Source organism: Bubalus kerabau, chromosome 1 (assembly GCF_029407905.1).
Source record: "Bubalus kerabau isolate K-KA32 ecotype Philippines breed swamp buffalo chromosome 1, PCC_UOA_SB_1v2, whole genome shotgun sequence".
Classification (NCBI taxonomy): domain Eukaryota; kingdom Metazoa; phylum Chordata; class Mammalia; order Artiodactyla; family Bovidae; genus Bubalus; species Bubalus kerabau.
Genome location: NC_073624.1, coordinates 63804792 through 63876880, shown reverse-complemented (window position 1 = coordinate 63876880; position 72089 = coordinate 63804792). Strand labels below are relative to the sequence as shown.

At 37.8% G+C, this 72089-nt stretch overlaps 2 protein-coding genes and 3 pseudogenes across 2 annotated transcripts; 3 read left to right on the top strand and 2 right to left on the bottom strand.

The window, feature by feature from the left end:
• LOC129646718 (olfactory receptor 6C2-like) overlaps positions 1–706 on the top strand; it is a 2164-nt pseudogene extending 1458 nt beyond the window's left edge.
• An 18740-nt stretch (positions 707–19446) lies between these two features.
• LOC129646682 (olfactory receptor 6C2-like) lies at positions 19447–31350 on the top strand (annotated as a pseudogene).
• Positions 31351–39069: 7719 nt separating this feature from the next.
• On the bottom strand, positions 39070–40008 carry LOC129641572 (olfactory receptor 6C2-like). The gene has a single exon (XM_055566251.1). It carries the CDS (start codon positions 40006–40008, stop codon positions 39070–39072), a length of 939 nt encoding a protein of 312 aa, XP_055422226.1.
• Positions 40009–53442: 13434 nt separating this feature from the next.
• LOC129641571 (olfactory receptor 6C2-like) lies at positions 53443–54384 on the bottom strand. Its single transcript, XM_055566250.1, is given in 1 exon segment — positions 53443–54384. A coding segment is annotated over 1 exon segment (939 nt). The 5' UTR covers positions 54382–54384.
• A 12465-nt stretch (positions 54385–66849) lies between these two features.
• LOC129641570 (olfactory receptor 6C70-like) lies at positions 66850–69070 on the top strand (annotated as a pseudogene).
• Positions 69071–72089: the final 3019 nt, after the last annotated feature.

Here is a 72089-nt window from a genome sequence, read left to right as displayed (position 1 = left end):
TCAGATTCTTATACAGCTTATCAACTGGGGACAAGACTATTTCCTATAATGCTTGTGCTGCTCAATTACTTTTTGTCATTCTTTTCGGAGCAACAGTATTTTTTCTCCTGGCAATCATGTCCTATGATGGCTATGTGGCCATCTGCAGACCCTTACATTATGCAGCCATCATGGGCAGCAGAGTCTGTGGAAGATTTGTTTGTTGCTGTTGGATAGCAGGTTGTCTGGTTATATTCCCACCACTTTTCCTGGGCTTAAATCTGGAATTCTGTGACTATCATGTCATTGATCATTTTATCTGTGATGCTTCTCCTGTGCTAAAGATGTCTTGTTCAGACACATGGTTCATAGAACAGAAGGCTGTTGTCCTTGCTGTGTTGACTGACATCTTGACATTTCTGTGTGTAGTTATATCTTATATGCATGTCACCAGGACCATCATAAACCTCCCTTCTACCCAGCAAAAGATGAAGGCCTTTTCTACCCATTCTTCTCACATGATTGTGGTTTCTATCACCTATGGCAGTTGTATTTTCATCTATGTCAAACCTTCAGCAAAGGATGAAGTGACAATTAATGTGTGTCAGTGCTTACCACTTCAGTTGCCCCCATGTTAAACCCATTCATTTATACACTGAGGAACAAGCAAGTGAAACAAGCTTTTACAGATTTAATCAACAGAATTTCACTGATGTCAAAGAAGTAAAGGAATGTTGAAGAAAAGCATAAATATATAAACTTAAAAAAAGCAGTGGGCCTTAAGGTCACAATCTTCATTTCTTAACTATACTCTGGTCTATTGTCTAGAAATATTAACATGCTTTTATAGTTATTATTGAATCTTGGACCCCAAATAATCTTTTCAAAGCTTGTTGAAATAAGCATGTTAGGTCTTTTCAACCCTTGTTGAATATAACGTTTCTTCAAGATGATGGATCATATCAAGAGAACATAAAAATAGATTTTTAGGAATATGGGCTGTCCTAAACTCTATCTTGGTTCTGATCAACTAGAGAACTATTAAATCTTATGTGAAAAAAATACTGAATTCTTGAATTGATAGGAAAATAATAGAGTGATAGTATTCATTGTTTTTTTCTAGTACAGACATTCAAAAGACATAAATATGATTTCAATCACTCTTCTTAAGCAGGAATTTATTATTGAAAACAATAATGAGTTAATTTGAGCAAAAAGGAATGGGTTTTAACACAGAAGGGGAAAATATATGAGTTTAGAAACCTGGAGATTCACATATACCCTGTAAAAGAAACATGAAAGCCCAAAGATTTAAAGTTTAGATTCACTAAATTCTCTCTAAAGTGAAAAGCACGGCCTCTACATTAATTCATCATCAAGGTAGCAATGATCTGATAAACTCTGCTGAGGCAATAAAGTCATCTTTCTGTTGATAAAGAAAGTCTAATGCTGAATACATAATACAATGCAAGTCATAAATATGGCTAAATTAAACCAACAAGAGCCAATAAATCTCAGCAAAATAAAGTTCTAGACTTAAAGAAAATTAAACCAGCAAAATACAAGGAAGCCTTGGGCTATAAACAAGGAATCCAATATGAAGGCATATTGTCCTCTCAAAGATCATCTTTAACATTGAAAAAACAGAAGGTATAATCTTCACTATTTCTCAAAGAAAGATGTCCTACATTTGGCTATTTTTTACCTTACTAAATTTTGCATTTCTCACCAAAAACTTCAATGGTCCAGACTGGAATGTTTTTGACTTTCATTTCTAGACCTGTGTTCTAGGTGTCTCCTCTTACAAAGATTTCCTTCCCTGCACCCTTTCCTAGCTGTCTGTTTGGAGTCCCTCACATGTGCACCTGTCACATTCTGCAGTTATTTACTATGAAATAACAAATCATTTCCAAATCAGTGGTTTTAAACTTGAGTTTCTGTATCAATGGGTGTTTCTGCCAATTTTAGCAGACATCAGCTGATCCAGGCTGGGTTCATAGGATTGTCATTAAGGATGCCCGAGTCTTCTTATCTAGTTAGGCTTCATTCACAATTTTAGTAGTTTAATGACTCCTTACTAAGATAACTGAGATCTCTTCTAGATGGTGCTTTATTCTCTAGATAGTATTTTGGGAAGATCATGGGGCTCCAAGGAAGAGAATAGAATCATGCAAGAATCCAGAGTCTTAGACTCAATGTCTCTACCACATTCTATTCACCAGACTAGTCACAGGATCAAACAAGATTCAAGGGAGAGAAATGGAATGCACAAATTTAAAAGGGTTCCAGTTGAATACATCTAGGAATGAATACATAAAATCCAGTTGAATTGAGACTCATATGATAAATAAAGCAGTGTTTTATTATTCACAGAATAAGATAAAAATACTTGATGTAAAAGTGAAATGAATATATAAAGGAAAACTAGTTCATAGTCATGTATGAACTAAAAAGCATAGACATAATGATGGAGTTAGAAAATCTCAATAGGTGTGAAAGCTAACAGGTAAATGCTTGATGAGGAACAAGATAGTTATATATGTATATATTCTCATATACATTCACTATCAAATTACTACTGTAACATTAATCCTATCAATCAATCTCTTTTGGCCTCATAATAAAATTTAAGTGTATGAGAATCTTTCTGATATTTCCAGTAGCAAATCATACAATTTACCTAATTTCTTGCCCTATCCCACCAGTATGATGATTATGGACACTATCAAGATATAATACACCATAATGATAAACAGGTCAGTCTACAGCATCAGGCTACTAATTTATGTCTCCTTTTTTTCTTTTCATCAAACATATCTAGTTGTACGTTTTCACATAAGGCTATGCTTAAATTCCCTGTGGAAATTCCCATGTGCTAGTCCTTCCCTCCTTAATGATGTCTCTATTTGAACTCTCTCCACTCTCCTCTTTCTTTCTTCTGAGGATTTATTTGGAGACCATTTCTACCAGCAATCCATTTTAATACTTCAAGATGGAGTTAACCTTTCCTGTAACTCTTCCTACTGTAACCTATGATTATTTTCAGTTCAGTTCAGTCGCTCAGTCGTGTCCGACTCTTCGCGACCCCATGAATTGCAGCACGCCAGGTCTCCCTGTCCATCACCAACTAGCGGAGTTCACTCAGACTCACATCCATCGAGTGAGTGATGCCATCCAGCCATCTCATCCTCTGCCGTCCCCTTCTCCTCCTGCCCCCAATCCTTCCCAGCATCAGAGTCTTTTCCAATGAGTCAACTCTTCACATGAGGTGGCCAAAGTACTGGAGATTCAGCTCTAGCATCGTTCCTTCCAAAGAAATCCCAGGGTTGATCTCCTTCAGAATGGACTGGTTGGATCTCCTTGCAGTCCGAGGGACTCTCAAGAGTCTTCTCCAACACCACAGTTCAAAAGCATTCTTCTACACTCATCCTTCTTGACGGTCCAACTCTCACATCCATACATGACCACTGGAAAAATCATAGCCTTGACTAGATGGACCTTTGTTGGCAAAGTAACATCTCTGCTTTTCAATATGTTATCTAGGTTGGTCATAACTTTCCTTCCAAGGAGTAAGCATATTTTAATTTCATGGCTGCAGTCACCATCTGCAGTGATTTTGGAGCCCAGAAAAATAAAATCTGACACTGTTTCCCCATCTATTTCCCATGAAGTGATATGACCAGATGCCATGATCTTCATTTTCTGAATGTTGAGCTTTAAGACAAGTTTTTCACTCTCCACTTTTACTTTCATCAAGAGGCTTTTTATTTCCTCTTCACTTTCTTCCATAAGGGTGGTGTCATCTGCATATCTGAGGTTATTGATATTTCTCCTGGCAATCTAGATTCCAGCTTATGTTTCTTTACATTCTAGGAATCAGCGAACTAAAATGGACTGAAATGGGTGAATTTAACTCAGATAACCATTATATCTACTACTGCGAGCAGGAATCCCTCAGAAGAAATGGAGTAGCCATCACGGTCAACAAAAGAGTCCGTAATGCAGTACTTGGATGCAATCTCAAAAACAACAGAATGATCTCTGTTCGTTTCCAAGGCAAACCATTCAATATCACAGTAATCCAAGTCTATGCCCCAACCAGTAATGCTGAAGGAGCTGAAGTTGAATGGTTCTATGAAGACCTACAAGGCCCTTTAGAAGACTAACACCCAAAAAAGATGTCCTTTTCATTATAGGTGACTGGAATGCAAAAGTAGGAAGTCAAGAAACACCTGGAGTAACAGGCAAATTTGGCCTTGGAATATGGAATGAAGCAGGGCAAAGACTAATAGAGTTTTGCCAAGAAAATGCACTGGTCATAGCAAACACCCTCTTCCAACAACACAAGAGAAGACTCTACACATGGACATCCCCAGATGCTCAACACTGAAATCAGATTGATTATATTCTTTGCAGCCAAAGATGGAGAAGCTCTATACAGTCAACAAAAACAAGACCTGGAGCTGACTGTGGCTCAGATCATGAACTCCTTATTATCAAATTCAGACTCAAATTGAAGACAGTAGGGATATGATTACATAGTGGAAGTGAGAAATAGATTTAAGGGCCTAGATCTGATAGATAGAGTGCCTGATGAACTATGGATGGAGGTTTGTGGCATTGTACAGGAGACAGGGATCAAGACCATCCCCATGGAAAAGAAATGCAAAAAAGCAAAATGGCTGTCTGGGGAGGCCTTACAAATAGCTGTGCAAAGAAGAGAAGCAAAAAGCAAAGGAGAAAAGGAAAGATATAAGCATCTGAATGCAGAGTCACAAAGAATAGCAAGAAGAAATAAGAAAGCCTTCCTCAATGATCAATGCAAAGAAATAGAGGAAAACAACAGAATGGGAAAGACTAGAGATCTCTTCAGAAAATTAGAGATACCAAGGGAACATTTCATGCAAAGATGGGCTCGATAAAGGACAGAAATGGTATGGACCTAACAGAAGCAGAAGATATTAGGAAGAGGTGGCAAGAATACACAGAAGAACTGTACAAAAAAGATCTTCACAACCCAGATAATCACGATGGTGTGATCACTCACCTGGAGCCAGACATCCTGGAATGTGAAGTCAAGTGGGCCTTAGAAAGCATCACTACAAACAAAGCTAGTGGAGGTGATGGCATTCCAGTTGAGCTATTTCAAATCCTGAAAGTTGATGCTGTGAAAGTGCTGCACTCAATATGCCAGCAAATTTGGAAAACTCAGCAGTGGCCACAGGACTGGAAAAGGTCAGTTTTCATTCCAATCCCAAAGAAAGGCAATGCCAAAGAATGCTCAAACTACCACACAATTGCACTCATCTCACATGCTAGTGAAGTAATGCTCAAAATTCTCCAAGCCAAGCTTTAGCAATACGTGAACCGTGAACTGCTTGATGTTCAAGCTGGTTTTAGAAAAGACAGAGGAACCAGAGATCAAATTGCCAACATCCACTGGATCATGGAAAAAGCAAGAGAGTTCCAGAAAAACATCTATTTCTACTTTATTGACTATGCCAAAGCCTTTGACTATGTGGATCACAATAAACTGGAAAATTCTGAAAGAGATGGGAATACCAGACCACCCGACCTGCCTCTTGAGAAATCTATATGCAGGTCAGGAAGCAACAGTTAGAACTGGACACGGAACAACAGACTTGTTCCAAATAGGAAAAGGAGTATGTCAAGGCTGTATATTATCACCCTGCTTATTTAACTTATATATGATTATCTTATAGCAGCTTTTATGACTAGATTTCCAGCCTTGTTGGTAAATTTAATTTTAAGGATTATGTCCTCATCAGCATCTTATTGCCAAGGGCACAGTCACTGTTCATCCAAAGTTTATAGTAATAATCAAAGAGTGAATTTTATTTTTGCCTTTATAGACCAAGAACAAGTTATAATTTTAAAACTATTTTAAATAATGTAAGTCAATGTAACTTTAATAAGTAAATAACAAAACTGTTTTAAATAACATTTAGAAAAGATTTTTCTCTATTAAAGTTAATCAGAAAAAAAAAAACAAAAAACCGCACTGACATTTGAGATTAAATTTAATGTTATGGAAACATGACCCCAAATCCCTGTATTGCTTTCCTATTGACTAAAAGTAAAAGTTTACTTTTTAAAAGTAAACTTCCTGTGCTTTTTGCAGTTTCTAGAATTAGACCGCCTGAATTCTTATTCCACATTGCTCCTTTTCGTCTCAGTTTACTTAATAACCTCTAGTTCAAAAAATTGTTTTGAGCATTCATTCTATAATCCACGCAAAGACTTTGGCAGACAGAAAATTAAAGCCTCAACCTCTAACTCTTTCTCTTTTTAATGTTCCTCTCTGTTCTCATATTCTTTTATTTGACCCCCAAATTACTCAGAAGTTATCTTAATGCATCTGAGCGCTAAGCAATGGCCATTGTGACAAATGGATTTTCTTTTCTGCATTCTACGAGAAGCAGGAGAATTTTGGTGACTGGGTATGTGCAATGTTCTGTTAACAGGTAATTAATGTCAGAGTTACTGACTCTGCAGTTCTGCATAGAATGCACTAGGTGTTCAACATTTCTTTCTTTCTTTCTTTTTTTTTAATTTTATTTTATTTTTAAACTTTACATAATTGTATTAGTTTTGCCAAATATCAAAATGAATCCACCACAGGTATTCTCAGCCACAATTTATTTATTAATAGCATGGAAAGATATTTCCATTTGTAAATATCACAAGCTTTCTTACTTTCCTCCATGCTGAGGTAGAAAAGGATTTCCCATGGAGAACATCATTAGTTATATAAATGGCTTTCACTTATTTGCTATAAATTACACCCATAAAAAAACTGAATGTGGTTTTTTTTTTTTTTTTTGGTGTTTTGTTAATTTAGGTAAGTTTTTCCATTGAGACCAAAACAACTGACAGCATCTATCATCTACATTTAGGAAAGTACCTATAGGTGTATTGGTACCATCAAAAGAAAGAGGTACTGGTCCAAGCTCGGGAGAAATACTCATCTGATATTCTGACACCCTTTTAGATAAGATCCCCTATAAAGTGACACTTCTGAAACAAAGCTAGAAAATTCATAAGCCCTTGAGATTTCACTGTGGCAATGAAACTCAAAGCAGTATCCAATTTTTAAAACTTTCCCATTCTAATTAACTCTTATCACATCCACAATTCTCTTCTGTCATATCTAGATGTTAATGAATGTTGATGAAGTGTTTTAATTCAGGTGTATTTCCTATTTAATAGAAAATTGATATTTCCTATTTACTTACATGATTATCTACGTGTAATAGCTCAGTAATCACTGATGACAACGTTGCAGATACCTGGCATTCTAATGAAGAATAAAATAGTTATATCTTGGTATAAATATTGATTAGTGACAGTGACATTATCGAGCACATCACTTCTGATTGTCCCTTCAATTATTCTGTTCGAGTGAGTACACATTAATTATTCAAGACAGATGTATTGAAAACTTATTATGTGATTGGTACCAATCTACTCCTGAATTTAAAAATACTAAACAGGAATGAACCCATGTCTCAATTGATGGGTATTATAAATATCTCCAGTGAGTCTAATCCCTTCACATTTTAATTTTCTAGAAAAAAATAATATCAGACAGAATTATTTTCTTTTTTGAGATATCCAAATTAATTATTGCTTTATCTTTAAACATAAATCTGATATTTTATAGAGATGAAGTAAATAGAATGGGAAGAGAAAAACTGATATTACCAAAAAAGAAAATACACTTATGAAAGACAATCGTAGCTTTAGTTGAATATGAAATTCTTCTAGTCCCAAGATGAAACTGAATGTATAAGTGAAGTCAGTACATTCATAAGTAACTCTTTCATGAACCCATCCACATTCTCACAACATTTTGGGGAACAGAGATGATTATCTGAGTTTTCAATTGATTTAGCAGACATGGATTCTCATTAGGCTTCCCTGGTGGCTCAGACAGTAAAGCATCTGCCTGCAATGCAGGAGATCCAGGTTCAGTACCTGGATTGGGAAAAGCCTCTGGAAAAGGGAATATCTACCCACTCCAGTATTCTTGCCTAGAGAATTCTAGGACAGAGGAGCCTGATGGGCTTCAGTCCATGGGGCCACAAAGCATCAGACATGACTGAATCACTAACGCTGACTAACACTGGACACTCTTCAGAGATCCTATTCCACTTTAAGTCTAGGAAAAAAAAAAAAAAACTTACGTCACAATCCTGAAAGAAAAACACATTTATTTTAAATTTCTGAGAAATGTAAGATTATTTTTAGAAGATTTTGAAAGAGATAATTTCTGAATTCTCTGGACAAATAAAGATTTTTCACAATGAAGTAAAATGAATGTTTTATTGTCCCAATATTTTATAGATGAGCAGAGGTCCTCTGTGTAAATAAATAAAGGGCCCTTGTGACCAAAGTTTGAACATGACTAATGAATCTAATATGAACTGAATATTGGCAGAAGCTAACAGTGGCATCACTGGAAACCATGTCCTTGGGGATAATAAGATGCAACAACCTTATTGGACATATTCCAAGAGCATAACAATTGTCTGATGGAAAGACATAATTCTGGCTCCTCTTCAACTCTTATAAAAATGTGTAAATATACATGAAAGTAATATACATAGTTACAAGTCAAAAAAGTGACTATTTTCCATGTTAATGAGTACAGATTTGCATTGTTATTTTTCTTCATAGTATAGTATTCAGCACTATAGGGAAAAGATAAGGTTTAAAAAGGTTAGAAATACTGCACAAATTAAATATTGAGAAAAACATTTTATAATCTTGGAACTGAAGCAGGAGAATCAATGCATGTCCTCACAATGTTGGACTTAACAAGTTGAAGAAGTACTTAATTAAATTGGAAAGTATACTTCCATTTGACTTTGCTTTTCACTATTTGCTTAGTTTTGAAACCAGATTACATGCTATCTTGTAGATTTTTGCCCCAAGAAAAGATCATACAAAGATTACTCTGTTACAGCTCTATGTGACTTAACCAGTTCAGTATCCATTAGAAAAAAATTTCAGGGGTCACAATTCTTTATCTTATGAATGCTTCTTTGAAGCAGCTTTACCATTCTACTGGTTCCATAGTCCAGTTGATTACAAACTTTTGTTTGTGTTCATTTACTAACTGTATGAGTTCAAATTTCTTAATTTTTTGAAAATTATACATGAATAAGCTGTACCTCCTCATGGATAGAGTATCAGGAGTAGAGGATATCTATTTTTATAGTAATCACCAGATACCCTAGCTTAACCAAACAGGCTTAAGCATTCTAAGGTTAATGATGGGTGTGGCTCTCATGTTCAAGGGAGAATATTTTCTTCTATAAGAGAGAACTGTTTTCACCTTCCCAATTTTAGCTTCTGAGTAGCATACCTTTTGAATATCTTTCCGGTACTTATGTAGAGCATTTTAGAATTTCCTTCAAATGAGAATATTAGCCTGGGCTTATGCCATAGGGTTGCAAAGAGTTGGACATGACTGAACAACTAACACTTTGACTTTTCACTTTTTTTGTACCACGAAGAACAAGCAACTGAAACAAGCTTTTACAGCCTTATTTAAAGGAATTTTATTGATCTCAGAGAAGTAAAGGAATGTCAAAACTGAGAATTAAGCTTATCATGATACAGCAGGCCTTATGTGTTTAATCTTACATTATTAATTCTTTTATCTCTTCCTTGCACTCAGTGTGTTCCTACTATAATACTTATTGCATCATTATTAATGAATAAAGAATACAATTTTATCATTCATTTCTTTGTCATTGCAAATAAACTTTTTACAAAGTGACATTTCTCCAAATTGAGACTTGGCCTCAACTCAGACCAGTCTCACAAGACTGTAAAAACTATTATAGATTAAAAACAGAACAACAAAAAAAATTGAATTATTGGCTTTACGTGAAAACAAAGTGCTATACCTCAAGCCTTCTTGAAATTCAAATATCCAAATGACAACATGAAAAAAGCATAAATATTAGTCTTATTGTCAATCAGAAGCAAGATAATTTTTAAAAATTAAGAAAGCCAGAATCTGTTCAGTTCAGTTCAGTTCAGTTGCTCAGTCGTATCCGACTTTTTGCGACCCCATGAATCGCAGCACGCCAGACCTCCCTGCCCATCACCAACTCCCGGAGTTCATTCAAACTCATGTCCATCTAGTCGGTGATGCCATCCAGCCATCTCATCCTCTGTTGTCCCCTTCTCCTCCTGCCCCCAATCCCTTCCAGCATCAGAGTCTTTTCCAACGAGTCAACTCTTCACATGAGGTAGCCAAAGTACTGGAGTTTCAGCTTTAGCGTCATTCCCTCCAAAGAACACTCAGGACTGATCTCCTTTAGAATGGACTGGTTGGATCTCCTTGCAGTCCAAGGGACTCTCAAGACTCTTCTCCAACACCACAGTTCAAAAGCATCAATTCTTCAGCGCTCAGCTTTCTTCACAGTCCAACTCTCACATCCATACATGAACACTGGAAAAACCATAGCCTTGACTAGAAAGACCTTTGTTGGCAAAGTAATGTCTCTGCTTTTGAATATGCTATCTAGGTTGATCATAACTTTCCTTCCAAGGAGTAAGTATCTTTTAATTTCATGCTGCAGTCACAATCTGCAGTGATTTTGGAGCCCCCCAAAATAAAATCTGACACTGTTTCCACTGTTTCCCCATTTATTTCCCATGAAGTGATGGGACCAGATGCCATGATCTTCGTTTTCTGAATGTTGAGCTTTAAGCCAACTTTTTCACTCTCCACTTTCACTTTCATCAAGAGGCTTTTTAGTTCCTCTTCACTTTCTGCCATAAGGATAATCTAGTACAAAAAATAAGTGTATTTTAACAATGAAGAGGAAAACATACAAGCTTTGAAACCTGGAAAAAACTAGCTTGGAAAATAAAACTTTAAATTCCCCAAATTCAGAATTTAGATTCACTAGATTTCCTCCAAAATGAAAGAGCACAATCTTTCACAAACTGACAATCTAGATTGCATTGATCTGAGAAACTGTCAAGACAACAAAGTGATCTTTAGGATGACAAATCAGGACAAGTACTGAAATATACAATAAAATCCAATTCCTTAATGTAGCTAAATTAAGCCAACAAGGAGTGAGGAAATCTCAGCTAAATATAAACACATCAACAAAACAACCAGCAAAGTATTCAGAAGTTTCTGTTTATAGAAGAGGAGCCCATTAGAAATTTTCAATGAGATTATTAGGGGAAAAAAAATCTTCAAAATTAAGGAATGAAATGTGTGACCTTCACAGATATTTCTTGAAGTTTTTTTTTTTTTTTTTTTACATTTGGTTAATTTTGTTTTATAATCTTTCACATTTCTCCCTCTAGACCCCAGTCTTCAATGGTGCAGACTGGAATATTCTCAACTTTTATATCTTTCATTTTGACATCTATGCTCATGATGTCAGTTCTTAAAAGCATTCTCTTCCTTGTGTGCCTCTCTAGACTTCTTATGTACTTTAGAACTATGTTTGGAACCCCTCATATATGCCTCTGTTATCTAGTGTGAGATAATAAATCTCTCCAAAAAACTAGTGGTTCAACTGACCATTTTCTGTGTAAGCTGAGTGTCTCTGCTGCTCTGGGGAGAGATTAGTTGATCTTGGTTGGATTTATTCATAGGATTCTCGTTATGCATGACTGGGCTTTGCCAGACAGGTTAGGCTTCATTCACAACTGTAGTACTTTAATGAGTCATTACTAAGATAACTGAGCTCTCTTCCAGATGGTGCTTTATCCTCTAGACAATGTTTGATCACATGGTAAGGTCATGGGCCTCCAAGGAAGAGAAAGAGTCTTAGACTCAATATCCCTTCTACCACATTCTATTCATCAGACTAGTCACAGGACCAGCCAGGACCCAAGGGAAAGAAATTGAATCACTTACTGATGAAACGAGCTAAAGAGACATAGTGCAGTGACTAGACAGAGGGAGGATCAGCCGTTTTTGCTATCTCCTTTTCATAGACATGTTATCTTCCAGTCAACTGATGTTATATTTTACCATACCTTGTCTATTTTGCTGTAATATGCTATTTTGTCCCTAGTATGCAGGTGGATCCTAGGTAGAAATGGCACCTGGGGCTGATCTTCAAATTGGTTTTCAATAAGTTATGGTTGAATAAATTCCCTAGAAAACAATAAAGAACAGACTTTAGAAAAAGAAAAGACTACAGTGACTCTAACTTTGATCAATGATGGTACATAAGTGAATAATCTGGGTGTTATTTATTTGAATTTAAAACTGGAATTGATTCATAACTAAAGTGCAAACCTTTCTTAGAAAGAAATAAAATGCTTTAATTCTCAATGTTTGTAATGGTTTGAGATTCAGTTTAAAAATTACTTTTATTATTCTTTCATTTTTTATATTTTATTATAGCAATAAAGTCAATTTAATCTTTTGACAAATTTTTCAAACTAACAATATAGATTTATTACCACACATCTCCATTTTCAATATTTATTCCAATTTTAGATACTTTGATATTATTTTGTTTGAAATAACTTGTATAAAAGCCCAATATAAAAATATTTATTTATTTATTTGCTTATTGGGATACAAAACACATAACATAAAATTTGCCTTCCTGACCATTTATTTATAAGTGTATGGTTCTGTACTGTTAAGTATTATCACACTGTTATGAGACATCTCCAGAAATTTACATTCTTCAAATTTGAAACACTGTTCTCATTAAACTCCTGAGGATGCCTTGGACTGCAAGGAGATCAAACCAGTCAATCCTAAAGGACTTCAACCCTGAATATTCATTGGAAGGACTGATGCTAAAGCTGAAGGTCCAAAACTTTGGCCACCTTATTCATAAAGCCAATTCATTGGAAAAGATCCTGATGCTGAGAAAGACTGAGGGCAGGAGCAGAAGAGGTCAACAGAGGATGAGATGGTTGGATGGTATCACTGATTCAATAGACATGAGTTTGAGCAAACTCCTGGAGATAGTGAAGGACAGGGAAGCCTGGTGTACTGCAGTTCATGGGGTTGCAAAGAGTAGGGCATGACTTAGCAACTGAACAACAACTCTCATTAAACAACTGTCCTTTACACCCTTCCATCAGGCCCTGGTAAACATCATTCTGCTTTTCTGTTGCTATGAATTTGACTCCTTTAGATACGTCATATAAGTGGAATCATACAGTTGCTGTGGTTCTGCGGCTCACTTATTTCACTAAGCATAAGGTACTCAAGGTTTTTTCACACTGTAACATGACACAGGATTTCCTCACTTTTTAAATGTGAATAATAACCCACTGTATGTATTAATATATACCCCATTTTTTTTTTATCCATTCATTGATGAACATTTTGGTTATTCCCATGTTTGGGTTATTGAATACGTAAGTATGGTGTACAAATATCTCTTTGAGACACTGCTTCCAATTCTTTTGGATACCTGTCCAGAAGTAGGACTATTCATTTGGTAGTCCTGTTTTTTTTTTTTTTTTTGAGTTTAATTGCTACAAATTAGTTACACAAGCTCAATTTATAAAATATTTAAAAAATTAATTTTTTACCCAGTCCTTCAGGCCCAATGCCCAAGGAGATGGACAAACCTCCAGGGATGGAAAGCAGATCCAGAGGAGGAAGGGTAGAGGAAACTGAGGGGTCTCCATGGCATCATGACAGTCACCCACTCCACAGCACCTTGCCTCTCACCTGCCATGCGTAGTCAGAAGGGAGTCCTGTGGTGGCCAGTATGTCACCAGGTCCTTAAAGCCCTGGGCTTTATGAGCTAGCTGCCTTGCTCTGCTGCCTATTTCCTACTTTAGTTTGTTTGTTCTCAGTTTACTGGGGAGTGGGGCAGATGGAAACAGACAAACCCAGTATGGGCAACATCTAGGCCATGTCCAAGGTTGGCCAAAGTAAAAAGACTGGCCTCCCAGCAGGGCAGGAAGTTGAGCAGTGGTTCCAAGTCTATATCTTCCTTGCTTGTTGCTTTTTTTTTTTTTAATTTTATTTTATTTTTAAATCTCAAACACTGTACTAGTTTTGCCAAACATCAAAACAAATCCGCCACAGGTATACATGTGCTCCCCATCCTGAACCCTCCTCCCTCCTCCCTCCCTAAGCCATCCTTCTGGGTCGTCCCAGTGCACCAGCCCCAAGCATCCAGTATCGTGCATCGAACCTGGACTGGCAACTCGTTTCATACATGATATTACACATGTTTCAATCCTATTCTCCCAAATCTTCCCACCCTCTCCCTCTCCAACAGAGTCCATAAGACTGTTCTGCTTGTTGCTTTTTAAAATTCTGAAATTGTTTTAAGCAATACAGTTTTTTAGACCAACCTGTTATTAAACTTTAAATTTTTCTTTACTGATTTTTTAAAGTTAAACAAACAAAAAAAGAAAATTAAACAAAAAACCTACCACTCTTATTTTCCCCAACTTGATCCATGAGAGTCCCCCTGCACTCCCCTCTGCTTTTGCATTTGATCATTCCTCCCTTTTCCCTCAGCTTGAAGCATCTATGTCTAGTGTCTGTGAAGTGATGTCTTATCAATGTTTCAGGATAAGAAATGGCAATCATTCTACCAGGTGCTGGAAACTGGTTAGCCTCGAGACAAGGGTTTCTAGGGCCACAGGTCAGGATGTGTATTTAGTTACAGGGTCCCAGAAATCCATCTCCTGGCTACCACAAGCAATGGCTTCTTTTCTGGGCTAAGGAGCCAGACCTGGACTGTTTCCTCAGAGGCAGGGCCCCCACAGACTCTGCTGGGGCTTCCTCTTTGACCAGAGCTGGGCTACCTTGAGACTTGAAGACTTCAGGCTGTCCTGTAAGATGAGTCACCATGATCCTGCCTCTACAGACTCACATGATGCCCGGTCCCTCTGCCTAATCCAGTACTACATCTGGCCTTCCTTCTCTGGGCCTGCACCCCTCAATGGGCTACAGCCTGTTCAGGGATTAGTTGCAGGCTTAAAGGGAAGCTATGAATCAGGCCAGAGCTTGCTTCAAGTCCAATAAAAAAAGTTGTCTTACTGGTGGAGGTTAGTCTTCCAAATCCTGGAGCCAGCTCTGCCAGCCAAAGGATGATTTTTGTCCTTTGGTGACCATTGTTTTCTTTCTCTGAAATGTCTTAGATGATAATGTTGTTGACTCAGATTTACATGAAAAAAAAAAAAAAAAAACCCTCAACAAAAACTATCTCTTGAGTGACAGATATCCTGGTCTATTCCTTTCTGAGGAATCTTGTGGGAAAAAAAATATTGTAGCTCCTGCTCTGTTTACATGTCTCTGTGGAGAAAGAAATCCTGCCTGCCGTGGGGTGTTGGGTGTTTTTGTCTGTGTTGCCATCCCAGGCTTGTGATAGGGGGTTTTGGCTACATTGTAATGTCTGGGTGGTGTCTGAGGAGTCCTTCCTGCCTGCCCAGCCATGGACTAGCCACCTTCTTGAAGAGGCTGACATTTCCATCCTATGATGCAAGACACAGGGAGCATCACCTCCCATGACACCATCTTCAGGAGCTCTGGTGACATGCACATCCATGGGCCTCCCACTGGGCTGCCTACCTGAGGCCCACCTCTACCCACAGTCTTGTACAGAAGTCAGGTAAACAGGATGTCTCTTAGCCCATGTTCCCAAAGGGCCAGCCAAGGGCTGCCCGCCAACCTGACTGCATCAGTCCTGCATGACCAAGTGATAGTTGGAGGCTCTGCTACCCAGGACTTCTACTACATCCCACCCTGCCATCTGGCAAGGAATGGGCCCTTTTCTGTGAATTGACTACCTGTGGAAATGTGACCAATTAGTGTGAAATGCATGTTTAGGAAAAGTTAGATACAGTATTTGAACCAATAAATGTGAATCCTTCTGCAAATAAATAAATAAACTTAATTTCTATTTCTTTCTTGCTTTGTGGTGGTGATTTAGTCATTGAGTTGTGTCCAACTCTTGCAACCCTATACCTGTAGCCCACCAGACTCTTCATCTATGGGATTTCTCATGCAAGAATGCTGGAATGGGCTGCCATTTCCTTTTCCAGGGGATTTCCTGACCCAGGGAATGAACCTGCCTCTCCTGAACTGCAAGTGAAATGAAGTGAAAGTCGCTCAGCCATGTCCCACTCTTTATGACCACCTGGACAATACATTCCATGGAATTCTCCAGGCAAGAATACTGGAGTGGGTAGTCATTCCCTTCTCCAGGGGAGCTTCCCAACAGAGGGATTGATTCCAGGTCTCCTGCATTGCAGGCAGATTCTTTACCAGCTAAGCCACCAGGGAAGCCCTTCCTGTACTGCATGGAGATTCTTAACTGACTGAACCATCAGGGGATGTGTTACTGAAATTCATTATAGGGTGTTATCTCAGTATATCTGTGTTGCTGTTCTCTGTCCAAATTTGTATTAATTCTATGGCACTTGTAGATTTGATGTGATTGGAGTAGAGGGATGTCTGTATCCATTAGATACAGAGACATCCATCATATTTCTGGTTCTCAGTTACCTATTTGCATGCATCACTCTGTGATGCCTCTTGTTCTTCTTCTTCATTTTCCTCTTCAAGTTCAGTTGTTCTCTGTGTAAGTTTCAAGACACTTTCATATTCCTGGGACATACTGTGAAAAATTGTGAGATATCTGAGATTCTTTACCTCCATGTCACTGCTTCAGTTCAGTTCAGTTCAGTCACTCAGTCATGTCCAACTCTGCAGCTCCATGAAGTGCAGCATGCCAGGCCTCCCTGTCTATCACCAATTCCTGGAGTTTACTCAAACACATCTCCATTGTCAGTGGTGCCATCCAACCATCTCATCCTCTGTCGTCCCCTTCTCCTCCTGCCTTCATTCTTTCCCAGCATCAGGATCTTTTTAATTGAGTCACCTTTTTGAATCAGGTGGCCAAAATACTGGAATTTCAGCTTCAACATCAGTCCCTCCAATGAACACCCATGACTGATCTCCCTTAGAAGGGACTGTTGGATCTCCTTGTAGTCCAAGGGATTTTCAAGAGCCTTCTCCAAAACCACAATTCAAAAGCATAAATTCTTCTGCACTAGGCATGAAGAAAGTCATTTATGTCAAATGGGACCTAATTAAAATTAAAAGATTCTGCACAACAAAAGAAACTATAAGCAAGGTGAAAAGGCAGCCTTCAGAATGGGAGAAAATAATAGCAAATGAAGCAACTGAAAAACAACTAATCTCAAAAATATACAAGCAACTCCTACAGCTCAACTCCAGAAAAATAAATGACCCAATCAAAAAATGGGCCAAAGAAAGACCTAAATAGACATTTCTCTAAAGAAGACATACAGATGGCTAAAAAACACATGAAAAGATGCTCAACATCACTCATAATCAGAGAAATGCAAATCAAAACCACAGTGAGGTACCATTTCACGCCAGTCAGAATGGCTGTGATCCAAAAGTCTACAAGCAATAAATGCTGGAGAGGGTGTGGAGAATAGGGAACCCTCTTACACTGTTGGTGGGAATGCAAACTAGAACAGCCACTATGAAGAACAGTGTGGAGATTCCTTAAAAAATCTGGAAATAGAACTACCTTATGATCCAGCAATCCCACTGCTGGGTATATACACTGAGGAAACCAGAATTGAAAGAGACACGAGTACCCCAATGTTCATTGCAGCACTGTTTATAGTAGTCAGGACATGGAAGCAACCTAGATGTCCATCGGCAGATGAATGGATAAGAAAGCTGTGGTACATATACACAATGGAATATTACTCAGCCATTAAAAAGAATACATTTGAATCAGTTCTAATGAGGTGGATGAAACTGGAGCTGATTATGCAGAGTGAACTGAGCCAGAAAGAAAAACATCAATACAGTATACTAATGCATATATATGGAATTTAGAAAGATGGTAATGATAACCCTGTATGCGAGACAGCAAAAGAGACATAGATGTATAGACCAGTCTTTTGGACTCTGTGGGAGAGGAAGAGGGTGGGATGATTTGAGAAAATGGCATTGAAACATGTATAATATCATATAAGAAATGAATCCCCAGTCCTTGTTCAATGCAGGATACAGGATGCTTGGGGCTGGTACACTGGGATGACCCAGAGGGATGGTATGGGAAGGGAGGTGGGAAGGGTTTTCAGGATTGGGAACACGTGTACACCCGTGGCAGATTCATGTTGATGTATGGCAAAACCAATACAATATTGTAAAGTAATTAGCCTCCAATTAAAATAAATAAATTTTAAAAAATATATATCTATGTCAATCTTACAGTTTCCCAGGTGGCGCTAGTGGTAAAGAACCTGTCTCCTCATTCAGGAGATGTAAGAGATGCTGATTCAGTTCCTGGGTCTGGAAGATCCCCTGGAGAAAGAAATGACAAACCACTCCAGCATTCTTACCTGGAGAATTCCATGTACAGAGGAGCCTGGCAGGCTACAGTCAACAGAGTCACAAAGAGCTGGACATGACTGAAGCGACTTAGCACATGCACATGTCAATCTTAAGAGCAGGAAAGTGTGATTAGGCTTTCCAAGTTTTTTTTTTTTAATCTATGTTCAAGAAACAGCTAAGTATTGCCTATTGATATTCTACTTAGATATCCATATGGGAAAGAAATCCAGAAATCTGTCATGTTTCCTTCTTTGCTTGTGTTAATATCTGTGGAGGCTGGCACAGAACCTCCAACCTTATTTAGAATCACTAAAATCTCACAATTATTCTCCAGTTCTCTTATCCTCTGTTAAAGAAATTTAATAAAATCTCTGAGGATGAATAAGCATTCTGCCCACATAATAAAATGCATATTGATAAAATATATTTTATTAATCTTACAGCTTCATATCCTTGAAATACAAATCCCAAGAGTGTGCTCTATCATCACAGCTCTTGATTAAAGCTGAAATTTAGCTCTGTCTAAATAAGAGATGATGTAAGTGGTTCAAGGAAAGATCTAGCATGGAAAGAAGGTCATTTATAAGCACTTTAAAATCTTCGTCCTCCAAGAAAACATTGGGATGTGTTCATCATATCTTGGCTTTCTTGAAAATAATTTTGATTGTATTGGTTTTAAAAGACTGGATAGGGGTCCAAAAATATATATTTTGAGTATGTGTTTGAAATATTTCAACACTGATATAAGGCAACCTAAGTGAATTAATGTTGTGAGAGAAGAAAAGGAATAAATGAGGAAGGTATTAAGGGCACACATATAATAAGACCAGGTGAGAAACTAAAGGGGAGGAGAAAAAGAAAAAAAGAAACGTAAAATGCTACTCTAAGAAATTTAGGACTAACAGGGAAGGAGTGAAAACAGTGAGTATCACATTTAAAATCTTGAAATATACATTATGAGCACAACATAACATTCATTGGTTTTGCTGTCAGAAATCCATATCAAAAGAATATTTTTTCCTCTTCTGAGTTTCTTCTCTCTCAGATTTCCACACAGTTTGGGAGGAAGTGCGGAGCCAGGAATGAGAAACCATACAGCAGTCACCACGTTCATCCTCCGGGGACTGACAGATGACCCACAGCTGCAGATTCTGACTTTCATATTTCTACTCAACACTTACAAGTTGAGTGTAATTGGAAACCTGGCCATCCACATCCTCATATTGGTCAATTCCCACCTTAAAACTGCGATGTATTTTTTTCTCCAAAATTTTTCCTTCTTAAAAATTCAAAAAAATAGAAATCATCCCAAGCATCTTTTCTGACCACAATGCAGTAAGATTAGATCTCAATTACAAGAGAAAAACTATTAAAAATCCCAACATATGGAGGCTGAACAACACGCTGCTGAATAACCAACAAATCACAGAAGAAATCAAAAAAGAAATGAAAATATGCATAGAAACGAAAGAAAATGAAAACACAACAACCCAAAACCTGTGGGACACTGTAAAAGCAGTCCTAAGGGGAAAGTTCATAGCAATATAGGCATACCTCAAGAAACAAGAAAAAAGTCAAATAAATAACCTAACTCTACACCTAAAGCAACTAGAAAAGGAAGAAATGAAGAACCCCAGGGTTAGTAGAAGGAAAGAAATCTTAAAAATTAGAGCAGAAATAAATGCAAAAGAAACAAAAGAGACCATAGCAAAAATCAACAAAGCCAAAAGCTGGTTCTTTGAAAGGATAAATAAAATTGACAAACCATTAGCCAGACTCATCAAGAAACAAAGGGAGAAAAATCAAATCAATAAAATTAGAAATGAAAATGTAAAGTTTAAAAATAAAATAAAATTAAAAAAAAAAAAAAAGAAATGAAAATGGAGAGATCACAACAGACAACACAGAAATACAAAGGATCATAAGAGACTACTATCAACAATTATATGCCAACAAAATGGACAACATGGAAGAAATGGACAAATTCTTAGAAAAGTACAACTTTCCAAAACTCGATCAGGAAGAAATAGAAAATCTTAACAGACCCATCACAAGCACGGAAATTGAAACTGTAATCAAAAATCTTCCAGCAAACAAAAGCCCAGGTCCAGACGGCTTCACAGCTGAATTCTACCAAAAATTTAGAGAGGAGCTAACACCTATCCTGCTCAAACTCTTCCAGAAAATTGCAGAGGATGGTAAACTTCCAAGTGGGCTTTATCCCAGGGATGCAAGGATTCTTCAATATCTGCAAATCAATCAATGTAATACACCACATTAACAAATTGAAAAATAAAAACCATATGATTATCTCAATAGATGCAGAGAAAGCCTTTGACAAAATTCAACATCCATTTATGAACAAAACTCTCCAGAAAGCAGGAATAGAAGGAACATACCTCAACATAATCAAAGCTATATATGACAAACCCACAGCAAACATTATCCTCAATGGTGAAAAATTGAAAGCATTTCCTCTAAAGTCAGGAACAAGACAAGGGTGCCCACTTTCACCATTACTATTCAACATAGTTTTGGAAGTTTTGGCCACAGCAATCAGAGCAGAAAAAGAAATAAAAGGAATTCAAATTGGAAAAGAAGAAGTAAAACTCTCACTATTTGCAGATGACATGATCCTCTACATAGAAAACCCTAAAGACTCCACCAGAAAATTACTAGAACTAATCAACGATTATAGTAAAGTTGCAGGATATAAAATCAACACACAGAAATCCCTTGCATTCCTATACACTAATAATGAGAAAACAGAAAGAGAAATTAAGGAAACAATTCCATTCACCATTGCAATGGAAAGAATAAAATACTTAGGAATATATCTACCTAAAGAAACTAAAGACCTATATATAGAAAACTATAAAACACTGGTGAAATAAATCAAAGAGGACACTAATAGATGGAGAAATATACCATGTTCATGGATTGGAAGAATCAATATAGTGAAAATGAGTATACTACCCAAAGCAATTTATAGATTCAATGCAATCCCTATCAAGCTACCAACAGTATTTTTCACAGAGCTAGAACAAATAATTTCACAATTTGTATGGAAATACAAAAAACCTCGAATAGCCAAAGCGATCTTGAGAAAGAAGAATGGAACTGGAGGAATCAACCTACCTGACTTCAGGCTCTCCTACAAAGCCACAGTTATCAAGACAGTATGGTACTGGCACAAAGACAGAAATATTGATCAATGGAACAAAATAGAAAGCCCAGAGATAAATCCATGCACATATGGACACCTTATCTTTGACAAAGGAGGCAAGAATATACAATGGATTAAAGACAATCTCTTTAACAAGTGTGCTGGGAAATCTGGTCAACCACTTGTAAAAGAATGAAACTAGAGCACTTTCTAACACCATACACAAAAATAAACTCAAAAAGGATTAAAGATCTAAACGTAAGACCAGAAACTATAAAACTCCTAGAGGAGAACATAGGAAAAACACTCTCCGAAATATGTCACAGCAGGATCCTCTATGACCCACCTCCCAGAATATTGGAAAGAAAAGCAAAAATAAACAAATTGGACCTAATTAAACTTAAAAGCTTCTGCACATCAAAGGAAACTATTAGCAAGGTGAAAAGGCAGCCTTCAGAATGGGAGAAAATAATAGCAAATGAAGAAACTGAAAAACAACTAATCTCAAAAATATACAAGCAACTCCTACAGCTCAACTCCAGAAAAAATAAATGACCCAATCAAAAAATGGGCCAAAGAAAGACCTAAATAGACATTTCTCTAAAGAAGACATACAGATGGCTAACAAACACATGCAAAGATGCTCAACACCACTCATTATCAGAGAAATGCAAATCAAAACCACTATGAGGTACCATCTCACACCAGTCAGAATAGCTGCGATCCAAAAGTCTACAACCAATAAATGCTGGAGAGGGTGTGGAGAAAAAGGAACCCTCTTACACTGTTGGTGGGAATGCAAACTAGTACAGCCACTATGGAGAACAGTGTGGAGGTTCCTTAAAAAACTGAAAATAGAACTGCCTTATGATCCAGCAATCCCACTGCTGGGCATACACACTGAGGAAACCAGAAGGGAAAGAGACACACGTACCCCAATGTTCATTGCAGCTCTGTTTATAATAGCCAGGACATGGAAGCAACCTAGATGTCCATCAACAGATGAATGGATAAGAAAGCTATGGTACATATACACAATGGAGTACTACTCAGCCATTAAAAAGAACACATTTGAATCAGTTCTAATGAGATGGATGAAACTGGAGCCTATTATACCGAATGAAGTAAGCCAGAAAGAAAAACACCAATACAGTATACTAACGCATATATATGGAATTTAGAAAGATGGTAACAATAACCCTGTGTACGAGACAGCAAAAGAGACACTGATGTATAGAACAGTCTTATGGACTCTGTTGGAGAGGGAGAGGGTGGGAAGATTTGGGAGAATGGCATTGAAACATGTGTAATATCATGTATGAAACGAGTTGCCAGTCCAGGTTCGATGCATGATACTGGATGCTTGGGGCTGGTGCACTGGGATGACCCAGAGGGATGGTGTGGGGAGGGAGGAGGGAGGAGGGTTCAGGATGGGGAGCGTATGTATACCTGTGGCGGATTCGTTTTGATGTTTGGCAAAACTAATACAGTGTTTCAGGTTTAAAAATAAAATTAAATTAAATTAAATTTAAAAAAAAAGAAAAAAAATAAAGTGAAGAGGAAAATTATGGACTAAAAAAAAAAAAAATCTCATTCACTTCTACCTGCATTCCTAGATTCTTGTACAGTATATCGTCAGGTGATAGGACCATTATATATAATGTTTATATGCCAACTATTTTTTAAAGACCTGTTTGGAATAACAGAATTTTTTCTCTTGGCTGCCATGCCTTACGGTTGCTATGCAGCCATCTGCAGACCCCTGCATTACATGACCATCATGAACTACAGGGTCTGCAAAAGACTCATCTTCTGCTGCGGGATGATCACTGTGTTGATCATGATCCCACCATTTAGCTTGGAACTGAGGCTGGAATTCTATGACTCTAATGTTCTTGACCACTTTTTCTGTGATGCTAAACCTGTCCTGAAGATCACATGCTCAGATACATGGTTCATGGAGAAGATGGTTATCATCTGTTCTGCATTAATCCTTATAATGACTCTCATGTTTGTGGTTTGGTCCTATGTAAGTATTATCCAAACAATTCTAAGATTCCCCTCTGCCCAGCAATGGAAAAAGGCATTTTCCACCTGTTCTTCCCACATTATTGTGTTTCCATTACTTATGGAGGCTGTATATTTATCTATATCAAAAATTCAGGAAAGATGAAATGGAAATTAATAAGGGTGTGTCAATATTAACAACTTCCCTCTCCCTCATGCTAAATCCATTTATCTATACCCCAAGAAACAAACAAGTGAAACAAGACTTTAATGAATTAGTCAGAAAAAATACATTCTTCTCAAGGAGTTATGAGGAAGCAACAGTTAGAACTATACATGGAACAACAGACTGGTTCCAAATAGGAAAAGCAGTATGTCAAGGCTGTATATTGTCACCCTGCTTATTTAACTTGTATGCAGAGTACATCATGAGAAATGCTGGGCTGGAAGGAGCACAAGCTGGAATCAAGATTGCTGGGAGAAATATCAATAACCTCAGATATACAGATGACACCACCCTTATGGCAGAAAGTGAAGAAGAACTAAAGGGCCTCTTGATGAATGTGAAAGAGGAGAGCTTAAAGCTCAACATTCAGAAAACTAAGATCATGGCATCTTGTCCCATCACTTCGTGGCAATTAGGGAAACAGTGGAAACAGTGACTGACCTTATTTTTCTGGGCTCCAAAATCACTGCAGATGGTGACTGAAGCCATGAAATTAAAAGATGCTTACTCCTTGGAAGGAAAGTTATGACCAACCTAGACAGCATATTAAAAAGCAGAGACATGATTTTGTCAACAAAGGTCAGTCTAGTCAAGGCTATGGTTTTTCCAGTGGTCATGTATGGATGTGAGAGTTGGCCTATCAAGAAAGCTGAGCACTGAAGAATTGATGCTTTTGAGCTGTGATGTTGGAGAAGACTCTTGAGAGTCCCTTGGACTGCAAGGAGATCCAACCAGTCCATCATAAAGAGATCAGTCCTGTGTGTTCATTGGAAGGATTGATGTTGAAGCTGAAACTCCAGTACTTTGGCCACCTCATGTGAAGAGCTGACTCATTTGAAAAGACCCTGATGTTAGGAAAGATTGAGGGCAGGAGGAGAAGGGATGACAGAGGATAAGATGGCTGGATGGCATCACCGACCCAATGGACATGGGTTTGGGTGGACTCCGGGAGTTGGTGATGGACAGGGAGGCCTGGCGTGCTGCAGTTCATGGGCTCGCAAAGAGTCAGACATGACTGAGCGACTGAACTGAACTGAAGGGCCTGAAGCAGTTTTGAGCTACTGCTTTTCTTGTGTTAGACTTTGTATGTTGAAACAATCTTTTAATTCAGTTCGGTTCAGTCGCTCAGTCGTGTCTGACCCTTTGCGACCCCATGAACTGCAGCATGCCAGGCCTCTCTATCCATCACCAACTCCCGGAGTCCACCCAAACCCATGTCCATTGAGTCGGTGATTCTATCCAGCCATCTTATCCTCTGTCATCCCCTTCTCCTCCTGCCCCAAATCTCAATTTATTAATAAATTAATAATTTAGCAATAATACTAGAGAAGGCAATGGCAACCCACTCCAGTACTCTTGCCTGGCAAATCCCATGGATGGAGGAGCCTAGTAGGTTGCATTCCATGTGGTCGCTAGGAGTTGGACACGACTGAGCGACTTCACTTTCACTTTTCACTTTCATGCATTGGAGAAGGAAACGGCAACCCACTCCAGTGTTCTTGCCTGGAGAATGCCAGGGATGGGGGAGCCTGGTGGGCTGCCATCTCTGGGGTCCCACAGAGTTAGACATGACTGAAGCGTCTTAGCAGCAGCAGCAACAACAATAATAACATATTATTAAATTAATAGCCAATATTAATAAAACAAGGTGTAGCTTAATACTTATTAGGGAGTTATGCCCTGGGATTATAACATTTAGGAGACTTGCACTGGTACAAAAAAATAAGAAAGTAAGACAATTTGATATTAGTAATTTTAAGGTCTCTTTATCATATAAGTTGTAACAAATAAAAAGGGTGTCATAGTTTCCTGTGTCAGCTTTACAGAACTAATGGGCACCCATATAGCTGATAAAATATTTCAGAGTGTGTCTGTAAGGGTGTTCTGGAAAGGATTAGCATTTGAATCTATAGACTGGTTAAAGAAAATGGCCCTCAAAAAAGCAGGTGGGCATCCTCCAATTTGTTGAAGGCCTGACTAGAAGAAAAAGGCAGAGGAAAGGTGAATATGGTCTCCACTTGAAACTGCACAGCATCTTATCTTGCTTTGGCACTGTCAGTTCTGGTTCATGGGGCTTCAATCTTGGACCAGGATTTCTAAGATTGGCACCTGGGTTTTGTTTATTGGTATTTTTTGCCTTGCTGTGTGTCATAGAGAGATTGAACCTTCACCCCCTGCAGTGGCAGTGCAGAATCTTAACTATTGGAACACCAGAGATGTCCAGGCCCCCAGGTTTTAAAGCCTTCAAACTTGTTTTCCTTGTGGCTTAGCTGGTAAAGAATCCATCTGCAATGCAGGAAACCTGGGTTTGATCCCTGTGTTGGGAAGATCTGGAGAAGGGAAAGAGTACCCACTCTAGTATTCTTGCCTGGAGATTCCATGGACTATATAGTCCATGGGGTCACAAGAGTTGGACACAACTGAGTGATGTTCACGCTCACTTTTTCAAACTTGAAATAGAACTTAAACCATGAATTTTCCTGGTTTTCCAGTTTGCAGGTGGCAGCTTGTTGGATTTCTCAGACTCCATGATCATGTGTTTCAATTACTGTGATAAATCTCACCCTATATCTATCAATTCAGTTCAGTTACTCAGTCGTGTCTGACTCTTTGAGACTCAGTGGACTGCAGCATGCCGGGCTTCCCTGTCCATCACTGACTGTTGGAGCTTGCTCAAACTCAAGTCCATTGAGTCAGTGATGCCATCCAACCATCTCAACCTCTGCCATCCCCTTCTCCTCCCACCTTCAATCATTCCCAGTATCAGGGTCTTTTCCAGTGAGTCAACTCTTTATATCAGGTGGCCAAAGTATTGCAGTTTCAGCTTCAACATCAGTCCTTCCAGTGAATATTCAGGAATGATTTCCTTTAGGATGGACTGTTGGATCTCTTTGCAGTCCAAGGAACTCTCAAGAGTCTTCTCCAACATCACAGTTCAAAAGCATCAATTCTTTGGTGTTCAGCTTTCTTTATAGGTCAACTCTCACATCCATACATGACTACTGAAAAATCATAGCTTTGACTAGACGGACCTTTGTTGGCAGAGTAATGTCTCTGCTTTTTTTTTTTTTTTTTAAGTTTTAATAATAAAAAAAAAAGTTGTCTCTGATTTTTAATATGCTGTCTAGGTTAGTCATAACTTTCCTTCCAAGGAGTAAGCGTCTAATTTCATGGCTGCAATCACTATCTGCAGTGATTTTGGAGCCCTCCCAAATACAGTCTGTCATAGTTTCCATTGTTTCCCCATCTATTTGCCATGAAGTGATGGAACCAGAAGCCATGATTTTAGTTTTTTGAATGTTGAGTTTTAAGCCAACTTTTTCACTCTCCTCTTTCACTTTCATCAAGAGGCTCTTCAGTTCTTCTTTGCTTTCTGCCATAAGGCTGTTGTCATCTGCATATCTGAGGTTATTGATATTTCTCCTGGCAATCTTGATTCCAGCTTGTGCTTCCTGAAGCCCAGCGCTTCTCATGATGTACTCTGCATATAATTTAAATAAGCAGGGTGACAATATACAGCCTTGATGTATCCTTTCCTGATTTTGAACCAGTCTGTTGTTCCATATCCAGTTCTAACTGTTGCTTCTTGTCCTGCATACAGATTTCTCAGGAGACAGGTCAGGTGGTCTGGTATTCCCATCTCTTTCAGAATTTTCCACAGTTTGTTGCAATCCCCAGAGTCAAAGGCTTTTGCATAGTCAATAAAGCAGAAGTATATGTTTTTTTCTGGAACTCGCCTGCTTTTTTGATGATCCAGCGAATGTTGGCAATTTGATCTCTGGTTCCTCTGCTTTTTATAAATCCAGCTTGAATGTCTGGAAGTTCACGGTTCATGTACTGTTGAAGCTTGGCATGGAGAATTTTGAGCATTACTTTACTAGCATGTAAGATGAGTGCAATTGTGCGGTAGTTTGAGCATTCTTTGTCATTGCCTTTCTTTGGGATTGGAATGAAAACTGACCTTCTCCAGTCCTGTAGCCACTGCTGAGTTTTCCAAATTTGTTGGCATATTGAGTACAGCACTTTTACAGCACCATCTTTTAGGATTTGAAAGAGCTCAACTGGAATTCCATCACCTCCACTATCCTTTTTTGTAGTGATGTTTCCTGAGGCCCACTTACTTCACATTCCAGGATGTCTGTCTCTAGGTGAGTGATCACACTATCATGATTATCTGGGTCATGAAGATCTTTTTTGTATAGTTCTTCTGTGTATTCTTGCCACCTTTTCTTTACATCTTCTGATTCTGTTAGATCCATACCATTTCTGTTCTTTACTGTGCCCGTCTTTGCATGAAATGTTCCCTTGGTATCTCTAATTTTCTTGAAAAGATCTCTAGTCTTTCCCATTCTATGTTTTCCTCTATTTCTTTGCATTGATCACTGAGGAAGGCTTTCTTATCTCTCCTTGCTTTCTTTGGAACTCTGCATTCAGATGGGTATATCTTTCCTTCTCTCCTTTTCCTTTCACTTCTCTTCTTTTCACAGCTATTTGTAAGGCCTCCTCAGACTTCTATTTTTTCTTTTTGCATTTCTTCTTCTTGGGGACAGTCTTGATCACTGCTTCCTGTACAATGTCACAAACCTCCATCCATAGTTCTCAGGCCCTCTGTCTATCAGAACTAACCACTTGAATCTATTTGCCACTTCTAGTGTATAATCATTAGGGATTTGATTTAGGTCATACCTGAATGATCTAGTGGTTTCCCCCACTTTCTTCAATTCAAGCCTGAATTTGGCAATAAGGAGTTAATGACCTGAGCTACAGTCAGCTCCTAGTCTTGTCTTCGCTTACTGTGTAGAGCGTCTCCATCTTTGGCTGCAAAGATTATAATCATCTGGTGAGGTCCGTGTGTAGAGTCTTATTTTATGTTTTTGGAGATCGTGTTTGCTATGACCAGTGCATTCTCTTGGGAAAACTCTATTAGCCTTTGCCCTGCTTCATTCATTTGCTATGACCAGTGCATTCTCTTGGAAAAACTCTATTAGCGTTTGCCCTGCTTCATTTTGTACTTCAAGGCCCAATTTACTTGTTACTCCAGGTGTTTCTTGACTTCTTACTTTTGCATTCCAGTCCCTATAATGAAAAGAACATCTGTTTTGGGTGTTAGTTCTAAGAGATATTGTAGGCCATCATAGAACCATTCAACTTCAACTTCCTCAGCATTATTGGCTTGGGCATAGACTTGGATTACTGTGATATTGAATGGTTTGCCTTGGAAATGAACAGAGATCATGTATACCTATATCTATACCTATATCTGATTTATATCTCCTATTTTTTATGGTTATGTACAGTTTACTGTTTATTCAGATTACATATATCCTATTGGTTCATTTTCTCCAGAAAACTGATTAATACAAATATTGTTACCAAGAAAATTCCAGATGAACAGAATTTTAAGGATGAGTTTGGTGAATTTATTCTGGGGTTTCTGGAATGGCTCTCCAAGCTGATTATATTTAAAGATGCTAATAACTTTATTTCCCATAATAAAGAGAGCCCTGATAGTCTATGGCATGCACTATCATGTAATATATCTATATGGGCTACTCTATAATAAATCTCATCCTGTATCTATACCTATTTCTAATTTGTATCTATTTGTTATGACTATGTACAGTTTACTCTTCAGGAGATAATTGGAAACTTCAAGGGAGCATTCCACCCAAAGATGGGCACAGTAAATGATTCAAATGATAGAGACCAGTAAATGCTGAATGGATCAAGAAGAGATGGAAAGAATATATGGAAGAACTGTATAAAAAAGATATTAATGAACCGGATTATGATGATGGTGTGGTTAGTCACCCAGAGCCCCAGGCATTCTGGAGTGTGAATTCAAGTGGGCCTTAAGAAGCATAACTGTTAATAAAGCTAGTGGATGCAATGAAATTCCATCAGAACTGTTCAAATTTCTAAAGGAGGATGCTATCAAAGTTCTGCATTCAGTATGCCAGCAAATCTGGAAGACCCAGCAGTGGCACAGGACTGGAAAAGGTCAATCCTTATCCCAATTCCCAAGAAGGGTAGTAGCAAGGAATGTGCTAATCATAGGACAATTGCACACATCCCCCGTGCTAGTAAGGTCATGCTTAAAATCTTACATGCTGGGCTTCAGCATCATGTGAACCAAGAACTTCCAGATGTCCTAGCTGCGTTTAGAAAAGAAAGACGACCTAGAGATCAAATTGCCAACATTTGCTGGATAATAGAGAAAGAAAGGGAATTTCAGAATTTCTATCTCTGTTTCATTGACTATGCTAAAGCTTCTGACTGTGTGGTTCATGAAAAACTGTGGAAAACTCTTAGAGAGATGGGACTACCAGGCCATCTTACCTGTATCCTGAGAAACCTGTATGCAAGTCAAGAAAAAACAGTTAGAACCCTGTGTGGAACAACTGATTGGTTCAAGATGAAGAAAGGAATAGGGCAGGGCTGTCTGCTCTCACCTTGTTTGTTTATATGCTGAGCACATCATGAGAAATGCCCCACTGGATGAGTTATAAGCCAAATCAAGATAGGCAGGAGAAACATCAACAATCTCAGATATGGAGAAGATACCACTGTAATGGCAGAAAGTGAAGAGGAATTGAAGAACCTCTTGATGGTAGTGAAGGAGGAGAGTGAAAGAGCCAGCTTAAGGATAAATATTAAAAAACAAACAAACAAACAAACTAAGATCATGGCATTCAGCCCTAATACTGCATTGCAAATGGAAGGGGAAAAGGTGGAAGTAGTGACAGACTTACTCTTCTTGGGCTCCCAAATCACCGTGAATGGTGACTGCAGCCTTGAAATCAGAAGACGATTGCTTCTTGGCAGTATAAGTGATGACAAATGTAGACAGTGTGTTGAAAAGCAGAGACATTACTCTGCTGACAAAGATCTGTTTAGTCAAGGCTACGGTCTTCCCACTGATCATGTATGGTTGTGAGACCTGGACGGTAAAGATGGAAGAATGCCAAAGAATTGATGCTTTTGAACTGTAGTGCTGGAGAAGACTCCTGAAAGTCCCCTGGACAGCAAGGAGATCAAATCTGTCAATCCTAAGGGAGATTAACCCTGAATATTCACTGAAAGGACTGATGCTGAAGATGAAGCTCCAGTATTTTGGTCATCTGATGTGCACAGATGACTCATTGGAAAAATTTCTGCTGCTGGTAAAGATTGGGGCAGAAGGAGAAGAGAGCAACAGAGGATGAGATGGCTGGACAGCATCACTGATGATATGAAGTGAACTTGGGCAAACTCCAAGAGGAAGATGGTGAGGGACAGGGAGGCCTGGCATGCTGCAGTCCATGGGGTCACAAAGATTGAGACACGACTGGGTGACTGAACAACAACTCTTGATAAACCACTAAAAAGAAACAAGAAGCCAAGTGACTCTGTGTTTGATATTTTTGAACATGTTTTTAAAACTAAGGGATATAATGACTTTAAGTGGTTGTTCCTAAAGTCATTAATAAAAGTAGTGAGGGAAAGGATGAGTTACGGGATTCAAATTCCCAGCTTATGTACTGCATGTATGACCTAAGAGATTTCAGTTTGCTCTATAGCTTCAGGGCTGAAATTGCTGAAGGTTAATTGCAGAATCTGATCCAACAAAAGTTGCCTCTCTACCCCCAGTGGCAGTGGCATCTCCAGCCCCAGAGGTAGTGGCCTCTCTACTCACTTTCATCTGAGGTCATAAAACAAGTCTCAACAAACTTAATAAATTGACATCACATAAAGTATCTTCTCTGACTACAATGAGATGAAGCTAGATATCAATGAAAATGAAAAATTTACAAATATGGGAATATTTTAAACAACACAAAATAGAAACCAATAAGCCACAGAAGAATCAGTCACCCACTACTGATTTTTTTAACTTTTCCCTTTCTAAGTCTAGAATTTATAGGTTGTGCTTGGGGAAAATATAACCTTGAAATTAATGTATATATTTCTTCAATCAATTTTTAGCTCATTCCAATTTGACATAAAACTTAAGAGTGTCACTTAAGTTATGAGACCTTCCAAGAAAAACCCCACCCATGTGCTATGTCTACATTTTGTCTGTAGAAAAAAATTAGTCAAAGAACAAACTGAATCAGAGCAGTGAATAAATGAGAATGAAAGAAAAACAGTCAACAAGATGAAATAATGATACTTTACCCATTAAACAAAGTCAAGGACCTTTAGTTCTTCCTGAAGGACTATAAATAATAGTCTTGAACCATGTCCTTTGACCTGTTGTTCAGATACTGAAACCCCCACCATGTGGAAGAATTTAACCGTCTGCTGCTCACAAGCACATTGACTTCACTTGACTCCTTAAAACCAGAAGGTTGACAATGCTAACTCCCCATTACTCCACCACCATCCAATCAGAAGAAAGTCCACAAGCTGATCATTCATTGCTCTTTGAAATTTTACTATAAAACTCCTTACACCCTCTTCAGGTGGGGACACACACTTTTGAGAACAGTAAGCCGGCAACAGTTAAAACTGGACATGGAACAACATGGTCAACAACATGGTTCAAAATAGGAAAAGGAGTACGTCAAGGCTGAATTTTGTCACCCTGCTTATTTAACATATATGCAGAGTACATCATGTGAAACGCTGGGCTGGAAGAAGCACAAGCTGGAATCAAGATTGCCAGGAGAAATCTCAATAACCTCAGATATGCAGATGACACCACCCTTATGGTGGAAAGTGAGGAGGAACTAAAAAGCCTGTTGATGAAAGTGAAAGAGCAGAGTGAAAAAGTTGGCTTAATGCTCAGCATTCAGAAAACTAAGATCATGGCATCTGGTTCCATCACTTCATGGGAAATAGATGGGGAAACAGTGTCAGACTTTATTTTTGGGGTCTCCAAAATCACTGCAGATGGTGATTGCAGCCATGAAATTAAAAGACGCTTACTCCTTGGAAGAAAAGTTATGACCAACCTAGATAGCATATTGAAAAGCAGAGACATTACTTTGCCAACAAAGGTCCTTCTAACCAAGGCTATGGTTTTTCCAGTGGTCATGTATGGATGTGAGAGTTGGACTGTGAAGAAAGCTGAGAGCTGAAGAACTGATGCTTTTAAACTGTGGTGTTGGAGAAGACTCTTGAGAGTCCCTTGGACTGCAAGGAGATCCAACCAGTCCATTCTAAAGGAGATCAGTCCTGGGTGTTCTTTGGAAGGACTGATGCTAAGGCTGAAATTCCAATACTTTGGCCACCTCATGTGAAAAGTTGACTCATTGGAAAAACTCTGATGCTTGGAAGGATTGGGGGCAGGAGGAGAAGGGGACGACAGAGGATGAGATGGCTGGATGGCATCACCGACTCGATGGACCTTATTTTAGGTGAACTCCGGGAGTTGGTGATCGACAGGGAGGCCTGGTGTGTTGCAGTTCATGGGGTCACAAAGAGTTGGACATGACTGAGCAACTGAACTGAACTGAATCTCCTTTACCTGAAAAAGCAATGAACTATTTCTTTCTACTTCATCCAAAACTCTCTCTAAATATTTTTTTAAAGCCATCTTCACACTAATGCTTTTTTTTTGATTTATTTTTTTATTGAAGGATAATTGGTTTACAGAATTTTGTTATTTCTGTAAAACCTCAATGTGAGTCAGCCATAGGTATACATATATCCCCTCCCACCATTGTACAGAGGACAAGTTTTGGTGTTAAGAGAGTGGTGATATACGACTGTCTTAACTCTCTCCTCTCTCAATTTGTATTGCTTTATTTCTATTATGAAGCATTATTTTGCATTTTGAAATTTCATATCTTCAAAAGTGTGAAGTGTATATGTTCACACTGTAATTACATTGCGGAATAATACATTTGTATGTGACTATGTGCATGGATGTGCTTGTGTGTGTGTGCACTCAGTCATGTTCAATTCTTTGTGACCCTATGGACTGAAGCCTGCCAGGCTCCTCTGTCCATGGAATTTTTCAGGCAAGAATATTGGAGCAGGCTGCCATTTTCTACTCCAGGGGATTTACCAGATCCAGGGATTGAACATGCATTTCTTGTGTCTCCTGCATTGGCAAGCAGATTCTTTACCACTGTGCTTCCTGGTTAGCCCAAATAATGCATTTACATTTTCTTTTTTTTAGAATAGCCATCATTTTGTTTTATTTTATTTATTTATTTTTAATATAAATTTATTTATTTTAATTGGAGGCTAATTAATTTACAATATTGTATTGGTTTTGTCATACATTGGCATGAATCCAGCACAGGTGTACATGTGTTCCCCATCCTGAACTCCCCTCCTGCCTCCCTCCCCATCCGATCCCTATGGATCATCCCAGTGCACCAGCCCCGAGCACTCTGTATCATGCATTGAACCTGGACTGGCGATTCGTTTCACATATGATAATATACATGTTTCAATGCCATTCTCCCAAATCATCCCTCCCTCGCCCTCTCCCACAGAGTCCAAAAGACTGTTCTATATATCTGTGTCTCTTTTGCTGTCTCACATACAGGGTTATCATTACCATCTTTCTAAATTCCATATATATGCATTATACTGTGTTGGTGTTTTTCTTTCTGGCTTACTTCACTCTGTATAATCGGCTCCAGTTCCATCCACCTCATTAGAACTGATTCAAATGTATTCTTTCAATTAAAACACCCCACTATATTTTTATAGTTATGCTGTCATTGTAGACTATTTTAGGCATTAGAGTCTTAAGTGATGTTTTTTAAAAAGTTATAAATGTATACTTTTTTCCCCTACTAGCATTTATTTTATTTTATTTCTTTTAAAGAGTTTGCTTAAATCAACAAACAGAAATCCCTTGCATTCCTATACACTAATAATGAGAAAACAGAAAGAGAAATTAAGGAAACAATTCCATTCACCATTGCAACGAAAAGAATAAAATACTTAGGAATATATCACCTAAAGAAATTAAAGACCTATATATAGAAAACTATAAAACACTGGTGAAAGAAATCAAAGAGGGCACTAATAGATGGAGAAATATACCATGTTCATGGATTGGAAGAATCAATATAGTGAAAATGAGTATACTACCCAAAGCAATCTATAGATTCAATTCCATCCCTATCAAGCTACCAATGGTATTTTTCACAGAGCTAGAACAAATAATTTCACAATTTGTATGGAAATACAAAAAACCTCAAATAGCCAAAGTGATCTTGAGAAAGAAGAATGGAACTGGAAGAATCAACCTGCCTGACTTCAGGCTCTACTACAAAGCCACAGTCATCAAGATAGTATGGTACTGGCACAAAGACAGAAATATTGATCAATGGAACAAAATAGAAAGCCCAGAAATAAACCCACACACCTATGGACACCTTATCTTTGACAAAGGAGGCAAGAATATACAATGGATTAAAGACAATCTCTTTAACAAGTGGTGCTGGGAAAACTGGTCAACCACTTGTAAAAGAATGAAACTAGAACACTTTCTAACACCATACACAAAAATAAACTCAAAATGGATTAAAGATCTAAACGTAAGACCAGAAACTATAACACTCCTAGAGGAGAACATAGGCAAAACACTCTCCGACATACATCACAGCAGGATCCTCTATGACCCACCTCCCAGAATATTGGAAATAAAAGCAAAAATAAACAGATGGGACCTAATTAAACTTAAAAGCTTCTGCACAACAAAAGAAACTATAAGCAAGGTGAAAAGACAGCCTTCAGAATGGGAGAAAATAATAGCAAATGAAGCAACTGACAAACAACTAATCTCGAGAATATACAAGCAACTCCTACAGCTCAACTCCAGAAAAATAAATGACCCAATCAAAAAATGGGCCAAAGAACTAAATAGACATGTCTCCAAAGAAGACATACAGATGGCTAACAAACACATGAAAAGATGCTCAACATCACTCATTATCCGAGAAATGCAAATCAAAACCACAATGAGGTACCATTCCACGCCAGTCAGAATGGCTGCGATCCAAAAGTCTACAAGCAATAAATGCTGGAGAGGATGTGGAGAAAAGGGAACCCTCTTACACTGTTGGTGGGAATGCAAACTAGTACAGCCACTATGGAGAACAGTGTGGAGGTTCCTTAAAAAACTGGAAATAGAACTGCCATATGACCCAGCAATCCCTCTGCTGGGCATACACACCGAGGAAACCAGAATTGAAAGAGACACGTGTACCCCAATGTTCATTGCAGCACTGTTTATAATAGCCAGGACATGGAAGCAACCTAGATGCCCATCAGCAGATGAATGGATAAGAAAGCCGTGGTACATATACACAATGGAGTATTACTCAGCCATTAAAAAGAATACATTTGAACCAGTTCTAATGAGGTGGATGAAACTGGAGCCGATTATACAGAGTGAAGTAAGCCAGAAAGAAAATCACCAATACAGTATACTAATGCATATATATGGAATTTAGAAAGATGGTAATGACAACCCTGTATGTGAGACAGCAAAAGAGACACAGATGTATAGAACAGTCTTTTGGATTCTGTGGGATAGGGGGGAAGTTATTTGGGAGAATGGCATTAAAACATGTATAATATCATATGTGAAATGAATCACCAGTCCAGGTTCTATGCAGGATACAGGAAGCTTGTGGCTGTTGCACTGGGATGACCCAGAGGGATGGTATGGGGAGGAAGGTGGGAGGCGGGTTCAGGATTGGGAACACGTGTACACCTGTGGCAGATGCATGTTGATGTATGGTAAAACCAATACATTATTGTAAAGTAAAATGATAATAATAATTAAAAAAAATTTAAAAAAGAAAGAATACAAAAATAAAAAGAGTTTTCTTGAAATTACACTTCTATTATACTGGAGGGGCTGTGCCATATAGTGGAATATATATATTGGAGGTTAATGCTGCTGGGTGCAAATAATATTCTCCAGCAATTACTAGCAATACATAGCTTTCCTAGATCTATTCAAACATATTTTGTAGAAAAACACATGTAAATAAAAATTAAACTTTAAAAATAATAAAGATGGTTGCCAGTGAAGGAATGGGAATGAGAAATGGACCTACAAGAGAAAAATTAAAAAAAAAAATAAGGGAATGGGAATACCTAAAGATAATTATTATACAGAAAGGCCCAAGAGAAATGACTTTCAACTGTTTACACAGAAGAAAGAAATGGGAGTCATTAAACTTCAGTTTTGCCATTCATTAAAAATTTACTTAGGAGACATGGTTTAAGAATTAGTAAACACATCTAATGTGAAAAAGTTTATTACTCTCATTGTATGATTAGCATTGCTTTCAGTGAATAATGTGAAAAGATTTTAAAATTAAAAGATATTGTGGAACACTGTGTTATGAATAACTTTTTTTGATTTCACAAAATTACACTCATTCTTTCTATATGATTCTTATTCCAAGTTAGAATTTTTATAGATGTTCTCTCTCTGAAAGTTTAGTCCTTCATGTTTTATATAGGATTTATTCAACTAATATTTCTTTAAAAAACAATACTGATCATATTTGTCTTCACAGGGATTCATATGCACACTAAATAGGAATACTTGAGACAAAATAGATTGGAAATTCATGACATTTAGCGGAAGCATAGTGTCTGTGGAAATTAGATAGCAAAGATGGCTTGCTCTCTCTGTATCTGAACCTTCTGCAATGTGTGTCCCAGCTCCTTCATGCACAAGTGATTCTGTATTTCTCCCTTGAATGTTGCCTGGTCCTGTGACTTTCTTGACTAATAGAATGTGTGATGTAGAAGGGATATGTGCCTAGGACTCCAGAGGCCTTGTCTGCTTCTACTCTCTCCCTGGAGCCTCAAGATCTTACCATGTGAACATTTGTTAGCTGGAAGATAAAGCATCATCTGGAAGAGGGTTCATTTATCTTAGTAAGGAGTCATTCAACTTCTAAGGTTGTGAGTGAGGCCCTACCTGACCATAAGACCTAGTCATCCTTAGTGACATTCATATAAAGAAACCCTGTGCTGAAGATCTCTTGTTCAGTCACCTGGTTCATAGAACAGATGGTTGTTGCCCTTGCTGTGCTGACTGATATTGGGACATTTCTGTGTGTAGTTCTGTCATATATATACATCATCAAGACCATCATAAATTTCCCTTCTGCCCAGCAAAAGATGAAGGCCTGTTCTACCTGTTCTTCTCACATGAGATATCAGATCAGATCAGTCGCTCAGTCATGTCCAACTCTTTGTGACCCCATGAATCGAAGCACACCGGGCCTCCCTGTCCAACACCAACACCTGGAGTTCACTGAGACTCATGTCCATCTAGTCAGTGATGCCATCCAGCCATCTCATCCTCTGTCATCCCCTTCTCCTCCTGCCCCCAATCCCTCCCAGCATCAGAGTCTTTTCCAATGAGTCAACTCTTCACATGAGGTGGCCAAAGTACTGGAGTTTCAGCTTTAGCATCATTCCCTCCAAAGAAATCCCAGGGCTGATCTCCTTCAGAATGCACTGGTTGGATCTCCTTGCAGTCCAAGGGACTCTCAAGAGTCTTCTCCAACACCACAGTTCAAAAGCATCAATTCTTCAGCGCTCAGCCTTCTTCACAGTCCAACTCTCACATCCATACATGACCACAGGAAAAACCATAGACTTGACTAGATGAACCTTTGTTGGCAAAGTAATGTCTCTGCTTTTGAATATGCTATCTAGGTTGGTCATAACTTTCCTTCCAAGGAGTAAGCATCTTTTAATTTCATGGCTGCAGTCACCATCTGCAGTGATTTTGGAGCCCAGAAAAATAAAGTCTGACACTGTTTCCTCATCTATTTCCCATGAAGTGGTGGGACTGGATGCCATGATCTTCGTTTTCTGAATGTTGAGCTTTAAGCCAACTTTTTCACTCTCCACTTTCACTTTCATCAAGAGGCTTTTGAGTTCCTCTTCACTTTCTGCTTTTTGGATGTTTACATTTAAAGCAAGACAATGGATACTACGACTCCATTAATATTCCCATCAGTTCAGGAATTCAATTTTTTTTTCCACACACGATTTAATAGTTATTTTATTGATTGTAGCCAGACTAGAGTTTAGACAAATCCCTCCTAATAGAAATCTAATTTCATATTCTTTTGATATGAGATGTCATCTTGCAGAAAGTTTATTTTCAACAGGAGTTGAAATGGTTTATTTCAACTATTTATTTCAACAGGCATTGAAAAGATGGTTTTGGATCAGAGATTAAATAATAACAGTGGTATAAGAAAGTTAATATAAACAGACAATAGACCAGGGTACATAAGTTAAGTAATGAGATTATGACATTAAGGACAAATGCTCTTTTAAAATTCATATTTTATGCTTAATTTCAACATTCTTTCACTTCTTTGAAATCAATGAAATTCTTTTGATTAAGTCAGTAAAAGCTTCTTTCACTTGCTTGTTCCTCAGGCTATATATAAATGGGTTTAACATGGGGGCAACTGAAGTAGTAAGCACTAACACACCCTTATTAATTGCCACTTCATCTTTTGCTGAAGGTTTGACATAGATAAAGATACAACTGCCATAATTGATAGAAACCACAATCATGTGAGAAGAACAGGTAGAAAAGGCCTTCATCTTTTGCTGGGCAGAAGGGAACTTTATGATGGCCTTGATGATGCATATATATGACAGAACTACACACAGAAATGTCCCAATATCAGTCAGCACAGCAAGGGCAACAACCATCTGTTCTATGAACCATGTGTCTGAACAAGAGATCTTCAGCATAGGAGAGGCATCACAGAGAAAATGATCAATGACATGATAGTCACAGAATTCCAGATTTAAGCCCAGGCAAAGTGGTGGAAATATAACCAGCCCACCTGCTATCCAACAGCAAATAACAAATCTTCCACAGATTCTACTATTCATGATGGTTGCATAATGTAAAGGTTTACAAATGGCCACATAGCGGTCATAGGACATGATGGCCAGGAGAAAAAATTCTGTTGCTGCAAAAAGGAAGATGAAAAATAGTTGACTGACACAGGCATTATAGGAAATAGTTTTGTCCCCAGTTGATAAGCTGTATAAGAATCTGGGAATGCAGACTGTGGTCAATAAGGTTTCTAAAAAGGAGAAGTGTTTGAGGAAAAAGTACATGGCAGTTTTAAGGCGAGAGTCTAGTAAAGTGAGTATAATGATGGTCAGATTCCCAGTTACACTTAATAAGTAGGAGACAAGCAGAAATATAAAAATCAGAACCTGCATTGGAGGGTCATCTGTCAGTCCCAGGAGTATGAATGTATGTAATGGTGTATGGTTTCTCATTGCTGACTTGTACTTCTTCTCAAGCTCCTCACAAAGTCAAGTGACATTGGACTGAGAAAACTTGTATGAAATTAAGAGGCCGTGGACATTGGGTAAAAAAGAAAATCCAATCAATTCAATGAATATCCATTTTATTCTTTTACTTGACAATGACTGATCATAACTCTGGGATTATCAGGTCTTTCAATGTGTGTTATAAGTATCCTCACTATCATGGTTTTCTGAAATAAGATGGTTCTACTGTCCATATTTTTAGATCTCCTTGCATGCTCTTGAATGTCTATTTTTCAATTCACCTAAACTCTGTCTTCTACTGTCTGAAATGTATTTAGCTATGGAAATAGAAAGGATCATCTATGTGACATTATTTTTTTTGTTTATTATAGTGTTATTTTTCTCCTATTGATTCTTTAGTACTCCCAAGTTTGAATGAACTCACAAGCTGCTTAAAATTTTGGTTCCTGTTAAATGCAAATAAATGGCTGAGTTTGACATTTTATACAGAGTCTATATGCCACATGTGCAGTACTTGAATGTTTTCTGTTACTGCAATGACCAAAGAAATTATTTCATTTTATATATTTTACTTTTGGTATTAGAATTGTCATCCAAATAACACTGATACTTTTCCATTTTGCTATTTAAGTTTCTATATCAATACCCAATTTTCCCTCCATTGTAACTCTGGTAGAAAGAGCATTTAATGAGTACTACATAAACAATTAGTCATATACATATACAGTCAACAAAAACAAGACCGGGAGCTGACTGTGGCTTAGATCATGAAGTCCTTATTGCCATGAAAGTGATAGTGAAGTGAAAGTGAAGTCGCTCAGTTCTGTCCGACTCTTTGCGACCCCATGGACTGTAGCCTACCAGGCTCCTCTGTCCATGGGATTTTCCTGGCAATAGTACTGGAGTGGATTGCCATTTCCTTCTCCAGGGGATCTTCCCCACCCAAGGATCGAACCCGGGTCTCCCGCAATGTAGACAGAGGCTATACCGTCTGAGCCATCAGGGAAGTCCTTCTTATTGCCATATTCAGACTTAAATTGAAGAAAGTGGGGAAAACCACTAGACCATTCAGGTATGATCAAAATCAAATCCCTTATGACTATACAGTGGAAGTGAGAAATAGATTTAAGGAACTAGATCTGATAGACAGAGTGCCTGATGAACTATGGATAGAGGTTCATGACATTGTACAGGAGACAGGGATCAACATCATCCCCAAGAAAAAGAAATGTAAAAAAGAAAATGGCTGTCTGAGGATGCCTTACAAATAGCTGTGATAAGAAGAGAATCAAAAAGCAAAGGAGAAAAGGAAAGATATATCCATTTGAATACAGAGTCCCAAAGAAAAGCAAGGAGAGATAAAAAAGCCTTCCTTAGTGATCAGTGCAAAGAAGTAGAGGAAAACAATAGAATGGGAAAGACTAGAGATCTCTTCAAAAAATTAGAGATACCAAAGGGACATTTCATGCAAAGATGGGCACAATAAAGGACAGAAATGGTATGGACCTAACAGAAGCAGAAGATATTAAGAAGAGGTGGCAATAATACACAGAAGAACTGTACAAAAAAGATCTTCATGACCCAGATAATCATAATGGTGCGATCACTCACCTAGAGCCAGACATCCTGGAATGTGAAGCCAAGTGGGCCTTAGAAAGCATCACTATGAACAAAGCTAGTGGAGGTGATGGAATTCCCATTGAGCTATTTCAAATCCTAATAGATGATGCTGTGAAAGTGCTGCACTCAATACACCAGCAAATTTGGAAAACTCAGCAGTGGCCACAGGACTGGAAAAAGTCAGTTTTCTTTCCAATCCCAAAGAAAGGCGATGCCAAAAAAATGCTCAAACTACTGCACAATTGCACTCATCTCACATGCTAGTAAAGTAATGCTCAAAATTCTCCAAGCCAGGCTTCAGCAGTACACGAACCGTGAACTTCCTGATGTTCAAGCTGGTTTTAGAAAAGGCAGAGGCACAAGATATCAAAATGCCAACATCTTCTGGATTGTCAAAAAACCAAGAGAGTTCCAGAAAAACATCTATTTCTGCTTTATTGACTATGCCAAAGCCTTTGACTGTGTGGATCACAATAAACTGTGGACAATTTTGAAGGAGATGGGAATACCAGACCACCTGACCTGCCTCCTGAGAAATCTGTATGCAGGTCAGGAAGCAACAGTTAGAACTGGACATGGAACAACAGACTGTTCCAAATAGGAAAAGGAGTACGTCAAGGATGTATATTTTCACCCTGCTTATTTAACTTATATGAAGAGTACATCATGAGAAACGCAGGGCTGGATGAAGCACAAGCTGGAATCAAGATTGCTGGGAGAAGTATCAATAACCTCAGATATGCAGATAACATCACCATTATTCCAGAAAGCAAAGAAGAACTAAAGAGACTCTTGATGAAAGTGAAAGAGGAGTGAAAAAGTTGGCTTAAAGCTCAACATTCAGAAAATGAAGATCATGGCATCTGGTCCCATCACTTCATGGGAAATAGATGGGGAAACAGTGGAAACAGTATCAGACTTTATTTTTTTGGACTCCAAAATCACTGCAGATGGTGATTGCAGTCATGAAATTAAAAGATGCTTACTCCTTGGAAGGAAAGTTATAACCAACCTAGATAGCATATTAAAAAGCAGAGACATTACTCTGCCAACAAAGGTCAGTCTAGTCAAGGCTATGGTTTTTCCAGTGGTCATGTATGGATGTGAGAGTTGGCCTATAAAGAAAGCTGAACCCTGAAGAATTGATGCTTTTGAACTGTGGCATTGGAGAAGACTCTTGAGAGTCCCTTGGACTGCAAGGAGATCCAATCAGTCCGTCCTAAAGGAGATCAGGCCTGGGTGTTCATTGGAAGGACTGATGTTGAAGCTGAAACTGCAATACTTTGGCCAACTAATGCGAAGAATTGACTCATTTGAAAAGACCCTGATGTTGGGAAAGATTGAGGGCAGGAGGAGAAGGGGATGACAGAGGATAAGATGGTTGGATGGCATCACCGACTCAATGGACATGGGTTTGGGTAGACTCCGGGATTTGGTGATGGACAGAGAGGCCTGGCTAGCTGCAGTTCATGGGGTCACAAAGAATTGGACCTGACTGAGTGATTGAACTGAACATAAACAAGTTACCTGCTGCTGTATGACGTTAAGAAATTATTATAAGCAACTGAACAAACCCATCCTGAGGAATTTAACCTCAGTTGTTTGTACTTTCATGGTCACGGAAGGACAAGGGGAGACAGGATGAGACAGGAGTTGGAGACCAAGGACAAATGACAATTCCTTTTCAATTATTTAACTTGAATTGGATCCTGCAACAGAGAAATGACATTAGAGGAAAAACTAGGAAAATCCAAATAAAATCTGTATTTAATTTATTTTAATTTTACTTAATTATCTTTTTCTTGAATCTTTGTCTCTTCTGAGACTCTCTCCTCTCTGTGCCTCTGTGGACTTGCCTACCGCAGTGGGGTCACCTGATGCTCCATGCGAGCTGAGGCCATGGGCACTGGGGACTCTTGGCAGGAGACGGTGTGCTGCTCTGCCACTGACTCGCTGGCGCGGGATGCACAGAGAATAAACACAGACTCATGACAGCGATGGAGGAGGCACCCTCACTGCCTGCCTGGCCTGGCCGTGACCAAGACCCATCCTTAAATCTGTATTTTAGTTATTAGTATTTGCCTACAGTATAAATTCTTTAGTGGTAATAATTATACTGTGATTATGCAGGATGCTTCCAATAGGGAGAGCTGGGTGAAGGATATCTGGGAACTGGCTCCACTATTTTGTCAACACTTTTCTAAGTACAAAAGTTTTTCATAATTACAAAATTTACCAAATAGAAATAAAAAAGAAAACTGAAAAGCGAACAGCAGTTGCAGAGCACTTTTTTTCTTTCTGGCAGTATGTTGGGGGCAGTTCTTCACACACATCATTTGTCTGGTACAATATCTACCAATCCTTTGTGCTTCTTCAGCAATATTTTTGTGGTGATGTTCATTTTATGCCATCTATGACTATATAGGATATCCATTGAAATTAATGTTTATAGTTAAATTACGGCTTAATGTTAATCATAAATGTGTGAATTGCATGGATTTTGTCTATACCTTATAAGGCAAAATTATAATATTGACTAATAGGACCGGAAGTGCTTGCAGTTTTTGACCCATTGATAACACACTCCTGTGATGAGGATGTTCATGTTTAGAAAGGACTGTTACCTATGAAGCAACTCTTCAGAGTGCTTCCACCAAAGAAGGACCTTTGCTTTCCACAAACCAAAATGACATCTCTCTACAAGTTTAAGTGAAGTCTGTTTCCTGATACAGCTCTGTTCATTACCAGCTTTCCACCCCTGCTTTTCCCTTCACTAAACTGATACTGAAACCTGAAAGTTTAGCTAGTTTTGGCTAGTGTACTTACTTCCTACAAAAACTTTTCTTGAAACTTCATTGTATAAATTCTCTGCTTCTCTTTTTCCCCTCTAGCCCACTATACTTCTCTGTTACAACTAAATATGTGAATGTAATTTTATTGAGACTGGGCTCTGTCTTATTCATCGAGATTTCACAGCAGTTAACCTCATTCAGCATTTATTGAAAGCTCAATAAATATGTTATTGTAAAATTCATAAATGCACGATACTGGATGCTTGGGGCTGGTGCACTGGGACGACCCAGAGGGATGGAATGGGGAGGGAGGAGGGAGGAGGGTTCAGGATGGGGAACACATGTATACCTGTGGCGGATTCATTTTGATATTTGGCAAAACTAATACAGTTATGTAAAGTTTAAAAATAAAATTAAAAAAAAAAATAAATAAAGATAGATCAGATCAAAAAAAAAAATAAAATAAAATAAAATCTGTAGTGCAAAATTAAAAAAAAAAAAAAAAAAAAAAAAAAAAAAATTCATAAATTTTTATGTACTCTTCTGACTCAGACCAAGGAGTGTGTTTTTTCATATAGTGAAATTTCCATTCTCTTTTATGATACATTCTTTAAGTATGTAATTCCACTTGAGGTTCCCCCCCTTTTTTTTTTTCTAACAAGGGTTGATTAGATACTTTTATATTTTAGCTTGAGCTATAAATGATCTAAAATGCACATACTTTATACACACCATATATAATCTCAGTTGTCCATTCTCTTTCATTTTAAAAATGAGGTCATTAAAATATAAAAATCATTCTTTGCTACTTGGCAGCATAATAAAAGACTTCTGTCCTATTTAGTCCTGGACTAAAAGAAAAAGTTATTTAGAAATTTTTTGCTTTGACCAGAAAGTACTATATATTTGGCCTTCTCTCTGATAACTTACATAGCAGCTAAGTCAAATATTTCCTATCCTTCAGTCATTGTCAGGATACCTTGTTACCTTCCTATGTTGCTGAATCAAAAGATAATATTTGGCTTAGAGGCTTCAATTAAATGGTTACTTGGAGTTTCACCTGGTTGTTTTAAAAAGTTCTTTTCTTATCACTAAGAAAGTTGGATATAAGCTCCCACTTGGTGCCTAGTCCCACAGTGCAGCATAAACTAGGCTTCCATTACAAGGAAGTACTGGGCATGTTTTGCCTAAAAGTTAACCTCCTCGCCTCAACACCAGGTTAAAGGTCATAAAGGGGCCACCAGAGCATTTCTGGTGGTGGGACAGGAATGAACTGTCTCTGCAGCCCAGGTACCTCCCCTCAGTCCTGTCAGCACAACTCCAGGTTATCAGACTCCCTACCAACCACCACAGTCAGCCTGTGTGTACTGAGGACAGAGACTAATCTTTTCTTCCAAAAATGCCACTATTTTCTTCTGCTACTCATAGTCAGCCTTTTAAACAATACTCTCATTAAATTAATTGACACTGATATTGATACAGATATTAAAAAACTGGGTTTCCATTAATATGTCTAAGACTATTAGAGAATTTGGTCACCAACTGATGAAACATAAGCACATAAATCACTCAATGGGGATACAGTTCACATAATTTATACACAGTTTTTGTTTAAAATGAGGGTGAGTGTCCTTCTAAAATTCCCCTTCATTTAGACGAAATTCATCATATTGATACATAAAAATAGCTAATCAATGACTCTCCTATAATTACTACTCATATTGAGAAGCCACATTTCATAAGGGGTGGTTGAAACCTTTCATAAAATATTAAAATGACAAATCATATTGGTTATTTTTGTAGAAATACTTTCCTCAGAGGAAACTATTGTTCTAGTGTTCAGAAAAAGGAAAGAAAATGATTAAAAAAAAAAACTTCTCTGATAGTTGTAACCTCAGATGTCCACTGAATCCGAAAGTTGCAAAGGGTGAAAAAAGTCATCAAGGAAGATCTTATGGTGGGGAGAGAGGTGGGGAGAGATGTGGGCGGTCTCTGACCATTCTTAGGAGCACAGACTCCTACTCACAGAGGGCTCTGAAGTTGGAGAGTTTTCACTAAGTCATCCTCCATCCACACAAAATGATTTTTTCAATAGAAAACCTACCTCCCAATTAGCCCTGGATACCTACTCTGGAACTGCAAAGCTAACAGTAGTTTAAATGGCTAGGTAGGGCTCTTCTTCTGCCGTTGGGAAAGTTGATATTCTGTTATTTCTGGCAGAGGACGTATTTCTAAACTGGCAGAATTTCTCTTTTAAAAAAATTGACCTAATCTTTAATTAAGTGAAACAAAGAAACATATCCTTGGTGGTCCTGTCTTAAACATTACTAATGAATCTCTTGTGTAATAGATTTTGGGGACTGGGCAGGAAATACAGACCTGGGGAAAATGTCCTCAGAGAGGTACCTGTAAATAACATTAGCATTGGAAGAGTCCAGGTATGCAATGATTAGTATCAGATTACAAGACAAAAGGCAGCCTTCTGTTATTTTATTTCAACATTATTCGAGGAATTTATAAGATGATAAAGACAATTTTTTTCAATTTGTTAATCCTGTAAAAATATGATTGGTGGTTAGCATCAGTATAAGTAGAGAATGGCAACCCACTCCACTTTCTCACCTGGAAAATTCCATGGACAGAGGAGCCTGGTGGGCTACAGTCCATGGGGTCACGAAGAGTCAGACATGACTGAGTGACTAACATTTTCATTTTCAAGTATTCCAATAATAATAAGGAAAAAATCTTTTATCAAAAGAAAAGGAAATGTGATAACTTATTGTTGATAGTTTTAAAAATACTTCCCAGATCTTTATAATTCTTTTGTTTTTACATTTCATGGGACTTTTTGTTTTAAATTGAAGTAAAGTTGATTTACAATATTGTATTAATTTCTGCCTTATAGCAATTCAGTTTTACATACACATACGTTCTTTTCTATTAGAGTTTATCACAGGAGATTGAGTATATTTCCTGCAATATACTGCAGGACCTTGTTGTTTATCCATTCTACATACACTAGTTTCCACCTGCAAACCTCAAATTCCCATTCCATCTATCCTCCACTGTATCTTCTTTTGGCAGCTACTAGTCTGTTCTCCACCAACTCGATGGACGTGAGTTTGAGTGAACTCCAGGAGATGGTGATGGACAGGGAGGCCTGGAGAGCTGCGATTCATAGGATGACAAAGAGTTGGACACGACTGAGCGACAGAACTGAACTGAGTCTATTCTCCGTGTCTGTGAGTCTGTTTCTGTTTTGTAGATAAGTTCATTTGTGACATAGTTTAGGTTCCACATATAAGTAATATCAAATGGTATTTGTCTTTTTCTGAGTTACTTCACTTAGTATATTAATTTCTAGTTGCATCCATGTTGCTGAAAATGGCATTATTTAATTATTTTTATGGCTGAATAGTATTTCACTGTATATATGTACCACATCTTCTTTATCCATTCATTTTGACGGACATTTAGGTTGTTTATCATGGTCCACTGTATTTCTTTACTTATTTATGGTATTATTCTATTTCATTAAAATTTTCAATACATATTTTTGGATATGTTTACATATACTTTATATTTATTCATGTTCATATATCTTATATTTAGTTTGCTTTATAAGCACATTTAATAATGCTTTCTCTATGATTTGATTCTAATATATCTATATGTTATTTTCATCAAATATCACTTTTATGAGTTCACTGAACATCTTAATATATAAATTTACTTCATTCCCAATATTTGGAACTACCCACTCCAGTATTCTGGCCTAGATAATTCCATAGGTCCATCTTTAATTATCAACATACAGAGATATCTAATATTTTTAATAACTAAATTTATATAACTTTAATCTTTCTTTATAATTAGTACCACTTAATACCTAGAGACAGACATTCTGGAATGTGAAGTCAAGTGGGCCTTAGAAAGCATCTCTATGAACAAAGCTAGTGGAGGTGATGGAATTCCAGTTGAGCTCTTTCAAATCCAGAAAGATGATGCTGTGAAAGTACTGCCAGCAGATTTGGAAAACTCAGCAGTGGCCACAGGACTGGAAAAGGTCAGTTTTCATTCCAATCCCAAAGAAAGGCAATGCCAAAGAATGCTCAAACTACTGCACAATTGCACTCATCTCACATGCTAATAAAGTAATGCTCAAAATTCTCCAAGCCAGGCTTCAGCAATATGTGATCCATGAACTTCCAGAGGTTCAAGCTGGTTTTAGAAAAGGCAGAGGAACCAGAGATCAAATTGCCAACATCTGCTGGATCATAGAAAAAGCAAGAGAGTTCCAGAAAAGCATCTATTTCTGCTTTATTGACTATGCCAAAGCCTTTGACTGTGTGGATCACAATAAACTGTAGAAAATTCTGAAAGAGATGGGAATACAAGACCACCTGACCTAGCTCTTGAGAAATTTTTATGCAGGTCAGGAAGCAACATTTAGAACTGGACATGGAACAACAGACTGGTTCCAAATAGGAAAAGGAGTACATCAAGGCTGTATATTGTCACCCTGTTTATTTAACTTACATGCAGAGTACATCATGAGAAATGCTGGGCTGGAAGAAGCACAAGCTGGAATCAAGATTGCTGGGAGAAATATCAGTAACCTCAGATATGCAGATGACACCACCCTTATGGCAGAAAATGAAGAGGAACTAAAGAGCCTCTTGATGAAAGTGAAAGAGGAGAGTGAAAAAGTTGGTTTAAAACTCAACATTCAGAAAATGAAGATCATGGCATCTGGTCCCATCACTTCATGGGAAATAGATAGGGAAACAGTGGAAACAGTGTCAGACTTTATTTTTGGGGGCTCCAAAATCACTGCAGATGGTGACTGCAGCCATCAAAGTAAAAGACGCTTACTTTTGGAGGAAAAGTTATGACCAACCTAGACAGCATATTCAAAAGCAGAGACATTTCTTTGCCAACAAAGGTCCGTCTAATCAAGGCTATGGTTTTTCCAGTGGTCATGTATGGATGTGAGAGTTGGACTCTGAAGCAAGCTGAGCACCAAAGAATTGATGCTTTTGAACTGTGGTGTTGGAGAAGAGTCTTGAGAGTCCCTTGGACTGCAAGGAGATCCAAATAGTCCATTCTGAAGGAGATCAGCCCTGGGATTTCTTTGGAAGGAATGATGCTAAAGCTGAAACTCCAATACTTTGGCCACCTCATGCGAAGAGTTGACTCATTTGAAAAGACTCTGATGCTAGGGGGGTTTGGGGCAGGAGGAGAAGGGGATGACTGAGGTTGAGATGGCTGGATGGCATCACTGATTCGATGGGCGTGTGTCTGAGTGAGCTCCGGGAGTCGGTGATGGACAGGGAGGCTTGGTGTGCTGTGATTCATGGGGTGGCAAAGAGTCAGACACAACTGAGCAACTGAACTGAACTGAGCTAAACTGAATAATTAGTAAGTTTAGAAACTTATTTATATTTCTTCTATTTATGATAAAAATTATTTCTCTAAATTTCCTATATAAATATTTTTGCACATATAACCACTTATATACATGACATTCTTAGTTTTAGGTAGAAACATTTTTTCAATTTATGGCTTTGATATATCTTTTTTACCAGATGTGTTAAAAATATTTGTAATCTCAGTGTGGGAAAATAAATCATTAGAATGAATGTGATTTGGTGGATAACCTTCATAGATTGTTTTAGAAAAAAACTCAGCATTTTTCTTTGTACGAGAAAGAGTTCTTTCAACTACAGAAAAATAGATGCTCAGTAGACAGTTCAGTTCACAATTTTGTTTGCCTTAGTCTAAGGGGACATCTGTAGAGGGTCCTGGGAAGAATTTCCTCCAATAACAATTATATGAATCAGAAAATAAATGAAAAACCAACTCCACTGCAGTAACGACAACCCTCTCCGCTACTGAGAGGGTGAGAGAGACCTTAAGAAAAAAACTAGGGGTGTGCACGTAGACACAATTCCAAATAAACTGGCCCAAACCTCACTGAATTCTTTTTCTTCTTTTGTACACTACAACACTATCACTTTTTTTTAAACAATTTCTAAAACACACTTATTAATTTATTCTGTCAACACTTATTGAGAACTTATTCTATATTCTGTACCCTATGTCTCTTCAGGTAATGGTGGCTTTATCCCAAAATGAAAGGCTACTTTTATTGAATGCAGGGCAGACCACAACTTGTGATGACTCAGCCAAATAGCATTTGAGAGACACTGTCCAACTTCAGGGACAATGTCTTATATTTATGACACATGAAAGAATTTAGCCAAATGACTGGCATTTCATACAGGTGGCCTTCTCTAGAATTCAGTAGGCATAGGGCGAACACTCCTGTGGCTTGAGTATGAATTACACATATACACATTTGGGAGTTGCAAATAAGTCTATTTTCTTTTTCCCCAGGGAAGATTGGGATGAGATTCAAGATTTATAGAATTTTTTGTGCTGAACAAAATTTTCTATTAAGTAGCAAAGCAATTGAGTTTCCCATCTGTTATAAAACACTGAAGTGGTTCTAACTTTAGTTGTTAGTGTGAGTTCTGGGCTTCCCTGGTGGCTAAGACAGTAAAGAATCCATTTGCAATGCAGGAGTTCTGAGTTCAGTCTCAGGATCCTGTGGAGAAGGGAATCGCTGCCCAGTCCAGTACTCTTGCCTGGAGAATCTCATGGACAGAGGAGCCTGGCAGGGTCACATGAAAGGCAGAAGTGACTAAACAACTAAGCACGCACACATAGGCACTCCAGCTAGATGAAATAGACAGACTTTCCCAAATTCTCATCTTTTCAAAGTCTACTTTGAAGTTAATTCACTGGCAAAAGGGAAGATATAGGGGGATGGACTAATTGGATTCTATTAGCTGGTCAAGTTTAAGAGTTACTCCTGGAAGACATCTGGGAAGATGAAGAGATTAACAGCTTCTGAGAAAACTGCCTCTCATTGCTGCTGCTGCTGCTGCTAATTCACTTCAGCTGTGTCCAACTCTGTGCGACCCCATAGACGGCACCCCACCAGGCTCCCCTGTCCCTGGGATTCTCCAGGCAAGAACACTGGAGTGGGTTGCCATTTCCTTCTCCAATGCATGAAACTGAAAAGTGTAAGTGAAGTTGCTCAGTCGTGTCTAACCCTCAGCGACCCCATGGACTGCACCCTTCCAGGCTCCTCCGTCCATGGGATTTTCCAGGCAAGAGTCCTGGAGTGGGGTGCCATTGCCTTCTCCAGCCTCTCATTATTTCTTCCCAAATAATACAAAAATGGCAAAGTGAATTCTACACCAGAGGTGGACAAACATTTTCTGCAAAAGGTCAGATAGTAAACATTTTCACCCTTTTGGGCCCTGAAGGTGTCTTTTACATACTCAACTCTGCCATAAAAGTAGCCGTAGATATTATGCAAATAGTGAGATATACAATCTTTTTTTATAAGAACCAGTTTGGGTAGATTCTACTCTCAGGCCTTAAGTTTCTGTGTATTGCTCCAGAATGTGGGCCTTACTCCTAAGTAGCTTTCCCAGTGTTCAGCTAGAATCCTATCATTGAGGAGACATTTATTCACAAGGGCTGTTTACTTTGGCTGGGCCAAAACTCCAAGCCCAGTGACTGCTTCAGTTCAGTTCAGTTAAGTTCAGTTGCTCAGTCGTTTCCGACTCTTTGTGACCCCATGAATTGCAACACGGCCAGGCCTCCCTGTCCATCACCAACTCCCGGAGTTCACTCAAACTCACGTCCATTGAGTCAGTGATGCCATTCAGCCATCTCTGTTGTTCCCTTCTCCTCCTGCCACCAATACCTCCAAACATCAGAGTCTTTTCCAATGAGTCAACTCTTGGCATGAGGTGGCCAAAGTACTGCTTAGCCTCTACTATCTCTGTCGAGTACTCAGCATTATCACTGGTCAATGTGGATTAAACTTTCCCTACATGTGTTTAGTCAGTTGCTCAGCCAAGGACACAAGGGGAACTTGTGTCCAGATTCCAGTTCAATGCAGCCCTGACTGGAGGATACTAACCATTTCAGCTGACTTGATCTTGCCAACTAAACTCAGAGAGACAGTCATGTTGAGCTTAGTCTCTGTCTCATAGTGTGAACTGAACGAGCGCTAATTGTGGACTCCATTTACATAATTTTCCTTTTATAGAGGGAAATTTGAGCTGCTTGTCAAAAATTTTCTCATATACTCGATTCAATTCATGATTATTTAAAAAAGAAAATATGGTTTCAAACTCCTTTTCTGACAGAGATGGAAGCAAAAGTACTAATTTTTGTTTTATTCTTTTTGTTTTTATGTGTGCATGTGTGTATGAGTGCTAACACTCTATTGTTATACAGGTGTGGTTTAAAAATTTCACCTGTTTCTTGAAGTAAACTCTCTTGTATATTTTGTGGATCATTTTTGTTTTCAGATGTTTGATATTTATTTTCATGTTTGGCTTACAATATGATTTAGTTGACAAGCTTATTTTGAGTTCTTTTATTTTAATGTTTGTCTTGTTAATACTTTAAACAAAGATGAAATATTTCTTCCTATGTGTCACATGTTTCAGTATATTTATTGAGGAGTGTGATTGTGAAAATTCCTCAGTTGTGTCTGACTCTTTGTGATCCTATGGACTGTAGAGCCCAGCAGGCTCCTCTGTTCATGGAATGTTCCAGGCAAGAATATTGGAGTGGGTTGCCATTTTCTTCTCCAGAGTATATTTATTATACAAATGCAAGTTAAAGAAGTCCAGCAAAACTATTGTTCTGAAATTTTCCCAGGAATCATAGATAATATATTTAACATGGTATACAATTCTTTTTTTGAATAATATTAGAAAAACTTAGTGAGAGGTGAAGGAAGATTTTGTTTCTGAGAAATTCTCATGTTCTTTTGATGACATAAATCATTTTGATTGAGATTACAGAGAGGGATAAATGATTTGTTCTAAGTAGTTTCACAATTAGGATTTCCAGAGAAAAATGTTTAAGCAAGCAATACATTATTTTTATCTGATGGTTTAAATCCAGTATGCTCTTAATTGTGTAAGAAAAATGCAATTTTTTTTATTATGTCACTGACAGCTTGTTTCACCTGTTTGTTCCTCAAAGTATAAATAAAAGGGTTCAACAGCGGGGCAACAGATGTAGTGAGCACAGACACCCCTTTGTTAATGTCCACCTCTTCTTTGGCTGAAGGCTTGATGTAGATAAAAATACAGCTGCCATAGGTAATGGAAACAACAATCATGTGAGAAGAACAGGTGGAAAAAGCTTTTCTTCTCTGTGATGCAGAGGGAAATCTTAGAATTGTCCTGATGATATACACGTAAGAAAGAATAACCCCTATCAATGTAATGATGAATGTCACCACTGCACAAATTATAACCATCTGTTCAATGAACCATGTATCTGAGCATGAGATGTTAAAAAGAGGAGCTGCATCACAGCCAAAATGATCAATGGCATTGGAGTCACAGAATTCTAGTCGGAGGCCCATACTGAGTGGTGTGATGATGATCATCAGCCCAGAGATCCAGCAGCAGAACACAAGGATGGTGCAGACTCTACCATTCATGATGGTCATGTAATGAAGGGGTTTACAGATGGCCACGTATCAGTCACAAGACATGGCTGCCAGGAGAAAAAACTCTGTGGCCCCAAAAAGTCCAGTGAAAAATATTTGACTAGCACAGGCGTTATAAGTAATGGTATTGTCCCCACTTGATATGCTATACAGGAATCTGAGAATACAGACCGTTGTGAATGAGATTTCTAAGAAGGAGAAGTTTCTAAGAAAAAAATACATAGGTGTTTTAAGATGAGAATCCAGGAATGTTAGAATGATAATAGTCAGATTTCCAGTAATGCTCAGCATGTAAGTAAGAAACAAGAAGACAAAAATCAGAACTTGCAGCTGTGGGTCCTCTGTAAATCCCAACAAGATGAATGTTGTTATGACTGTGTGATTTCTCATGACCACCTTTGATGTTTTAGGTAATCTACATGTAAAAAGTCTAAGAGATGGTATCCAAATAGATAAAAGAAAATAATTTAAAAAAATCAATGGAATAGAAAACAGAAACAAGAGACAAGATGAATATAATCAAAAGCTGATTCATGGAGAGGATTAATAACATGGATAAAACTGTCATTGAGATTGATCTTGAAAGAAAAAAAAGATGGAATTTATCAGAAATGTGAGGTATGGCATCATTATAAGTTATACAGCTATTTAAAAGATAAAAATGTCATGTTTTGAAAAAATTTGCTAAATGGATTCAGCAACTTGAATGAATGAGTGAATTCTATGAAAAATACAGTTTACTAAAGTTAATGCAAGATTAAATATCTAACCTATATAGTTCTATTTTTAACATTATAGTAAACAAGTGAAAAGTAAAAGTGTTAGTCACACAATTGTGTCAACTCTTTGCAATCCCATGGACTGTAGCCCACCAGCTTTCTCTGTTGATGAAAGTCTCCAGGTAAGAATACTGGAGTGAGTAGCCATTTCCTTCTCCAGGGGATATTCCCAACCCAGGGATCGAATCCAGATCTCCTGCTTTGCTGGCAGATTCTTTAACATCTGAGTCACCAGGGAAGCCCAAAGTAACCAAATACATATTTAAATTATTCTACAAAGAGAACTGCAGCCTCAGATGGCTTAATTGTAGTTTCCTACCAAACATTTAAAAACAAATAGGGAAATATCATACTATACAAATCCTTTGAAACATCTGTTGAAAGCAAAATCATAACATAATCTGATGGAACTGACACTGTATATAGACAAAATATGATAATCATAATGAAAAGGAGAAAAGTAAAGGATAACAATTTTTTCTGTTACATGCTACCTCCAGTGGCAAAATATATCAAAGTGGCTTGTGAAATGTTCAATGCATAGATTATAATTTACAGATCACACACAAAATTTTAAGAAATGATATGGTAAAAAGCATTCTATAAATTCAAATGGAACACTAAACTATTCAATTGAAGGCAGGAAAGTAGAAACAAAAGAATGAACTGCAATGGGAACAAAGAACAATCAACTAACAAAATGATAGAAGTCCAAACATAAATGATGATACACTGCCTATAAGTGATCAAAACATATCATGGTAATCAAAAGAGATTATAAGAACAATTAAGAGAATTACTTTTCTGAATGCTATATACAAGCATTCCACTTCAAATATAATAACATGTATAGATTAAAAATAAAAGAGTAGAAAAATTATATCATCCAAAGCATAATCAAGAGAATTCTGGAGTGCATATTGCCACCAAAGAAAATTAACAATCATACAAAAGAAAATTACATACTGATAATTGAGTCAAATAACCAAGAACATAGATTCTAATTATTTATGTATCTAATAATGTATCAAAATATATGAAGGATAAACTGGCATACGGGTTTCTAAAGTGGCACCAGTGGTAAAGAGCCTGCCTGACAATGCAGGAGATTTTAGAGATACAGGTTTGATCCCTGGGTCTGGAGGATCCCCTGGAAGAGCACACAGCAACCTACTCTTGTACTCTTGCCTGGAGAATCCCCATGGATGAGGAGCCTGGTGGTCTATAATCCATAGGGTCGCAAAGAGTCAGACACTACTGAAGCGACAGAACAGCACAAACTGCCATAAATGAAAGATGAAATAGATAAATTAGCAATTATAGTTGGAGATTCTCTTACTAATTGATAGAATTGACTGAAAATCCACAGACATATACAAGAACTAAACACATCTTCAGTCAATTCCATATAACTGACATAAAAATGAACACAACAAAAAATGAACTTGAAATAGATCATAGACCTAACAAAAAATTATCTGCCTTTAGAAAGACATTTTTTAAAAAGTGAAAATTAAAGCCACATAGACTTGTCCAAGGAAAAGTCTAATTTCAAACCCTCTAAGTCTGATCTGCTGCTGCTATTGCTGCTGCTAAGTCGCGTCAGTCGTGTCTGACTCTGTGCGACCCTATGGACGGCAGCCCACCAGGCTCCCCCGTCCCTGGGATTCTCCAGGCAAGAACACTGGAGTGGGTTGCCATTTCCTTCTCCAATGCATGAAAGTGAAAAGTGAAAGTGAAGTTGCTCAGTCGTGTCTGACTTAGCGACCCCATGGACTGCAGCCTACCAGGCTTCTCCATCCATGGGGTTTTCCAGGCAAGAGTACTGGAGTGGGGTGCCATTGCCTTCTCCAAGTCTGATCTAGATGCCCCCCAAAATTGAATATTGAAGTCAGAATATGATAGGATGCACTCTTCGTGCAGATATAACTTTGGGGATTATCAGCATAAGGGAAGTCACCTTATTTAGGACAGCCTCTTAGAGAGAGGGTGAAATGAAAGAAAGGATTGCCTAGAGAAGACATTGTTCAGTCACTAAGTCATGTCTGACTCTCTGCAACCGATGGATTGTAGCACACCAGGCTCCTTTGTCCTCCATCATCTGCTGGAGTTTGCTTAAATCAATGTCCATTGAGACGATGATGCTATTTAACCATCTCAGACTCTGCCACCCCCTTCTCCTTTTGCCTTCCATCTTTCTCATCATCAGAGTCTTTTCCAATGAGTCATCTGCACAAGGAGGCCAAAGTATTGGAGCTTCAGCTTCAGCATCAGTCCTTCCAATGAATATTCAGGGTTTATTTCCTTTAGGATTGACTGGTTTGATCTCCTTGCAGGCCAAGGGATTCTAAAGAGTGTTCTCCAGCACCACAATTCAAATATGACATATCAACTCTGTCCCTAAGAATTTACTATGAGGAGAAAAAAAAATATATATATATATATATATATTTCACAGAAAAACTTGACAATTGGATTTTTATTCAAAATAACTAAAAGTGGAATGCAATATAAAGAAGCATCAAGAGATTATAAATAAACAAATTGTGATATTTATAAACATGGAATGCTACATAGCATTGTATATCTTGATTTCAGTAGTGGTTATGAGGATGCATATATAGATTTTTCATAATTCACTAGAATGTTACATATGTAGGTTTTATATACAATGCATACAATTGATTAAAGAAGACTAGTCATGGAGTAAGAGAAGATATTTGCAAAAACTCTCAAAGACAGAACCCAGCATTTATAAAACTCTACTACAAATCAATAAGACAAAACCAAGCCTAACAAAAATTAGACAAGTTTCTTCAAAAAAGAGGACATCTAAATATCAGTGAACATATGAAATGTAATCTTTTTAGGGTTTAGGGAAAAGGAAAATAAATTCACAACTAGTGTACAACTATGAGGATGCTGCTCCTGCTGCTGCTGCTAAGTTGCTTCAGTCGTGTCCGACTTTGTGTGACCCCATAGATGGAAGCCCACCAGGCTCCCCTATCCCTGGGATTCTCCAGGCAAGAATACTGGAGTGGGTTGCCATTTCCTTCTCCCATGCATGAAAGTGAAAACTGAAAGGGAAGTTGCTCAGTTGTGTCTGACTCTTAGTGACCCCATGGACTGCCTCCTACCAGGCTCTGCCGTCCACGGGATTTTCCAGGCAAGAGTACTGGAGTGGGGTGCCATTGCCTTCTCCAAACTATGAGGATAACTAACATTAAATGGATGGACCATACCAAGTATCTTTAAGAATGTATTGTAATCTTAGTTGGTGTGTACATTTTTAAAGACACTATCAAAACTTTTTGAATATGTTTATTAAGTTGAATGTCCAGATATATATGAAACAGGATATTATTATTCTAGGTATTTGCCCAATAGAAATGCATACATATGTACTCCAAATAAGTGAATGTTTAAGAAAATTCAAAGTGGCATTGTTTTTAATAATCCAAAAGCTCAAAACACTAAAATGACCTCCAATGATAGAATCGCTTTTTAAATTGTAATTATATTCATAAAATGGAAGAGTAAAACAATGACAGTAATAATAATACTGCTACAAGCAATAACATGGAGAGTTCTAACAAAATTTTGAGTGAAGAAGCAAGACATAAAAGAATTCCATTCACAGAAATTTCAAAGATAAGCACAGCAAATCTATGGAGTTAGAAACCAGGACATTATGGAGAAGGAAATGGCAACCCACTCCAGTATTCTTGGATGGGGAAGTCCATGGACGGGGACCCTGGCGGGCTATGGGGTTGCAAAGAGTAGGACACAACCGAGGGCCTGAGCACATGTTGTTAGAAGCAGATATGAGAACTCATTGTCCTGTGTTAAGGCAAACATTGTGATTTGCAAAAGTGGAAAGCAATGCCACTCCTCGCCTTTTTCATTTTGGGAAATATAAAAAATTACATTAAAAAAGAAGAAGTCAGGACAGTAACTCTATTCAGGTAGCAGCATGAAGGTCTAGGTATATCTACAGCTTATAAGGTACTCTTAATGCTCTATTTCTATCCACAGCAGTGGGCCCATGACATTTGTTAACTTTTCTGTAATGTTAAACTATGGGAAACCTTTATGCTGCTGCTGCTGCTAAGTCACTTCAGTCATGTCCGACTCTGTGCGACCCCACAGATGGCAGCTCACCAAGCTCTGCCATCCCTGGGATTCTCCAGGCAAGAACACTGGAGTGGGTTGCCATTTCCTTCTCCAGTGCATGAAAGTGAAAAGTAAAAGTGAAGTCGCTCAGTTGTGTCTGACTCCTCGCGACCCCATGGACTGAAGCCTACCAGGCTCCTCCATCCATGGGATTTTCCAGGCTAGAGTATTGGAGTGGGGTGCCATGCCTTCTCCAGAAACCTTTATAATTTTTAGAAAATCAAGGCGAACTCTGCTATTTGGCCATATTACCTGACACTGTAGTATTCTATAACACTGCTTTATTTCTACAGTTTTCTTCAATGCTTAATTCAGAAAACCTTTTAAAAAATACATCTGGACTATTGTAGTATGATTTCACACAGGTTATATTCACATAGATCGGGTTAACATCCACTCAATCACTGAATGTCAAAGATCATACCATTTAAAGAAGCTAAAGGGAATGGCTACCCACTCCAGTATGCTTGCCTGGGAAATCCCTTGGACAGAGGAGCCAGGTGGGCTACAGTCCATGGGGTCACAAAGAGTTGGACAGGACTGAGTGAACACACATACCATTTAAATGAAGCTTTAAAATAATAAATTCTTCTGGTCAGCATATATGTGCGTGTATTCAGTGTAACACTGAAAGTGTTAAGAGTGTTAGTTGCTCAGTTGTGTCCAACTCTTTGTGACCCTGTGAACTATAGCCTGCCAGGCTCCTCTGTCCATGGGATTCTCCAGGCAAGCATACTGGAATGGGTTGCCATTCCCTTCTCCAGGGGATTTTCCCAAACCAGAGATTGAACCAGTATTTGCTGCACTGGCAGGCAGATTCTTTACCACTGAGCCACCAGGGAAGCCTAGGGTCATCCTCAGATCTACAGAATTTTTCATCTGATGGGCTCAGGCCCATGGCCAGCAATTTTTCCCCTCCAGAGCCACATTCTGCTCCACTGTTAATTCCTTGTAAAAGGTTATCAAGCAAAGAAAAAAACAGAGATGCTTTAACCTACTTTGGACAGGAGAATTTTCAGAGTCATGTCACTGATTTCTAAAGCATGGCAAGTTTTATGAAGAAGGAAAACAAAGTTCAGATAGGGAGAGTGAATTCTTCAAGGTCATACAAATGACTAGCAGGCATCTTTCTATGAAATAGAGGAAATATACTCTTTCCTAAAATCAAGGTATATTCTATGCCCTCAGGCCAAATAACCAGATCTTTTCCATCACAGAAGTAGCATTCCCTTCTCCAGAAAAGGAACTGTTTTTTCCCCCCCAAATTTTGAATAGAAAAAAAATACTTATTTGAAAAATATGCAAGTACTTACACTTTAGTCTGTCATTCAGGCTTCAAATTTTTTTTTCTCCCCACATAGTCTCACAATTAAACCAGTTATTAGTAGTGACATGGATGTAGTCTAGTGATTCTTTTCCACTTAACACTCACTCAAAGATAGCAATGAAAATGCATGAACAAGTTATATCCATTCTTATATCCCTGTACCTAACATTTACCATGAATGACAAAAATTGGTCAAAATTTAAAAATGACCTATTTCCACAAAATATAGATAGAAGGAAAGATTAGTAAACAGGCCAAGGAAAACAAAAATTCTCTTTCATTCCTGCAAAGTTGATGGCCTGACCCAACAATTTAACATGGAGTGGTTACCTGAAGTTTCACCACAGATATGATTGAGGATGCTTTTTGTATATGGTCAACCTGTAACAGGTAAGATTAACTATGCTAAAAAAAAAAGTGTCCTTGGTGACCATGCTCCAAAGTCACTAATGAATGTAAAATATTCATATAGGAAAAAACAAAGCAAAACAAAAGCTAACTAATGCACCTAGGAATTGGGACAGTGTCCTTGGAGACTAGAAAGATGTATTAATAACATCAAGGTCATGTTAATATGTGTTATGAGGATACTAAAGGTTATGTGTCATGAGGATACTAAATCTTTGCCAAAATGATGAACCAAGTAACATTTTGTTCATGTTAATGCACATTTTGTAATTGCTAATAACATGTCATAATTTGCAAATATTTTTGGTAATGTTTGAACATAATATTACTACCCTTTCACTGTTGTTGAAGTAATTCCTTATGCTTTCTTGAGATATTTGCATATATTCAGGATATTAAGTCTGTGCAAATCTCATATGTAATAAATCCTATTTCACAGTTTGTTATTTAAAATTTAATGCAATTTGTGGTGATGGTATACAGAAAATTTGGTTAAATCACAGTAAAATCATTTACCTTTTTTGTTTGTTTGTTTCTGAATGTATTATTATGTGAAAGGCTTTAATAGTCCTAACCATGTCATATACTTACTTATATTTTCTTCCAATTATTTTATTTACTTTAATATCTGCATCCAACATCCAGAAGGTAATAACCAGGAGGTATTGACAAATATGCAGAAAGAACATGCAGTGAAATAGGAGGGACAAACAGCTGGTGAGCATGGTATCATGGAAGTCAAGTGTAAAGTGTTTCCTGTGCCATGAGGTTTTGATACATTGACTATTAATTTTTCCCCCTTTTTATATGTGACTGATTTGGCATTACAATTCTTTTATAGAGCTTCCCTTTTTTGTGATGCATTCATATTCACATCTCTATCCATAGCATTATTTATATTTACAGTGGTGCCACTATGTATCCTTTCTCAAAATGCTCTGATTCTTTGTTTCTATGGTAATTTTTCTTTTCAGTCAGATCAGATCAGATCAGTCGCTCAGTCATGTCTGACTCTTTGTGACCCCATGAATCGCAGCACGCCGGGCCTCCCTGTCCATCACCAACTCCCGGAGTTCACTCAGACTCATGTCCATCGAGTCAGTGATGCCATCCAGCCATCTCATCCTCTGTCGTCCCCTTCTCCTCCTGCCCCCAATCCCTCCTGGCATCAGAGTCTTTTCCAATGAATCAACTCTTCTCATGAGGTGGCCAAAGTACTGGAGTTTCAGCTCTAGCATCATTCCTTCCAAAGAAATCCCAGGGCTGATCTCCTTCAGAATGGACTGGTTGGATCTCCTTGCAGTCCAAGGGACTCTCAAGAGTCTTCTCCAACACCACAGTTCAAAAGCAGCAATTCTTCGGCACTCAGCCTTCTTCACAGTCCAACTCTCACATCCATACATGACCACAGGAAAAACCATAGCCTTGACTAGACAAACCTTTGTTGGCAAAGTAGTGTCTCTGCTTTTGAATATGCTATCTAGGTTGGTCATAACTTTCCTTCCAAGGAGTAAGCATCTTTTAATTTCATGGCTGTAGTCACGATCTTCAGTGATTTTGGAGCCCAGAAAAATAAAGTCTGACACTGTTTCCACTGTTTCCCCATCTATTTTCCATGAAGTGGTGGGCCCGGATGCCATGATCTTCATTTTCTGAATGTTGAGCTTTAAGCCAACTTTTTCAGTCTCTACTTTCACCTTCATCAAGAGGCTTTTGAGTTCCTCTTCACTTTCTGCCATAAGGGTGGTGTCATCTGCATATCTGAGGTTATTGATATTTCTCCCGGCAATCTTGATTCCAGCTTGTGTTTCTTCCAGTCCAGCGTTTCTCATGATGTACTCTGCATGTAAGTTAAATAAACAGGGTGACGATATACAGCCTTGATGTACTCCTTTTCCTATTTGGAATCAGTCTGTTGTTCCATGTCCAGTTCTAACTGTTGCTTCCTGACCTGCATACAAATTTCTCAAGAGGCAGATCATATGGTCTAGTATTCCCATCTCTTTCAGAATTTTCCACAGTTTATTGTGATCCACGCAGTCAAAGGCTTTGGCATAGTCTTTTCAGTACTCTTGTACAAATCTGGCCTTTAAGAAGGCTTCTATGTCATTTTGGAATTTTCTTCTTAATCTTAGAGCATAGTAATGCTGTCAAAATGTTTGGATCTTTCAAAAGACAAACCTGGAATATAACACATTAAGAAACCATTATTTTACACTGTTGCCTCTAATTTTTCTACTGAATTATTTTCCTATCATATTTAATTCTCCCTTTCTGTTTTTCCTATAGTGATATTCTCAATATTAATATAAGTTTGACCAATGCTAAAATCCACGCAAAAAGAAATTAGAATTACTCAGTCAATACCACCAATGATAACATCCAAACTAAATGCAGTTACAAATGTATTTGTAATCCTTTTACAGAGAGTTAATGATAAGAATGTGAAGATTTTAAGTTACACACTACATTATTTTTGTTTTTTTGCTTTTTACCTTTGTGATTTTTTATTCACTCTGAAATACTGTCATTTCTTTTGATTTTATTTATGTTCAATTTTATTGTTTATGTTACTTTAAGTTTAATGCATATAAAACAATGGTATGGTTGAAAAATAAAATTTTATTTAAAAGGTATTCTTATGGCATTAAAACATGTATAATATCATATAAGAAATGAATCGCCAGTCCAGGTTCGATGCAGGATACAGGAAGCTGGGGGCTTGTGCATTGGGATGACCCAGAGGGATGGTATGGGGAGGGAGGTGGGAGGAGGTTCAGGATTGGGAACACGTGTACACCCGTGGCAGATGCATGTCTATGTATGACAAAACCAATACAATATTGTAAATTAAAAAGAATAATAATAATAAAAAAATAAAAGGTATTCTTATGAATGAGATAATTTCTTGACGAAGTTTTTGCATGTATGGTATAAATATATCAATATTTCAATCATATATTTATTTACTCAAAAAATGTTGAGCGTTTGGATCCTAGGTATAGTTTGAGGCATTCAATATCTGGCTAGCTAGGCGGCTCTCATCTACATATTATCTAATGATTTATTTACTTAGTTGGAAGTACTGCATAACAGTTAACAAGCTACAGTTAGATCTTATTACAGCTCTGTCTCCATAAACTCTGAACTTTGTCATAGCGTGAGCAAGAAAAATAATGTCTCTAAGCCTCAATTTTTTTTCAAAAGTAAAAAAGAAAAGTTCATAATTATGTGTACCTTGCTTTATATGATGATTAAATATTATAAACACAATTAACACAGTAATTCATGCATAGTAAATGTTCAACACACAATGGGCATTATAATAATTAGTAATACTTCAAAATGTTTAAATGTAGGTGCACATCCCAGATGGTGCTAGTGGTAAAGAACCCACCTGCCAATGCAGGAGACATAAGAGACGTGGGTTGGATCCCTAGGTCAGGAAGATCCCTTGGAGGAAGGCATGACAACCCACTCCAGTATTCTTGTCTGGAGAATCCCACAGAGTTGCCTGTTGGGCTATGGTCCATAGGGTCGCAAAGAGTCGGACACTACTGAAGTGACTTAGCATGCATGCATTTACATCCTTAAATCCGCTGAAGAAAATATTTATTTCTAAATCATAATATTATACAGAAATACTAATTTTTTCCTTAATATTGAATAGAGTTGTTTCAGAAATATAAGTAGGAGTAGTTTGTGGTAGGTACCCGTATGCTCTTCTCCTAGTGATAATTCACATATTGGAAAAAATAAACAAAAAATTATCTTGGTATGTTGACATATATGTGTTATATATGACAGAAAATAATCTACTAATTTGCAATGTTTACATAAATTTTCCTTTTCAGAAATATTTTGGTCTGCTCACATTTTTGAACTATGTTAGTGATGCAATAGCTTCAATTTATTATCTTGAATAGTCTTTAAAAATTCATTTGAAAAAATAAAAGCCTGTTAAAATTCTAATCTTAAAAATGGATTATTCTTCATCTCAGTAGCCATTAATGAGTTCTTCCTCTTAAGATCCATAGTTGGGTTGTATGTGCATCAGCTTGGTTGTGTTGGATCTTTATTGCTGTGCGTGGGCTTTCTCTAGTTGTGGCAAATGGGGATACTGTTCCTTGAAGTTCATAGGCTTCACATTGTGGTGGCTTTCTTGTTGCAGAGCATAGGCTGTAGGCCCATGGGCTTCAACAGTTGCAGCACATGGGCTCAGTAGTTGATGCATACAGGCTCTAGGCCGTGCAGGCTTCAGTACTTGCAGTGCACAGGCTCAGCATTTGTTGCTCACAAGCTCTAGAACACAGATTCAGTGGTTGTGGCACCCAGGCTTAGTTACTCTGTGGCATGTGGAATCTTCCTGGCAAAGGATCAAACCAGTGTCCCTTACATTGGCAGGTGAATTCCTAATCATGGTACAACCAGGGAAGTTCTTAAGTCCAAATTCTAACTTTTAACAGGCTCTGGGCTTCCCTGGTGGCTTAGATGGTAAAGAATCTGCTTGTAATTCAGGAGACCAGAGTTTGATCCCTGGGTTGGGAAGATTCCCCAGAGAATGGAATGGTTACCAACTCCAGTATTCTTGCCCGGAGAATTCCATGGACAGAGGAGTCTGGTGGGCTACATACAGTCCATGGGGTTGCACTGAGTTGGAAACTGCTGAGTGCCTAACAAGTTCCCCCATTGCTATGCTTCTGCTCCATTAGTCACACTCTTTTCATCCTGGGCTACTGGAGTTTCTGAAAACCTACAATTACAAATACATTTGTCCCATCCAAATCATCACACACATCAATACTAGTATTTGATATAGTAGTATACTAGTATTTACTTTGATTAATAGTTACTGATTAGGTATGGGCTTCCCAGTGGTACAGAATCTGCCTGTCAATGTAAGAGATGTAGGAGACGGGGTTAGGAAGATTCCCTGGAGGAGGAAATGACAACCCACTCCAGTATTTTTGCTTGAAAAATCTCATGGACAGACAAGCATGGTGGGCTACAGTCCATGGGATCACAAAGAGTCAGACATGAGCACATATACAAACACACACACAATTAGGTGTATGAGTGCTTACTGGGGACGTAAGGATGTAAGCATGTGACAAGAAAAGCATGTGACAAGAAAACAGTAATTTTTTCACCACCACAGAGCTGCATCTAGCAAGTGGTGTTAGACTCTGGCTATCTGTAACTGGGTGGAGATTGTGATGGCCTTTTCTGTGTTTTTTATTCTCATGGTGTCAATTACATGTGGCAAAATGCTCAAGTCCTAAATATATTATTATATTTTTTGTAAATGTGGTTATGCTGCTGCTGCTGCTGTGAAGTTGCTTCAGTCGTGTCCGAATCTGTGCGACCCCATAGATGGCAGCCCACCAGGCTCCCCAATCCCTGGGACTCTCCAGGCAAGAACACTGGAGTGGATTGCCATTTCCTTCTCCAATGCATGAAAGTGAAAAGTGAAAGTGAAGTCACTCAGTCATGTCCAACTCTTAGCGACCTTATGGACTGCAGCCTACCAGGCTCCTCCATCCATGGGATTTTCCAGGCTAGAGTACTGGAGTGGGATGCCATTGCCTTCTCCAAAATGTGGTCATATCTGCTTTATATTCAGTTACAGTTTTTCCTATATTCAAGTACTATTTATTTTGCTGTGCTTTTACACACTAACACTCTCTTTTTCTGTTATTGTCATTTTCTACATCTTCATCAATAGTTTGTGTTAGAGGCTATAATGGGGCTGGAATCAAATGTCACTTTAATATGAAATTTAAAATTTCAGAATTTAACTATTAGGTCTTAATTCACGATCTGGCATAATTTTATTTTGATGAAGTGAATAATTAAAGATTAATGAATTATTTTTGAAGCCTGAACCAAGGGTTTATCTAATTTATTTAACAATGGACAAATTTTTATATATGACTGGAAGTTTGTAAATGAGGGTGAAAAAAACTGTTATGGATCAATTTCCAAAACTGAGTTGACTTTATAATAGTTTTTGCAACACAGTTTTAGAACATATCTTCAACCTCATGCAAATTGGTATATTGTGCACATTGATTTTTTAATATGTCATATATTAAATATAAAACTACTCATGTATTTTCTTATTTTTATACCTTTTTATTACCAGAAGTTGTTTGAAATCATCAAAGGTAAATGATGAACCATACAACAAGACACATAGAATTTATTCTTCTGTGACTAACAGATAATTCTCCATTATGGATAGTAGTTTTTTTTTGTTTCTGCTTCTAAATTATATGTTGAATGTGACTGGAGACTTAACCATCATTGCCCTCACTCTGTTGGAGTCCCATCTCAAGACCCTAATGTATATCTTCCTCCATAATTTCTCTTTCCTGGAAATTTCATTCACAAGTGCTTGCACCCCTAGATTCCTAATCACCACTGTAACCAGAGAAAATATGATTTGTTATATTGGTTGTATGTCTCAGTTGTTTTTCTACATATTCTTGGAAGTTACAGAATTTTTCCTTCTGGGGACTAGTCCTATGACCTGTTGACATTTGCAAGCCTTTGCATTATACATCCATCATGAGCAGCACCATCTGTCATCAGCTGGTGCTCAGTTCTTGGGCAACTGGCTTCCTGGTCATTTTTCCCCCAGTGATTTTGGGTCTTCACCTGGATTTCTGTGATTCAAATGTCGTTGACCTTTTCATTTGTGATATTTCTCCTATCCTACAACTTTCTTTCTCAGACACACATTTACTAGAAATGGTGGTATATTTATTAGATGTGCTGACCCTCAGGATCACATTGCTATTGGTAATTCTTTCTTACTCTTACATCATCAAGACAATTATAAATTTCCCCTTTAGCTCAACAACAAAAAAATTCATTTTTACTTGCTCTTTGCATAAGATTGTTGTATGCATCAGTTATTGCAGTCGTATATTCATCTATTAGGTTGTTGCAAAAGTATTTGTGGTTTTGCATTGATGAACTTTGCTGCTTGATATTTGAATATACTCAAATAAATGTGGTTATGTTATACAATATTTTAATGCACATTTCTCACTTAATATTTTTTTGCTAATGACATTACTTGCTGTGTATTTTATATTTATTTTAGATTAAGGAAATGATTTTAGACAAAAAGCACATTTGAGAAATTTTTTAATTCGAGTTCAAAATGAGTCATAAAACACAGACACAACTTGCAGCATCAACAACACATTTGGCCCAGGAACTGCTAATGAACATACAATGAAGTGGTAGTTCAAGATATTCTGCAAAGGAGACAAGAGTCTTGAAGAAGGAGAACATGGTGGCCAGCCAGTGGAAATTGACAATGACGAATTGAGAGAATCATCAAAGCTGATCCTCTTACAACTACCCGAGAAGTTGCTGAAGAACTCAATGTCACCCATTCTATGATCATTTGGCATTTGAAGCAAACTGGAAAGGTGAAAAAGCTTGGTAAATGGGTGCCTCATGAGCTGACCGAAATTCAAAATATTGTTGTTTTGAAGTGTTAACTTCTCTTATTCTATGCAACAAACAACAATGAATGATTTCTTGATCAGATTGTAACATGTGACAAAAAGTGGATTATATACGGCCACCAGCAATGACCAATTCAGTGATTGGACTGAGAAGAAGCTCCAAAGTACTTCCCAAAGCCAAACTCAAACTTGTACCAAAAAAGGTCATGTCGCTGTTTGGCGGTCTGCTGCCTATCAGATCCACTACAGCTTTCTGAATCCTGGCGAAATTGTTACATCTGAGAAGTATGCTCAGCAAATCAATGAGATGCAGATGAAAACCACAGCTTTTCAACAGAATGGGCCCAATTCTCCACAACAACGCTGGACTGCAGGTCACACAACCATTTCAAAAATTGAATGAATTGGGCTATGAAGTTTTGCTTCATCCGCCATATTCACCTGACCGCTCGCCAACCAACTACCACTTCTTCAAGCATCTAGATAACTTTTTGCAGGGAAAATGTTTCCACAACCAGTAGGAGGCAGAAAATGCTTTCCAAGATTTTGTCAAATTTCAAAGGGTGAATTTTTATGCTACAGGAATACACAAACTTGTTTCTCATTGCTAAAGATGTGTTGATTGTAATGGTTCCTATTTTGATTAATAAACATGTGTTTGAGCGTCATTATAAAGATTTAAAATTCATGACCTGAAACTGCAATTACTTTGTTTTACCAACCTAATACGTGAAGCCCTCAGCAAATGAAAGGATCATTTTAAGCAAGGGAATAGCTGTGCTCCATACTTCAATTGCCCCTTGTTGAACCTATCTTTTATTTTTATTTTTAATAATCTGAGGAACCAGTAATTTAAATAAACCTTCAGAGATGTATCTAGAAAGATATTTTCTGCTTCAGAGAAGTAATACTGTTTATTGAAATAATAAATTGAAAGCATAAAATGAACATTTAACAAAAGCTATTTTGACTCTTCTAGTTTAAGAACTGATCTCTAATATTCAATTTGTTAGATCACTTTAGCTAACCTGAGTTTAGAAATACTTTCCATATTACTAATATACATCTAGATTTACCTTTCTGTTATTCAGTATGAAACATTTTTGTGTGAGAAACATAAAATAGCAAAATTTAATTTCTCTAATAGCATGTTAGAAGAAAATGAATGAAGGGATTTGGTTGTATTATAGAACATAAATTTTTAGAGTACTGTGTTTGTTAAATACATATGAACAAAGATAGTGGAGGTGCAGGAATTCCAGTTGAGCTATTTCAAATCCTGAAAGATGATGCTATGAAAGTGCTGCACTCAATATGCCAGAAAATTTGGAAAACTCAGCAGTGACCACAGGACTGGAAAAGGTCAGTTTTCATTCCACTCCCAAAGAAAGGCAATGCCAAAGAATGCTCAAACTGCCACACAATTGCACTCATCTCACACACTAGCAAAGTAATGTTCAAAATTCTCCAAGCTAGGCTTCAACAGTATTTGAACTGCGAACTTCCAGATGTTAAGGCTGGATTTAGAAAGGCCAGAGGAACCAGAGATCAAATTGCCAACATCCATTGGATCATAGAAAAAGCAAAAAGTTCCAGAAATACATCTACTTTTGTTTCATTGACTGTGCCAAAGCCTTTGACTGTGTGGATCACAACAAACTGTGGAAAATTCTGAAAGAGATGGGAATACCAGACCACCTGACCTGCCTCCTGAGCAATCTGTATGCAGGTCAAGAAGCAACAGTTGGAACTGGATATGCAGCAACAGACTGGTTCCAAATCAGGAAAGGAGTACGTCAAGACTGTATATTGTCACCCTACTTATTTAACTTATATGCAGAGTAAATCATGCGAAATGCCAGGTTGGATGAAACACAAGCTGGAATCAAGACTACTGGGAGAAATATCAATAACCTCAGATACGCAGATGAGACCACACTTACGGCAGAAAGTGAAAAACTAAAGATCCTCTTGATGAAAGTGAAAGAGGAGAGTGAAAAAGTTGGCTTAAAACTCAACATTCAGAAAACTAAGATCATGGCATCTGGTACCATCACTTCATGACAAGATGGGGGAACTATTGAAACAGTGAGAGATTTTATTTTTTGGGGTCCCAAAATCACTGCAGATGTTGACTGCAGCCATGAAGTTAAAAAAACACTTGCTCCTTGGAAGAAAAGCTATGACCAACCTAGACAGCACATCAAAAAGCAGAGACATTACTTTCCCAACAAGCGTCCATCTAGTCAAAGCTATGTTTTTTTCCAATAGTCATGTATGGATGTGAGAGTTGGACTGTGAAGAAAGCTGAGCGCCAAAGAATTGATGCTTTTGAACTGTGGTGTTGGAGAAGACTCTTGAGAGTCCCTTGGACTGCAAGGAGATCCAACCATTCCATCCTAAAGGGAATCAGTCCTGAATATTCATTGGAAAGACTGATGCTGAAGCTGAAACTGCAATACTTTGGTCACGTGATGCAAAGAACTGACTCATTGCAAAAGACCCTGATGCTGGGAAAGATTGAAGGCAGGACGAGAAGGGGACAACAGAGAATGAAGTGGTTGGATGGTATCACCAATGTGATGGACATGAGTTTGAGCAAGCTCTAGGAGTTGGTGTTGGGCAGGGAAGTCTGGTGTGTTGCAGTCTATGGGGTTGCAAAGAGTTAGACACGACTGAGCAGTTGAACTGAACTGACCTTGATTCATTTAAAAGCCATATTTAAAAAAAATTCTTAAATTGAATTTTGTCATTATCAAATAAGCTTAAGATGCTCCAAGAGAACTTATTCTTTAAAAGTGTAATGTACATAATTATTTTGTAAGGTGATTCTTTGAAAAATAAAATTTAAACATATTAAAAAAGAATACTTTTTAGTTTTTAAATTGAAAGATCGTGGATTAATAATTTCAGTTGTGTAGCAAAGTGATCTATACATATATTTTTTCTTTTTTGTTTCTTTCCCCTTATAGATTATATATGTTTATTTTCCCTTATGCATGCATGCTAAGTTGCTTCAGTCACGTCCAACTGTTTGTTATCATATGGACTACAGCCCACCACACTCCTCTGTTCCTGGGATTCTCTAGATAAGAATACTGGACTGGGTTGCCATGCCCTCCTCCACGGGATGTTTCTGATCCAGGGATTGAACCCACCTCTATTAATGTCTCCTACCTTGGCAGAAGAGTTCTATTTCACTAGAGCCACTTGCAAAGACACATTTTCCCTTACAGATTATTTCAAAATATTGAGATAATATATAGCATTCATTCCCAATGCTATACAGTAATCCTTGTTAATTATCTATTTTATTTGTAGTGGTGTATATATGTTAATGAAAACTCAATTTATCCCTCCCTCTCTTTTCTCTTTGGTAACTGTGTTTGTTTTCTATGTGTGTGTGTATATTTCTATTATGTTAGTAAGTTTATTTGTATACTTTTTACAGAAAATTTTATGTATAAGCAATATTATATGTTTGTCTTTATCTATCTTGCTTACTTCACTTACTATGATAATGTCCAGGTCCATTCATGTTGCTACAAATGACACTATTTCATTCTTTTTTATAGGTCAGTAATAGTCCATTGTCTATATGTACCACTTATTCTTTATCCATTCATCTTTCAGCAGACATTTATGTTGCTTCCAGGTCTTACTGTAAACAGTGTTGTGATGAATATTGTGGTATATGTATGCATCTTTTCCAAGTACCGTTTTCTTTCCATATAGGCCCAGGAGTGAGAATGTAGGATCATATGGTAGGTCTATTTTTAGCTATTTAAGGAAACTTCATACTATTTTCCCTAGTGATTGCACCAGTTTATATTCCCACCAACTGTGTAGGAGAGTTCATTTTTTCCCCACATCCTCTCCACATTTATTATTTGTATTGTTTTTGATGATGGCCATTCTGATTGGTGT

Excerpts from the sequence above, each read along its gene's own strand:
- LOC129641572 (XM_055566251.1), bottom strand. The coding sequence starts at position 40,008 with ATGAGAAACCATACACCATTACATACATTCATACTCCTGGGACTGACA.